Source organism: Pelophylax lessonae, assembly GCF_965119305.1.
Source record: "Pelophylax lessonae genome assembly, chromosome: 10".
NCBI lineage: Eukaryota > Metazoa > Chordata > Amphibia > Anura > Ranidae > Pelophylax > Pelophylax lessonae.
Window position 1 is genome coordinate 234,131,043 of NC_138777.1, and position 72,089 is coordinate 234,203,131.

The following is a 72,089-nucleotide window of genomic DNA, read 5'->3' on the forward strand; positions in this document are numbered from 1 at the left end:
GATGATGGTTGGCCTCCTCGTAGAATAGTTTGGTGATGAGATGATTGGAGTATACAGATCACAGGCTCCTCGTAGAATAGTTTGGCGATGAGATGATGGAAGAATACAGAGCACAGTCTCCTCGTAGAACAGTTTGGTGATGAGATGATGGTTGGTCTCCTCGTAGAATAGTTTGGTGATGAGATGATGGTTGGAGTATACAGATCACAGGCTCCTCGTAGAATAGTTTGGTGATGAGATGATGGGAGTATACAGATCACAGGCTCCTCGTAGAATAGTTTGTTGATGAGATGATGGGAGTATAGAGATCACAGTCTCCTCGTAGAATAGATTGTTGATGAGATGATGGGAGTATACAGATCACAGGCTCCTCGTAGAATAGTTTGGTGATGAGATGATGGGAGTATACAGATCACAGGCTCCTCGTAGAATAGTTTGGTGATGAGATAGTGGGAGTATACAGATCACAGGCTCCTCGTAGAATAGTTTGGTGATGAGATGATGGGAGTATACAGATCACAGGCTCCTCATAGAATAGTTTGGTGATCAGATGATGGTTGGAGTATACAGATCTCAGGCTCCTCGTAGAATAGTTTGGTGATCAGATGATGGTTGGAGTATACAGATCACAGGCTCCTCCTAGAATAGTTTGGTGAACGGGGATTTTGTACAAATGAAGAGAAGAGAATTCTTAGTTGATATCTTTGGGTTTGTTCCCGTCTGACTCCAGATATCACTCAGAGGTTATGATTGGTCCTCGGTGGTCACCTTGTCTGGGACTGGCAGGAAGAATTTGGATATTTTCGCAGAGTGCTGGTGGCCGGCTATCATTGTGTTCTGCCGTGTCGCTGCATATGTTCATGCCATAAAAACAAACGATAATGGAGTTCGTCTTCCAGCACGCGCCGTATTGTTACAACCTAAACATTATTTCCGGAGGTATTAAACCGCGGCATAAAAACTCTCCATTACTCTCATCATTTGTATTATTTTTTAACGCCAGATCACAAAGAACAGAAGTTTTGAAAATAAAAACGCAAAAAAGCTAATTTAGCCGTTTACTCGGCACGTGTCGAAGTTTACGGCTTCCAAAGCATAATGGCGTTCGTTCATAAACAGATCTGAGCTCGCCTCCATCGCCGCGTTACGTTGTGAATGTTTTTATACCAGGTATAATTCCGCTATTACACGTGCAATCTAATCTCAATGTGCGGCCGTAAAAAATTTGTAGGCAAAATGCGTAAACAACATCATTTTTTTACAACTTCTGTGTGCGTCCCTTAAATTCTATTTATCTGCGCCATTTAATTTTATGTCCGCCCGTTCCGTCAGTTTAAGGCGGTGGTAAAACCTGTATATAATACCGACTGACATATATCCAGATATGTCAGAGAATCTGCCAAACTTTTACCAGGCAAGCCGAGAAAAAATCATCGCTGACATTTAGAATTTCTTCATTGCCGCCATGTTTAAAGGGGAACGCCGGCCGGGTACAACATCATTAATAAAAGTTTCCAAAATCAACGTATGTTTAGTCTGAAAATTAAAGTGCATGTACAGCAAAAACAAAAGCTTTTTTAAGCTTTGGATATAGAAGATTGGTATTAGAACCTCTGCCAAGTTTTTATTGCTGTCTGTGTCCCCGTAGATTCATCCTCTCTATTTATAATGGTGGCGGAGACGGAAAATGCTGCAGGAATCTAAAGTTTTACAGGTGTGACCAGAATACCATGTGAGAGTAAATCTTCCAGTGGGGACACCAGTTCTGGTGACAACTGTCTAATTTTCTTCATTTTGTAGCGATTTCTCTTCGTTTCCTGTTTTATTTATGTCATTTTTATTTAGTCTTTTTTACTTTCTGCTATAAAATATTCCTAATAAAAAAAAAAATTAAAAATCAAATTTCTCTATTGTCCATTGACAGACGCAGCTCCATTTGATCACCTGTGCGATTTTTATTTTTTGCGCTATAAACAAAAAAAGAGCAACAATTCTGAAAAAAAAAAAAAAACAATATTTTTCACCTTTTGCTATATAACATTCTCCCCCCCCCCCCCCCCAAAAAAAAGAGGAAAAATCAGATTTTTTCATCTTTTTAGGCCAATTTGTATTCTGCTAAATGTGCTAAATGTTTTTGGTAAACAAAAAATAAAAATCGCAATAAGCGTATTTTGATTGGTTTGTGCAGAAGTTATCGCGTCTACAAACTAGGTGAAAGATTTATGTCGTTTTTATGTATTTCATTATTTTTACTAGTAATGGCGGCGATCTGCTATTTTTAGCGGTACTGCGACATTGCGGCGGACAGATTGGACCCCTGACTGACATTTTTGACTCCTTTGGGGGTACCAGTGACATTACTACAGTAATCAGTGCTAAAAATATGCACTGTTACTGTACTAATGACACTGGCAGGGAAGGGGTTAACCTAGGCGTGATCAAAGAGTTAAGTGTGAGCCTAGGGGTGTTTTCTAACTGTATGGGGGCGTGGCTTGTGAAATGACCATAGAGACATGTGTTCCTATATAGAAGGATCACAGGTGCTCTGTGATCATTCCAGAGAGAAGAACGTTTGGCTGTGTTCACAACATCCGACCGTCCTTCTCTCTCAGCGGGGAGCGATCGCGGGTGTCAGGCGGCAATCTGTGCCACCGGTCCGGTGGATCAGCATCCCCGCTGCCTAGTGGGGGCGCACGCATGCCGCCAGCGGCGCGCACTTTACCCCCCAGGAGCGCTCCCACAAACTGCCGCACAGGTAGGGCTGTTCGCGCAGCCGAGCCAGCCTGCTGCAGTATATATGTATACTGTATATGCCGCGGGCGATCGGCAAGTGGTTAAATTAAACTCTCCTATTGATTACTTAACTTATTGATTCTTTTTCCTTCCTTTTTTTTTTTTTTTTACTGATTGTATATTTGAGTTATTTTGGATAATACAGTTCATCCGGAAAGTACTCACAACGCTTCACTTTTTCCACATTTAGTTATGTTACAGCCTTATTCCAAAATGGATTAAATTCATAATTTTCCTCAGAATTCTACAAACAATCCCCCATAATGACAACGGGAAAGACGTTTGTTTGAAATCTTTGCAAATCAAACAGGAAAAAAATCCTATGTATATAAATATTCACACCCTTATACTCAAAATTGAGCTCAGGTGCATCCTATTTCCACTGATCATCCTTGAGATGTTTCTACAGATTGATTGGAGTCCACCTGTGGTAAATTCAGTTGATTGGACATGATTGGGAAAGGCACACGCCTGTCTATTTAAGGTCCCACAGGTAACAGTGCATGTCAGAGCACAAACCCAGCCATAAAGTCCAAGGAATTGTCTGTAGACCTTGGAGACAGGATTGTATGGAGGCACAGATCTGGGGGAAGGGTACAGAAACATTTCTGCAGCATTGAAGGTCCCAATGAGCACAGTGGCCTCCATCATCCGCAGATGGAATAATTTTGGAACCACCAGAACTCTTCTTAAAACGGGCCGTCCGGCCAAACTGAGCGATCGGGGGAGGAGGGCCTTAGCCAGGGAGGTGACCAAGAACCCGATGGTCACTATGACAGAGCTCCAGCGTTTCTCTGTGGAGAGAGGTAGAACCTTCCAGAAGAACAACCATCTCTGCAGCACTCCACCAATCAGGCCTGTATGGGAGTGGCCAGATGGAAGCCACTCCTCAGTAAAAGGCACATGACAGCCCGCCTGGAGTTTGCCAAAAGGCACCTGAAGGACTCTCAGACCACGAGAAACAAAATTCTCTGCTCAGATGGAACAAAGATTGAACTCTTTGGCCTAAATGGCGAGTGTCATGTCTGGAGGAAACCAGGCACTGCTCATCACCTGGCCAATACCATCCCTACTGTGAAGCATGGTGGTGGCAGTATTATGCTTTGGAGATGTTTTTTCAGCAGCAAGAACTGGGAGACTAGTCAGGATGGAGGGAAAGATGAATGCAGCAATGTACAGAGACATCCTCGATGAAAACCTTCTCCAGAGCGCTCTGGACCTCAGACTGGGGTGAAGGTTCATCTTTCAACAGGACAACGACCCTAAGCACACAGCCAAGATAACAAAGGAGTGGCTATGGGACAACTCTGTGAATGTCCTTGAGTGGCCTAGCCAGAGTCCAGACTTGAACCCGATTGAACATCTCTGGAGAGATCTGAAAATGGCTGTGCACCGACCCTCCCCCATCCAACCTGATGGAGCTTGAGAGGTCCTGCAAAGAAGAATGGGAGAAACTGCCCAAAAATAGGTGTGCCAAGCTTGTAGCATCATACCCAAAAATACTGGAGGCTGTAATTGATGCCAAAGGGGCTTCACCAAAGTATTGAGCAAAGGGTGTGAATACTTATGTACATGGGATTTTTTTATTGTTAATAAATTTACAAAGATTTCAAAGAAACTTCTTTCACGTTGTCATTATGGGGGATTGTTTGTAGAATTTTGAGGAAAAGATAGAATTTTATCATTTTTGCAATGAGGCTTTAATTTAACAAAATATCACATGCCCAAAAAATATTTATGAAATGAAAAAATAAAAAGTGAAAAAAAAAAAAGTAAATAAAATAAATAAAAAAATCAATAAAAAATAAAATGTTTTAATTAAATACATTTAATTAAAAAATTAAATTAAAAGCACCCCCGTATGCCAACTGTTTATATACCAAAAAGAGTGTTGTCACAGAAAAGTCAAAGTCTTATTTCTTCCCTTCAAAGGAAAATCAAATGAAAAGCGGATGACCTTGAGTTTGTTTGTTTTTTATATATCTGATTTAGTTGTTATAATTCATTGTACACATCATGTTTACTTGTTTATCAAATGCTAAAAAGGCCAAAAATCAACTATTTTCATTCAGCTGCAGCCTTGCTGAGTTTTTATACCCCGCTGACCCAGTTTTAACATGTTTTCACATAGAACAACAAAAAATAAATAAATAAATAAAAATAAAATCAAATGACATCCATTTATATGAACGCGAACCTCACATCAGAAGTATATTTATTTTGTTAGTTCTGTACCTGCTAAGTAATGTGTATGTTCTGCTTCAAATGCAGCTTTTGTATTGACATACCTCCTTAGACCAACCCTGTCCAGACAATATGGTCACCTGCTGACTCAGCATCATCCACAGACAGCTTAACTCTTCAATAGGACACAGAAGCTGAATCCAACACAAGAGGCGTAACTAGAACCTTCAGGGCCCCGGTGCAAGAAACCATGACGGGCCCCCCCCCCCCCGGACCCATGGCTGGGCCCTTCCCTTCAAGCCTGGGGCCCTTCCCACTGTTTCTGGGGCCCTTTACTCTGATTGCGGGGTCCTTTATTACTGTCCTGCAGCGGGACCCTTTCACAAGTTCTGCAGTGGGCTCCCTTCCTGCCATCTTGGGGCCCCCCTCACGGTGGGGGAATGCCAGGACCCGGTTGCAAGTGTGACCTTTGCAATTCTGGAAGTTCACCCACTTTTATTTTTTGGTATTTTAATTGTATTATTTTTTATCATTTTATTTTATTTTTTTACAATGTGACTGACTATGACTCTGTCCATTCAGAAAAGGAACTAGCTGGTAAATTACATATTTACCAACCCCTTCCTGGTTCTCTATTGTGACACTTCCCCTGCAGCAGCCGGCAGGGGAGGGGTGGGAGCACAGTGGGGGAGGGGGGCAGCACAGTGGGGTGGGGAGGGGGGACCAGGGAAGCACACAGGGCCCCAGAGGCAGCAGAACACAGGTGAACTGGATAGGAGGAGTGGCGGGGGCAGCATACAGAGGAACCGATCTCCTCCATTTTCCTCCTGCAGCTACAGGAGGAAAAAGTAGGACAGTGATTTCTCTACATGCTGCCCCCCCCCCCTCCTATCCAGGTGTACAGGGGAGCCACACAGGCCCCCCTGGAGCATGGGGCACAGTTGCAATTGCAACCCCTGTAGTTATGCCCCTGTCCAACCCGATTTTACTTCATACAATTGCAATCAAGAGAATGTTTTCCAGTCTTTTGAAGTGTAAGAAGACATTGACTTTCCCATGTCCAGTCTCTGTGAATAGCTAACACTCACTGCGAGAACGTGGAAGAAGTGGGGAGGGTCTAGCTAGGACTGAGCTAACTAGCACTAAACAGGAGGGCAAGACAAAGGAAGATACCAAAAATCACACTAGTAAACATTATAGTGGCCCAAAACCGCCACTAGATGTCAGCATATTACAAAATAATAACAGGCAGTTGGCCATCCTCTCTGGGGCACGATTGAATGTTGGGTTGTCGATTCATCCTCACTTTGCTGACACATTTTACTGACACTCGACTTCCTCTGGTGCTCTTGCCGGGTCTCACTGGACTTTGGATCCCCCTGTTGGATGCTCCCACATACCGCAAATTTGCACCCGTGTTTCGTTTCTGACGTCTGGGATGTGGTTGAGCATGCCTGCATGTTAGCAAGCCTTTCGCACAGGTTATAAATACCTCACAGGGCATCACCGATCACGGTATAGAGCCTATGACGTAGGCTCTTTACCATGTGATCAGCTGTGTCCAATCACAGCCGACCACAGTGTAAACAGCAAATGCCAGTTATCAGCATTCCTCAGCAGGGACATCTGCACTGACAATAGGGGCACTGATCATCAGTGTCCTGATGATCAATGCAGCCCCAACAGTGCCCATCAGTGCTGCCACTCAGTGCCCACCAGTGTTGTCTGTCAGTGCCCATCCGTGCTAACTATCAGTGCCGTCTATCAGCACCACCTATCAGTGCTGTATATTAGTGCCCATCACTGCCGCCTATCAGTCCCCATCAGTGCTGTATATTAGTACCTCTTCATCAGTGCCACCTCATCAGTGCAGCCTCATAAGTGCCCATTAGTGCAATCTCATCATTGCCCATCAGTGCAGCCTATCAGTGCCTATCAGTGCTGCATTATAGTGCCACCTCATCAGTGCAGCCTCATCAGTGCCCACCAGTGCAGCCTTATCAGTGCCCATCAGTGCAGCCTATCAGTGCCAATCAGTGTTGAATTATAGTGCAGCCTTATCAGTTCAGTACCCATCAGTGCAACCTCATCAGTGCCAATATATGCAACCTCATCAGTTCCCATTAGTGCAGCCTATCAGTGCCCATCAGTGCGGCATTATAGTGCAGCCTCAGTGTCCATCAGTGCAACCTCATCAGTGCCCATCAGTGCAGCCTATCAGTGCCCATCAGTGCTGCATATTAGTTCCTCTTCATCAGTGCAGCCTCATCAGTGCCCATCAGTGCAACATCATCTTTGCCCATCAGTGCAACCTATCGGTGCCCATCAGTGCTGCAATATCGTGCCACCTCATCAGTGGCCATCAGTGCAACCTCATCAGTGGCCATCAGTGCAGCCTATCACTGCCCATCAGTGCTGCATTATAGTAAAGCCTCAGCAGTGCCCATCAGTGCAACCTCATCAGTGCCCATCAGTGCCACCTCATCAGTGCCCGTCAGTGCAGCCTATCAGTGCCCATCAGTGCTGCATTATAGTGAAGCCTCAGCAGTGCCCATCTGTGCAGTCTATCAGTGCCCCTCAGTGCTGCATTATTATAGTGCAGCCTCAATAGTGCCCATCAGAGCAGCACCCAGCACACACTGAGCCCTTTCCATGGAATACACAGACACGCTCCTCCCCAGTCACCTGGCACACACTGAGCCCTTTTTGTGGGATACACAGACCCGATCCTCTCCGGTCACCCGGCACACACTGAGCCCTTTCCATGGAATACACAGACACTCTCCTCCCCAGTCACCTGGCACCCACTAAGCCCTTTTTGTGGGATACACAGACCCGATCCTCTCCGGTCACCCGGCACGCACTTAGGTTCTTTCCATGGAATACACAGACCCGCTGCTCCCTGGTCCCTTGGCACACACTGAGCCCTTTCCATGGAATACACAGACCCCCTCCTCCCCGGTCCCTTGGCACACACTGAGCCCTTTCCATGGAATACACAGACCCGCTCCTCCCTGGTCACCCGGCACACACTGAGCCCTTTCCATGGAATACACAGACCCGCTCCTCCCCGTATACCCGGCACACACTGAGCCCTTTCCATGGAATACACAGACCCGCTCCTCCCCGTATACCCGGCACACACTGAGCCCTTTCCATGGAATACACAGACCCGCTCCTCCCCGGTCCCTTGGCACACACTGAGCCCTTTCCATGGAATACACAGACCCCCTCCTCCCCGGTCCCTTGGCACACACTGAGCCCTTTCCATGGAATACACAGACCCGCTCCTCCCTGGTCACCCGGCACACACTGAGCCCTTTCCATGGAATACACAGACCCGCTCCTCCCCGTATACCCGGCACACACTGAGCCCTTTCCATGGAATACACAGACCCGCTCCTCCCCGTATACCCGGCACACACTGAGCCCTTTCCATGGAATACACAGACCCGCTCCTCCCCGTATACCCGGCACACACTGAGCCCTTTCCATGGAATACACAGACCCGCTCCTCCCCGGTCCCTTGGCACACACTGAGCCCTTTCCATGGAATACACAGACCCCCTCCTCCCTGGTCCCTTGGCACACACTGAGCCCTTTCCATGGAATACACAGACCCGCTTCTCCCCGGTCCCCTGGCACACACTGAGCCCTTTCCATGGAATACACAGACCCGCTCCTCCCTGGTCACCCGGCAAACACTTAGCCCTTTCCATGGAATACACAGACCCCCTCCTCCCCGGTCCCTTGGCACACACTGAGCCCTTTCCATGGAATACACAGACCCTCTCCTCCCCGTATACCTGGCACACACTGAGCCCTTTCCATGGAATACACAGACCCGCTCCTCCCTGTATACCCGGCGCACACTGAGCCCTTTCCATGGAATACACAGACCCGCTCCTCCCCGTATACCAGGCGCACACTGAGCCCTTTCCATTGAATACACAGACCCGGTCACCTGGTACACACGGAGCCCTTTCCAGGGAATACACAGACCCGCTCCTCCCCAGTCACCCGGCACACACTGTGCCCCTTCCATAGGATACACAGACCCGCTCCTCCCCGGTCACCCGACACACACTGAGCTCTTTCCATGGAATACACAGACCCGCTCTTCCCTGTTCCCCAGGCATACACTGAGCCCTTTCCATGGAATACACAGACCCGCTCCTCCCCAGTCACCCGGCACACACTGTGCCCTTTCCATGGAATACACAGACCCGCTTCTCCCAGGTCACCCGGCACACACTGAGCCCATTCCATGGGATACACAGACCCGCTCCTCCCCAGTCACCCGGCACATACTGAGCTTTTTCCATGGGATACACAGACCCGCTCCTCCCCAGTCACCTGGCACATACTGAGTTTTTTCCATGGGATACACAGACCCGCTCCTCCCCGGTCACCCGGTACACAATGTGCCCTTTCCATGGAATACACAGACCCTCTCCTCCCTGTTCCCCCGGCACACACTGAGCCCTTTCCATGGAATACACAGACCCGCTCCTCCCTGTTCCCCCGGCATACACTGAGCTCTTTCCATGGGATACACAGACTCTAGGGAAGGAGGACCCCGGTGGAGGCAGCGACAGTTAATTGTCTCATCTTTTCCCAGAGAAATGAAAACCGTGTAATATTGATGCATAAATCATCCTCTGACAGCTTTATTAATGATCCCGGGAAATATCATCACTCGCTCAGGAGGGGAAGTCCTGGTTGGCGGTGTCACCAGTGAGAAGCAGAGGTGCCGCCACCAATGGCGCCCGCCTTCAGAATACCAATGTACCTTTAAATGAGGCCTTGGCTCTCCAATTATGGAAGAACACTAATGGGATGCATGTGTCAACGGCTGGAGTGGGAGGTGATGTCCGGGATTAGAAATGGCATCCATCATCAGACAAGGTTAATGGATTAATAATCTGCTGCCGATATATGCTAATGACTCTGAATCTAATTAGCCGCAAAAACACCGTGCCCTCCTCGGATTGCTGGGGCCGTAGTTCTGCCGCCCGGTATCATTCATCTCAATGGACAGCAGGAAGAACGGACGTAGGGTCCATTAACAGGGAAGGCACGTTGGCGGGAGACTCACGCGGGAGGCCTCTGAACCACCGGCACCTCTTATAGGGCAGAAATTCAGCATTTTTCAAGTGTGTGACTAGAGATGATTAAGGAGAACGCAACTTTTGCCAATGTTACCGTCTCAGAGACGGCTGGGACAATTGTATAAATACAGTGCAGGGTTTTTGATGCAAGGAATCTCCATTTTAAAGTAGACCTGGACTTAAAAGTAGGAATAGGCCGGTATGGTTTTTTCAGGGCCGATACCGATATATTTTGGTCACAACGTATCGGTATCGGCCGATATGGGCCTATATTTTGTACATTTAAAGTTTTGAAAAATAAAGACAATTTTTGACACAAACTGGTACTGAACATGTTAATTTTTGTTTAATGCTTAATGGCTGGCTTGCTGGCACCCTGTGGTGGGTGGCTGGCTGGCACCCTGTGGTGGGTGGCTGGCTGGCACTCTGTGGTGGGTGGCTGGCACCCTGTGGTTGGTGGCTGGCTGGCACCCTGTGGTGGGTGGCTGGCACCCTGTGGTGGGTGGCTGGCTGGCACCCTGTGGTGGGTGGCTGGCTGGGTGGCACCCTGTGGTGGATAGCTGGCTGTCTGGCACATTGTGGTGGGTGGCTGGCTCTCTGTCACCCTGTGGTGGGTGGCTGGCTGTCTGGCACCCTGTGGTGGGTGGCTGGCTGGCACCCTGTGGTGGGTGGCTGGCTGGCACCCTGTGGTGGGTGGCTGTCTGGCACCCTGTGGTGGGGGGTGGCTGGCACAGGGGCTGTGGGTGTCTGGCTGGTACAGTGCCTGTGGCTGGCTGGTACAATACAGTGCCTGTGGGTGGCTGGTACAGGACCTGTGGGTGGCTGGTACAGGGCCTGTGGGTGGCTGGCTGGTACAGGGCCTGTGGGTGGCTGGCTGGTACAGAGCCTGTGGGTGGCTGGCTGGCTCCCTGGTACAGTGCCTGTGGCTGTCTGGCTGGTACAGGGCCTGTGGATATGGGTGGCTGGCTGGCACCGTGCTGCTGTGGGTGGGTGTATGGCTGTGATACACTCACGCGAGACTAGTCCTGACTCCAGACGAGGCTGTCCAAGGTGAGGGAGGCGGCCTAAGAAGGCAGAATGACGTCACAAAATATCGGTAATATCGGCCAGTTCCGGGGCCAATTCCGATATATTGGGGAAAGTGCATATCGGCTTTGGTCTATCCCTACTTAAAAGGGTCAATTTATAAAAAAAATTCCTGAATAACCCCCGTAATGTGTCTAATATGTTAATTTCCTATAGTTGTCACCTCCATCTAGTGGCCATAATGCACTGTTTCCCTGATTTGAAACCCTGCACGGTATTTATGCAACTGGTATAGTTGTTATCTCCATCTAGTGCCCATAATGCTGTATTTCCCTGAAATACCTCAACTAGAGAAATAACTCATGATGGCCACTAGGTGGAGCTAATGACCATAGGAAATAAACCTATTAGACCCATTGCAAGGAATTATTCATGATGGCTACGGGGAATTACTTTTTATAAAGTGACCCCAGATCAGATCTGCTTTAAAGTAGACCTGAACCTAAAGAGGTCAATTTATAAAAAAAAATCCCCCACTGCCATCATAAATAGGCCCGGTAATGTGTCTAAAAGGTTTATTTCCTATGGTAATCAGCTCCATCTAGTGGCTATAACACGTTATTTTCCAGAATTGAAACCCTGCCCTTTATTTATGCAATTGGTATAGTTGTCAGCTCCATCTAGTGGTCATAATGTGGTGTTTCCCTGAAATACCTCAATTAGAGAAATACCTCATGATGGCCTATTAGACACATTACAGGGATTATTCATGACGGTTACAGGGATTATTTTTTTTTTTTTATAAAGTAACCTCTTTAAGTTTAGATCTGCTTTAATTAAAAAAAAAAAAAAAAATTCCCTGTAGCTGTCATAAATAACCCTCGTAATGTGTCTAATAAGCTTATTTCCTATGGTCATCAGCTCCATCTAGTGGCTATAATATGGTATTTCCCTGAAATACCTCAATTAGAGAAATACTGCATGATGGCCACTAGATGGAGCTGATGACCATAGAAAATAAACCTATAAGACACATTATGGGATATATACATGATGGCTACAGGGAATTTTTTTTTTTTTTATATGGTGACCAGTTTAACCGGTTGCCGACCGCCGCAAGTACATATACTGTGGCGGTCAGCCCCGGCCAGGTAAAGTGATGTATGGGATACGTCACTAGCCTGTCACTGGCTTGTGAGCCAATAGCGGGCGAGCACGCGCCCGCGGAGGCGCGCGCCCGCCCGCCCCGGCTCGTTCCCTAAGAAGTCAGTGCGTGTGACCGGCAGACCCAAAGTCCGCCGGTCCCTCGCGATCGTGCGCCGTGAAGGGAGAAAGGCAGGCGGCTAATGTAAACAAAGCCGCCTGTCATTCTCCCCTGTGTAAAAATGGAGATCAAACGGTTCTACTGTGTAGGACCGTTGATCTCTGTTCTTACACCAGTAGCCATGTCCAATCACAGTTAGAAACACGCCCCTAGGGACACATTTAACCCCTCCTTCCCCAATAAAGTTAACCCCTTCCCTGCCAGTGTCATTTTTACAGTAACAGTGCATATTTATAGCACTGATTACTGTAGTAATATCACTGGTACCCCCAAAAGTGTCAAAAATGTCAGTCAAGGGTCCGATCTGTCCTCCGCAATGTCGCAGTTCCGCAAAAAAAATCGCAGATCGCCGCCATTGCTCGTTAAAAAAAAAACAACAAAAATGACAAAAATCTTTCCCTTTGTTAGTAAACGCAATAACTTTTGCGCAAACCAATCAAAATATGCTTATTGTGATTTTTTTTTACCAAACATATGTAGCAGAAAACAAATTGGCCAAAAATGTTAAAAAATTTTGATTTTTACATTTTGTTTTTGGGGAATTTCATTAAAAAAAAAGTGAAAAATATTGTTATTTTTGCAAAATTTTCGCTCTTTTTTTGTTTATAGCGCATGATCAAAAAATCGCACAGGTGATCAAATACCACCAAAAGAAAGCTCTGTTTCTGGGAAAAAAAGGACATCAAATTCGTTTAGGTACAGCGTCGCACGACCACGCAATTATCCGTTCGCAAAAAACCCCCTGGTCGGAATGGGGGTAAAATCTTCCGGGGCTTAAGTGGTTAAGTTCAGATCTGCTTTAACTAAAAAAAAAAAAAAACCCTGTAACTGTCATGAATAACCCCCTAATGTGTCTAATAAGCTTATTTCCTATGGTCACCAGCTCCATCAAGTGGCCATAATACGGTATTTCCCTGAAATACCTCAATTCGATTTGCAAATTTAGATTGTAAGCTTTAACAAGCAGGGCCCTCTAGTTCCTCCTGTATTGAATTGTATTGCAACTGTATTGTCTTCCCTCACATTATAAGCGCTGCGCAAACTGTTGGCGCTATATAAATCCTGTATAATAATAATAATAATAATAATTACAGGGGTTATTTATGACAGCTATGGGTGTTTTTTTTTTTTAATTAAAGCAGATCTGAACTTAACGAGGTCACTTTAAAAAAAAAAAAAAAATTCCCTGTAGCCATAATGAAGAATCCTTGTCATGCGTCTATTCGTTTTATTTCCTATGGTCGTCAGCTCCATCTAGTGGCCATAATACGGTATTTCCTGAAATACCTCAATTAGAGAAATACTTCATGATGGGCACTAGATGGAGCTGACGACCATAGGAAATAAACCTAATAGACACATTACGGGTATTATTCATTATGGCCACAGGTAGCTGTAATAAATAATCCCCGTAATGTGTCTAATATGCTTACTTCCTCTAGTCATTAGCTCCATCTAGTGACCATAATATGGTATTTTCCCTGAAATACCTCAAATAGAGGGAAAATGTCCATAGGAAATAAACCTATTAGACACATTACGGGATTATAATGGCTACAGGGAATTTTTTTAATACAGATTTTTTTTTTCCTCGAAAATGACTTAGAACCCCCAAATATTATACTGTTTATATATACAATGACCCCCGTCTTTAAGCTGCTATTCTGCAGGACGTTGGTCTCCTTGTTCACCCAGCCCACTGCAGAAGACTGAAGGTGAGGCTGGAGTTCAGCTTTAGAAGCACAACCAGCAGCCTGTACCTTGGGGGAGGGCCGGGAGCACAGGGAGGTGTGGCCTAATAAAAAAATAAAAAAAGGTTTTGTAAAGAAGGTAGAAATTTATTGTCAATCTGTCGGCAGATTTATATTTTACCCGCACAATGAAGATTCAAGAGCAGCACTTCATTTCCCAGCGGTTATCTGTTATCTGCTCACAACACAGATGTAAATAAAACACCTTAAAGATTTCGGCAAAAGGCCGAAAAAAAGAAAAAAAAGAAAAAAAAAAAAAAACAACAAAAAGAAATGTTGGCTTACAGAAGAGGAGAAAGAGGAAAAACACGCACATGAAATATGCGCTAATCTGCTGAAAGGCCGGCGCGTTTTAGTGTTTAATTATGAAAATTTTTCTCCTTTGACAAGTGAAATGAATTTCGGCAGCCATGCATGGGGAGAAAGTTGAAGTGTCTGCAAATTAAATCAAAATCAGAATGAAAAATAGAAGCGTGCCTTTCATTTGCAACGTGAAGAGAGCCATCCGTTACTTCTGACAATCCCGGATATTCCATCAGAGGAGAGATTGCTCAGATCTCTAAATAGAGCTTCCCGGGGACGGGGGTGGGGGGATAACGGAGGACGTGTTGCTGTATTTAAGCAAATGCCCATCCATCTCACGATCGACTATCGCTCTGCTTTTACAGCTGCGGCGTTAAAGTACACCTGTGCTGATGGCAGCATGGAGCTCCCGGCTGCGGAAATGCTAGTTGCTTGGCTGGCACGTCAGTCCTCTTAGGGGTGTACGGAGGAGCGCCTGGTGCAAGCGGTCATCTCACTTGAAGGACTTTTTGGAACAAGGACCAGACCTATTCAGACACCTTTTGTTTACAAATGTTTGTTTTTTAGCAGAGACCCTAGAGAAGTAAATTGCAGTTGTTGCAATTTTTTATGTCACACAGTATTTGCACAGCAATTTTTTAAACACTGAGAGCCCATTCACTCTAGGGCGACTTATGAGGCGACTTGTGTCGCCCCAGGTCGCTTGACATAAGAAAAGCCATGTTAATCAATCAGTGCCGTCTTAATTGGCACTACTGAAGTCGCTCCGACTTCAGAAAAGGGTCCTGTACTACTTTGAGGAGACCTGTGATCCGACTGTCCCATAGACTTCAATGGGAGTCGCCTCCTTATCTTAATTGAAGCGACTTGTGATCCGACTTTCCATAAAAATGGTATTGAACAAGATAAAAAGAGCATTTTTCTTATAATTTTTATTAGAACATTAATACGGGTCTAAAAAGTGTACCTGTGAAGTTTCATCTCTGTAGCATGTCCAGAACCCCCCAAAAATTTGCATTTTTCTTATAATTTTTATTAGAACATTAATATGGCTTCTCTCCACCTGGCTTTTTTTCTTGCAGGCATTTATCAGGCATTTTTTGAGGCAGGCATGACTTTTTTTGGATTTAGTGTCGGGGGGGGGGGTCTAAAAAGTGTACCTGTGAAGTTTCAGCTCTGTAGCATGTCCAGAACCCCCCAAAAATTAGCATTTTTCTTATAATTATTAATACAGCAGTGTGGTGGCTTTTTTACACCTTGCCTTTTTTATTGCAGGCATTTATCGGGCATTTTTGGAGACAGGCATGACTTTTTTTGGATTTAGTGTCTATGGGGTCTAAAAAGTGTACCTGTGAAGTTTCATCTCTGTAGCATGTCCAGAACCCCCAAAAAATTAGCATTTTTCTTATAATTTTTATTAGAAGACAGTCAGGCGTGGTCGCCGTTAAATACCTAACATGGGATTTGAACCTGTGTACTTTGACATTCTATCCTTGTAACCTGCCTCTGAGCCACACTTCAGCTCATATAGATGCAGTCTTGTTAATCTGGTATTCCTTTCAGCACTAGGGGGCTGGACTTCACCTGAGTGTGCTCTTGTCTATCAATGTCCACCTGAAGCTAATTGCTCAATTAAGCAAGCTATAAAACACTGTCTCTCACTGAGAGCATTGTCAGTTCATTGCTGATCCTTCCTTGTTCCTGTGTTGCTGATCTATGTTCCAGACCTTGTTCCTGTGTTCCTGTTTCCCAAGCGTGTGTTCCAGACTGACTCCGGCTTCCATCCTTACCTTGTTGTTCCTGTGATCCTTATCCGGACTCCTGTCTTCCAGTGACTTCTGTTATTCCTGGACTTCCCTTCCCATTGCATTCCTACCGGTCTTGCCTATTGGAGCACCGTCCCTGCCAAGCCCCCGTGCACAGATTCACAGCCCAGGTGGCTTTCTTACCTGGTCACCCTGGACTGTGGATATCTGCAAGGGTGAGCGTGCATCTCTGCGTTACTGACTCCGACAAAGGTAAGCCCCGTGACATAATGAACTGACCATATGGAGTCCGCAGAGATGTGCAAGCAGCTCACCCAGCAGGTGTCCAGCCTGGCCCAGACTGTGGCTGAATTGCAGCAAGAAGTGCTGATACTTAAAGGCACAGTGCGCCCAGCCCTGGAACCTGCACATCCAGAACCCTATGTCCTGTTACCTGACAGATTTGATGGTTCCCGTTCCTCATTTACAACCTTCCGGATGGATTGTGAGCTCCTGCTTGTCCTTAAGCCCAGGACCTATTACAGTGACTTTATCAAGGTTCATTCCGCTATTAATCTGCTTTCCGGAGGGATAAAGACATGGGCATACCAGATGCTGCAGGAGAAAAGTCCTATCTTGGACAATTGGGAGTAATTTATAAATGCCATGGACTCTCAGTGTCTTACCTCCCAGAAAGCTACTTCCAAGCCTGCTCCTGGTTCCCGCAGACCTCGGGTACCTAGAGAAAAAGCAAACCCATACCAATATGACTCTGCCTGGTCACAGTACAAGCCTGCCTGCACCAGCCGGCCTTGTCACCCTGACCCTACTCCAACATGCCTTGATCCTATATATATATATATATATATATATATATATATATATATTGTGTATATATATATATATATACTGTATATATATTTTAGCAGAGACTCTGGAGAATAAAATGGCAATTGTTGCAATATTTTTTTTTGTCACAAGATATTTGTGCAGCAATTTTTTATCCACTTAAGAACCAAGCCTATTTCTGACACATGGTCTGACAATTTTTTAAATTACTTAGAACCCCCAAACATTATATACATATTTTAGCAAAGACTCTGGAGAATAAAATGGCAATCGTTGCAATTTTTTATGTCACACGGTATTTGCGCACCAATTTTTTAACCACTTGAGGACCAGGCCTATTTCTGACACTTGTGGTTTACAAGTTAAAAATCATTATTTTTAGCAAAAAAATTACTCTCAAAACACACACACACGTGTGTGTGTGTGTGTGTGTGTGTATGTATATATATATATATATATATTATTTTAGCAAAGACTCTGGAGAATAAAATGGCAGTCATTGCAATTTTTTATGTCACACAGTATTTGCGCAGCAATATTTTAACCACTTGAGGACCAGGCCTATTTCTGACACTTGTAGTTTACAAGTTAAAAATCAGTATTTTTTAGTATTTCAGTATTACTTAAGTCCCAAAACATTATATATTTTTTATTTTTTTTAGCAGAGACTCTGGAGAATAAAATGGCAATAGTTGCAATTTTTTATGTCACACAGTATTTGCGCAGCAATTTTTTAACCACTTGAGGACCAGGCCTAAGCCCCCGTTCACACTGGGGCGACGCTACTTCGGACCGCGACCTACGAGGTCGCGGTGCGAGCAGCGCGCCGCGACCTCGGAGTGGCCGCCACGGACTTCATAACATTGAAGTCTATGGCGGTCGCCTCCTGGTCGCCCCAAAGAAGCTCCGGACCCTTTTTCTGAGTCGGAGCGACTTGTGTCGCTCCTATCAGAACGGGTCCGCAGCTTCCCTATGGGAGGCGACCTGTGAGGCGACCAGGTCGCCTCACAGGTCGCCCCAGTGTGAACGGGGGCTATTTCTGACACTTGTTGTTGTTTACAAGTTAAAATCAGTATTACAGTACTTAGAACTCCAAAAACATATATAGTGTTTGCGCAGCAATTTTTTAACCACTTAAGGACCAAGTCTATTTCTGACACTTGTTCTGACAATTTTTAAATTACTTAGAACCCCCAGACAGGACCAAGCCTGTTTCTGACACTTTTTGTTTACAAGTTAAAATCTGTATTTTTAGCTAGAAAATTACTTAGAACCCCCAAACATTATATATATATATATATATATATATATATATATATATATATATATATATATATATATGTGGTTAACCACCTACACACTGGGCACATAAACCCCCTTCCTAACCAGACCAATTTTCAGCTTTCAGCGCTCTCACATTTTGAATGACAATTACTCAGTCATGCAACACTGTACCCATATGCAATTTTCTTCCTTTTTTTCACACAAACAGAGCTTTCTTTTGGTGGTATTTAATCACTGCTGGGGTTTTTTATCTTTTGCGCTATAAATTAAAAAAGACCGAAAATTTTGTAAAAATGTTTGTGCATTTTTCTTCGTTTCGGTTTTAATATTTTGCAAATTTAGTAATTTTTCTTCATTCATTTTGGCAAAATTTATATTGCTACATATCTTTGGCAAACATAACCCCAAATAAGTATACATTATTTGGTCTTTGTGAAGGTTATAGAGTCTACAACAGGGATTCTCAAACTACGGCCCTCCAGCTGTTGTGGAACTACACTTCCCATGAGGCATTGTAAAACTCTGACATTCACAGACATGACTAGGCATGATGGGAATTGTAGTTCCTGAACAACTGGAGGGCCATAGTTTGAAGAACCCTGGTCTACAAGTTATGGTGCCAATCATTGAAAATTGATCTCACCTGACGTACTGACGGCCGATCTCATTTCTTGAGACCCTAACAAGTCAGGACAGTACAAATACCCCCCAAATGACCCCTTTTTTGGAAAGTAGACAGTCCAAGGTATTTAGTAAGAGGCATGGTGAGTTTTTTGAAGTTGTAATTTTTTTCCCAAGATTCTTGGCAAAATTATTATTTTTTCTCTTTTTTTCACAAAATTGTCATATTACCAAGTTATTTCTCTCACACAGTATAGGCATACTTGCAACTACTCCCGAAAATACTTTCTGCTACTCCTCCTGAGTATGGCGATACCACATGTGTGGGACTTTTTCATAGCCTGGCCTCATACAGAGGCCCAACATCCGAGTCAAGCGTTCTGGGAGCAAAAATTACACCTATAATTTACAGACAACCGATCACACTTTTGAAGGTCCAGGAGCACCAGGACAATGGAAACACCCACAAAATGACCCCATTTTGGAAAGCAAACACCCCAACACATAATCTAGGAGGCGTCTTTTGAATGTGTCATTTTTTTCCACAAGTTTTTGGAAAATGTGTAAACATCCCATGTGAGCCCCCGTTCACACTGGGGCGACCTGTCAGGCGACCTGGCACCTGACAGGTCGCCGTAGGTCGCCTTCCACAGAGAAGCTGTTGACCCGTTCTAATAGGAGCGACACAAGTCACTCTGACTTAGAAAAAGGGTCCGGAGCTTCTTTGGGGCGACCCGGAGTGACCTGCATAGACTTCAATGTTATGAAGTCTGTGCTGGCCGCTCCGAGGTTGCGGTGCGAGCAGCGCGCTGCGATCTCTGAGGTCGCCCCGGGAAGTAGCGTCGCCCCAGTGTGAACGGGGCCTAAGAGTTAATAGAAGTAGTTAATATTAGGTGTAATATTTCCTAAGGTTTAGGGTCACCTAAAAATCAATCCTGTTTAAAATGCCGATATTCTGCTGTCATTATGCGAGGTGTAATTTATTGTTTGTACATAGAATTATACTTTGTATCATTGGAGAATTGATATGTAACTGGCACTCTCATAGTAGTTTTATGTCTTTAAGATGATGACAGTAAAATAATGGAATTTAAAATGAGATTGATTTTTGTTGGTGACCCCACGCCTTGGGAAATATTACAGCTTTACATCGATCCAATGAGCATAAAGGATCCGCCTAGATATTATTAATGTTTTCATCGCCAGAGGTCATCAATGACCGAGCCAAATTTAACGGCATCAGCATGCGTCTGTTAACCCCTTAACGACGACGTAACGCAAACTTGCGTCCTTCGGCTTCAAGTGGTGGAACCATGCCTGCAGCTAGAGGCATCACCCCGGTACCATTTTTTTTTAGAGCGGACGGTAACAACTGATGCGGCAAATCATCTCTCCCACCGCCCGGCCTGGGTCTCCCGTCCCACCAGGAGACCCGAGCGACCAGCCAGCCCGGCTGGCCAGGGTCACGTACAACCCGATTGGGTCTCCGATTCAGAAACCGAAAGCAATGTCATAACATTACTTCCGGGTATTGGAGCATTAATGGCGCCAGAGTTAAAAAAAAAATAAAAATGACAGTAACGGCCAAACTTGGTGTTATGAATGATTTTAAGTGCAAAGGAGGAGTTTGGGGTCTAATAGACCCCAGAACCCTCCATAAAGAGTACCTGTCACTGCCGATTACTGTCACAAGGGATGATTACATTACTTGTGACAGCAATAAAAAGTGATCAATAAAAAAATTTAAAAAATGTAAAAGGTACAGTGTAAAAAATAATACATAATAATATAATAAACAAAAAAAAAAAATATATATATATATATATTAATAAACAAAATATATATATATATATATATATATATATATAAAATAAACAAAATAAATAAGAAAAAAAATAAAGGTAAAATATTAAAAAAATACTTAAAAATAAATGACAATAAAATAAATAAGAAAAAACAATTTAAGGCGCCCCATCCCTCCGTGCTCATGCGCTGAAGCGAGCGTATACGTAAGTTGGGTCTGCAAAAGTGAGGTATCGCTGCGATCATTAGAGCAAGAGCAATAATTCTAGTACCAGACCTTCTTTGTAACTCTATACAGGTAACCGTTAAAATGTTTTAAAGCGCCGCCTCTGGAGATTTTTAGGTACCGTAGTTTGTCGCCATTCTACGAGTGTGCGCAAATTTAAAGCATGACATGTTAGGTATTATTATTATAATATTGTTAGTGCACCACTCGCGCCACTGGGATTTGTGCTAATTACAGTATTATAGGAGGGTAAGCAGCTAGTTGCAAAAAATACCCCTAGGGGGTAAATGTGAAGAGTAGTGAATATGTAAAACAGCGCTAGACCCTGTACTGGTGGCTCTATGCCCTACTATTAATTTAAAGATATCTGTGCAAAAAGTATTGAACATAAATATAAGGTGCTTGTGATATTGTTACCTAGCAATATGAAGTGCTTACAATGTTGCTGACTTGCAAAGTCAGTTAGTGCTTACCTGGGTATGGTGTAACAAGCGCAAAAATTGCCAATATATAAAGTGCAGTGTGTGCCAATAATTAGCACCAATAATTTACAGTAACGTGGAAGTGGCTGTTTAAATTATGGACCAAACACAAGTGCAAAAATTGGCAACAAGTAAAATGCAATGTAAACCAACAAAAATAAAGTGCTTACATATTATATCACATATGGTATTGACTAATTTTAAATAATAGTCCGTAATAAGTGTGCAATAAATAGTGCACAAATAAATATTTTGCAAACAACGGTGCAGAAAAAACGTGAGTCCTTAGTATAAAGGCTGGTTCAACCGGATCAGGTGATTGTGCATGCACATAAACAGTAGTGGTGTGACCCTCCACTTCACCGCCAACAAGTTGTGGTAAGGTAGCGCACTTACCAGATGGTGTTGATCCTAGCTGCCTAGATGCCAACAAAGGATCAGTTAAGCCTTTTAAGTCTCCTCACAGTGGCAGCTCGAAAATCTGGAGGATGGATGGATGGATGTCCTTGGGTTTCACCTATTTTCACTCGTAGGGAGAAAAATGAAAAGGGCTCCTCATAGTGCCATATGTTTATGACCTGGGCTAACTGTACTGGATGGTGCTCACACGCCATTGCATGAGTGAAGTTAAGGGCAGCAGTGTGGACAGCGCACCAAAACCACTGGAGAAGATAAGGGACCTGTGACATCATTGGACTGCCCAGAAGACCCTTCAAAATAAGTTCTATCCCAAAGCCCAACTTGGGGCTACTCCAAGAGTACCCAAAATAAAAACTTCAGCTTTAGTTGCAATGTTGTTCCCTGCAGTACCTCTTCTCCGCCACTAAATGTCCTCAGGATTCCGGGTTAAATTATACCCAATGCCATTCAAGCCTGAAGACTGAGGACATACTGAGAGTGCAGACATCATGGACCCACCACCAATGCCATTCAAGCCTGATGACTGAGGACATCCTGAGAATGCAGAATTAATGGACAAACCATGGTGCAGAGAATGGTGGTGGTGTAATCATATGAGTGTCACTGAGGACCACTCACCACTGAGTGCAGTTAAGGGCAGCCCATCAAAGCCACTGGAGAAGATAAGGGACCTGTGACATCATTGGACTGGCCAGAAGACTGTTCAAAATAAGTTCTACCCTAAAGCCCAACTTGGGGCTACTCCAACAGTACCCAAAATAAAAATTGTAGCTTTAGTTGCAATTCTTTCCCCTGCAGCACCTCTTCTCCACCACTAGATGATCTCAGGATTTCAGATTAAATGATGCCCAATGCTATCCAAGCCTGAAGAGTGATGACATACTGAGAGTGCAGACATCATGGACCCACCATGATGCAGGGAATGGTGCTGGTATATCATATGAGTGTCACTGAGGACTACTCATCACTAGAGAAGTCCATTACACGACTGGCCATAAAACATTTGGAAAAGATTATAAGGGTAGCCTGAAGCATGGCCTGGGCTAACTCTACTGGGTGGTGCTCACACACCATTACATGAGTGCAGTTAAGGGCAGCAGTGTGGACAGCGCACCAAAGCCACTGGAGAAGATAAGGGACCTGTGACATCACTTAACTGGCCAGAAGACTCTTCAAAATAAGTAGCCCAACTTGGGGCTACTCCAACAGTACCCAAAATAAAAGCTGTAGCTTTTGTTGCAATTCTGTCCCCTGCAGCACCTCTTCTCCACCACTAGATGTTCCTAGGATTCCAGGTTAAATGATGCCCAATGCCATTCAAGCCTGAAGACTGAGGACATACTGAGAGTGAAGACATCATGGACCCACCACCAATGCCATTCAAGCCTGACACCTGAGGACATATTGAGAATGTAGCATTCATGGACCCACCATGATGCAGAGAATGGTGCTGGTGTAATCATATGAGTGTCACTGAGGACCACTCACCACTGGATAAGTGTATTATTCGACAGGCCATAAAAAAATTGGAAAAGATTAGAAGAGGATCCACGGGTCAAGGGTAGCCTGAAGCATGGCCTGGGCTAACTCTACTAGATGGTGCTCACACCCCATTACATGAGTGCAGTTAAGGGCAGCCCATCAAAGCCACTGGAGAAGAAAAAGGACCTGTGACATCATTGGACTGACCAGAAGACCCTTCAGAATAAGTTCTACCCTAAAGTCCAACTTGGGACTACTCCAACAGTACCCAAAATAAAAACTGCAACTTTAGTTGCAATTCTGTCCCCTGCAGCACCTCTTCTCCACCACTAGATGTCCTCTTGATTCCAGATTAAATGATGCCCAATGCCATTGAAGCCTGAAGACTCAGGACATACTGAGAGTGCAGACATCATGGACCCACCACCAATGCCATTCAAGCCTGACGACTGAGGACATCCTGAGAATATGGAATTCATGGACCCACCATGATGCAGGGAATGGTGCTGGTATAATCATATGAGTGTCACTGAGGACCACTCACCACTGGAGAAGTGCATTACATGACTGGCTATAAAACATTTGGAAAAGATTAGAACAGGATCCACAGGTCAAGGTACCCTGAAGCATGGCCTGGGCTGTACTGGATGGTGCTCACACGCCATTACATGAATGACGTTAAGAGCAGCAGTGTGGACAGCGCACCAAAGCCACTGGAGAAGATAAGGGACCTGTGACATCATTGGACTGGCCAGAAGACTGTTCAAAATAAGTTCTACCCTAAAGCCCAACTTGGGGCTACTCCAACAGTACCCAAAATAAAAATTGTAGCTTTAGTTGCAATTCTGTCCCCTGCAGCACCTCTTCTCCACCACTAGATGTTCTCAGGATTACAGATTAAATGATGCCCAATGCTATCCAAGCCTGAAGACTGAGGACATACTGAGATTGCATACATCATGGACCCACCACCGATGCCATTCAAGCCTGAAGACTGAGGACATACTGAGATTGCAGACATCATGGACCCACCACCAATGCCATTCAAGTCTGAAGACTGAGGACATCCTGAGAGTGGAGACATTATGGACCCACCACCAATGCCATTCAAGCCTGAAGACTGAGGACGTACTGAGAGTGGAGACATCATGGACTTACCACCAATGCCATTCAAGCCTGAAGACTGAGGACATACTGAGATTGCAGAATTTATGGACCCACCACCAATGCCATTCAAGCCTGAAGACTGAGGACATACTGAGAGTGGAGACATCATGGACCCACCACCAATGCCATTCAAGCCTGAAGACTGAGGACATACTGAGAGTGGAGACATCATGGACCCACCACCAATGCCATTTAAGTCTGAAGACTGAGGACATACTGAGCGTGGAGACATTATGGACCCACCATGATGCAGGGAATGATGCTGGCGTAATCATATGAGCACCCACCCACCACTGGAGAAGTGCATTATATGACTGGCCATAAAACACCTGGAAATAATTAGTATATAAAAAAAAAGAACAAAAGGGAAGGGGGTGTAGGGATGTCCTGGGTGAGGGTAGCCTGAAGCCTAAAGTTGGGCTTTAAGCTGCTTTCAATCATAATTAAAAGGACTAAAAGGCAGCTTTTAGCAAATCCCATTAGTCACCACAGCAGGCAAGGATTAGATGCTTAGCTGGTGTGGGTTTCAGTCCATCAAGTCAAGTAACTAAGCCATCTTCTCCAGATCTGAGAGGCCGGTCTGATTAAACGACCCTTTTCACTCCAGGAAATAAATAAATCATAGGAAAGCATAACATTCTATTCATTTTATCCTGAAAAAAAAAAAAAAGCTGCAGTACAGAGCCGGCGCCATAATGAGCAGGCGCTGTGCGCGGACCTTGAATTAAGACGCTAGGAGGGTTTCCTATTCCCCGCACTCATCCTTAACTAGAAACTAAAGTTCCTTCAAAAAACAAACTGCATCTGGCCTCCGTCTCTTCGGATATACGTCTTCAGAGTTCGCGGGGCGCCGCCTGTCCGGTCGGCCTCCATTAGTTTTACGGCGTTGACTCTTCGCCATCTGCTTTCCTGATGCGTTCTCTTAAATCACGAGGAAACAAAACGGACTTCAAATCTCCAGCAGATGACTTTGGAAATTAGAGTCTTATAATTAGGAAAGCGTTTGAATGGTTTGCGGTAATCAACACAGCCGGAGAAATTGGACGGAAGGCTGATGGAACCGATGGAGCTTTTACAGCTAAATAGGAAAGATGTGGGGGACCGAGAAACGATTGCAGTGCAATATAATTCCGTATATTATTTCTTTATATATGAGGGGGAGGGAGGATATTTGTTTCCAAAAGCGAGTAGGCCATGGGATGGAAATAAAATATAAGACCAGCCATTTTTTGCTATTCAGCACTTCGCTACTTTGTCAAACATTGCACCCAAACCAAATTTAAATCTTTTTTTTTTTTTTTTACACAAATAGAGCTTTCTTTTGATGGTATTTGATCACCTCTGCATTTTTTTATTTTTAATATATAAATAAAAAAAGACTGAACATTTGGGGAAAAAATAAACAATATTTTTTACTTTCTGCTATAAAACAGATCTAATAAAAAAAATGCTAAAAATATAAAATTTCTTCATCATTTTAGGGCAATATGTATTCTGCTACATATTCTTGGTAAAGAAAATCCCAAAAAGCGTATATTGATTGGTTTGCGCGAAAGTTATCGCATCTACAAACTATAGGATCTTATGGAATTTTTATTTGTTTATTTTTTTTTACTAGTAATGGCAGTGATCAGCGATTTTTAGGGGGATTGTAAAATTGCAGCGGACAAATTAGACACCTAACTGACATTTTTGACACTTTTTTGGGGACCAGTGACATCTAAATTTTGGGTAAAATGTATTCTGCTAAATGTCTTTGGTATAGTATATGAAAGTCATAGAGTCTACAAGCTATGTTATACACGGTTCAAAAAATTTTAAAGGAACACTTTGAAAACATATCAGATCTGAATGGGGAAAAATCTCATGCTGGATATCTATACTGGTATGGACTGGGTAATGTGTTAGGATCCATACTGGTATGGACTGGGTAATGTGTTAGGATCTATACTGATAGGGACTGGGTAATGTGTTAGGATCTATACTGGTATGGACTGGGTAATGTGTTAGGATCTTTACTGGTATGGACTGGGTAATGTGTTAGGATCTATACTGGTATAGACTGAGTAATGTGTTAGGATCTATACTGGTATGGACTGGGTAATGTGTTAGGATCTATACTGGTATGGACTGGGTAATGTGTTAGGCTCTATACTGGTATGGACTGGGTAATGTGTTAGGATCTATACTGGTATGGACTGGATAATGTGCTAGGATCTATACTGGTATGGACTGGGTAATGTGTCAGGATCTATACTGGTATGGATTGGGTAATGTGTTAGGATCTATACTGGTATGGACTGGGTAATGTGTTAGGATCTATACTGGTATGGACTGGGTAATGTGGAAGGATCTATACTGGTATGGACTGGGTAATGTGTTAGGATCTATACTGGTATGGACTGGATAATGTGTTAGGATCTATACTGGTATGGACTGGGTAATATGTTAGGATCTATACTGGTATGGACTGGGTGATATGTTATAATCTATAATGATATGGACTGGGTGATGTGTTAGGTTCACCGCTGGGGACCATGAAGAAGCTTGCAGAACAGTCATGGCTAGACTGGAACAGTCTATAGGTTCATGGCTGGGGACCATAATGTAGCTTGCAGAATAGATATGGTCAAACTGGAACAGTCCTTTAGGTTCACAGCTGGGGACCATGAAGTAGCTTGCAGAACAGATACTGTATAGATAGAATAGAACAGTCTATAGCAGGGGTCTTCAAACTATGGCCCTCCAGTTGTTCAGGAACTACAACTCCCATCATGCCTAGTCATGTCTGTGCATGGCAGAGTTTTACAATGTCTCATGGGATGTGTAGTTCTGCAACAGCTGGAGGGCCGTAGTTTGAAGATCCCTGGTCTATAGTTTCACAGCTGAGGACCATGAAGTAGTTTGCAGAACAGATATGGTTAGACTGGAAAGGCCTATAGGTTCATAACTGGGGACCATGAAGAAGCTAGCTGAACAGATATGGCTAGACTGTAACAGTCTAATGGTTCACAGCTGGGGACCATGAATTAGCTTGCTTACTAGATATAGCTAGACTGGAACAGTATGTGGGCTCATGGCTGGGGACTATGAAGTAGCTTGCAGAACAGATATGAATAGACTAGAACAGTCTATAGGTTCAGGGCTGGGGACCATGAAGTAGGTTGCAGATTAGATATGGGAGGCTCTTCTCACAGAATCCTGGATCAGGATCAGTCCATAGATGCAGCCTCTTATAAGTAGCTCAGCATTCAGTCCCAGGGACGCCAGGGGCAAGTAGTCCCCCTCCTTTCTTCTCACTGACCAATCCCCTCAGGAGGAAATAAAGACAATCTCCTCAGGGCTCCCAACTATTAAAAAGATTAATAAGCCACCTTCTGGGCACACCTCCCCAGGTATTGGCTAGGCCTTGCTTAATATTCAGGCTGGTCATTTGAATTCTCCTTCCTTAAACTCCAGAAACTTTTTTTTAGAGGCAGGGGGAAGCAATCAAACTCCCAGCATGTGCAGCCCTGAGCAGACCAGAACATACAATCACTGCTTCCCTGGTTACAGAAGGAGCCAAAAACAAAATGTACCCAGCAGGTTGACCAGGAGGGCGCTACACTTTAATATTGTACAAAGGACAAGGAAGCGCTACTACCATATCAAGGAAAATTTTAGTAGAGGGTTCTTTATCGAAAACACAATATGAATTAATGATCTAATGAAAGTCCCTTCCCAGTCATAAATTATGGGATGGTGAGAAACAGGTCAAGCATTAAAAATATGGCCACCATCTAGGTTGCCCCAAGCGTACTTGTCGCTATTCATAACAAACCCTAAAAGACGGCAGGTAGCTCAAGGCAGGCAGGAGGGCAGCCATATTGGCAAGCACACCGGATCGGCCAATGAAAGCGCAGGGAGTCGGCGTAGTGCTCTTCCATGGAATGGTGCAGATGGCTGATAATGTGACAGACTCCAGCAGCACTGAACTGTGAACGCGCTGAGACGAACGGAATAAATATTACAGCTGTGTCACGCCACAGTAGACAAATGACGGTGACCCAGTTTACAGAGAGGCACCTGGTGACAAAACAATTCACTGTGCCAAACCCAATCATTTCAACCCCCCCCCCCGTCCGCCGTATCACATCCCCGCTCTCCGCAGCGCCGGGGTGCACACATTGGGGACTAACTCCGCTTACTCTATATGATGAATGTCGTGTTCTATGAGAGATGAAGAAGTCAACCAAAAAGAGAATTAAAGTGGAACTCTGGGCTAAAAATAAAAAACGACAGCCCATCACCAGCCTTAGCTGGTGATCCTGCAAGTAAGTCTTTTATTTTTCTTCATCCTAACCACTTCAATACCAGGCACTTTCACCCTCTTCCTGCCCCCGTACCCCCCCTAATACTGGGAACTTTCACCCCCTTCTTGCCCCCCCGAACCGGGCACTTTCACCCCCTTTCTGCCCCGCCCAATACCGGGGACTTCTACCCCCTTCCAACCCCCCCCTAAACCTGGCACTTTCACCCCCTTCCTGCCCCTCTCCCCCTCAATACCGGGCACTTTCACCCATTTCATGGCATGCACTCAAATTTTAAGTGTAGCACCCTCCTAGGTAGGTGCTAGGTAAAAGCATAGATAGGTCCTGTCTGCTTATTAGGATGATCTGATCTGTTAGTTAGCCTGTCACATGCTTCCAGGTGTGACCTGTTGAGTCTGGGGTGTCTCCCCACTGTATCCAATGAGGGACATTGTTGGACAGTGGAGGAAACCTAGCCAATAGGACACCAGGGTTTATGACTGTTCCAGTGGGTGGGCATTGCTGTAATGCATCTTGGGATTGGGAATAAATCCTGAGGAGGCATGTGACAGGGTGTCTTTTGGCGGGAGCAAAGTCCCAGAAGGAAGTGGACGGCTATCTCTTCTCCTGCTGAAGTGAGGAACGTGGACCAGGCAGTCGGCCTAGGAACCAGGGGTTTAGCTGTGCTGCAGAGGATCCAGTGTGTGCTGACCAAGTGGATCTGCTGGGCAGAATACTTCTGGAAAAACAGTGTCGTGGGTACTCAAGCATCTGCCCAGGGGTCTGCCTAGGAGAGGGGACCACTCCAGAGGGGTCAAGGGGATCAAGGAGCCAGCTAACCCAGAGTGATACAGTAAAGGGGGTGCCAAGTTGTCAAGCTCTGAAGATTAAGGGGGTAAAGGGGGTGCCAGGAAGGGCCCTGAAGTTGTTCAGCAGTACAGTCTACTATAAAGGATAGCTGCCTCAGGAAAGGAATACCTCAGGAAGCTAAAAGGACTCTTTCACAGCCAAGGGCAAAGTGAAGTCGAGGCCTAGCCGTGACTAGTTCAATCAGCGTTAGGCTCCATGTACACGGGATGTTGTAAATGGCCGTTTAGGAGCAGTTGGACGTTTTTTTCAGAAGCCCCTGAACCCACCTGCATGTTATCTTATCTGTCCATGTACACAGGGTCATTTATAGTCATTTGCAGGCAGTTGAGTTCAGGGACGTTTTTTGGAATGCAATTATTTGCGTTCGAACGTGTGTTTCCCGGCGTTTCAAACGCAAAAAACTGGACCGAACGCGACCGAATGTGATGAAGTACGTTCAGCCACGTTATACGTTCTTTTTTTCTTCCATTCAAAATCAATGGTTCCCTATGGGAGCCTATTAATTTGAATGGAAGTCGCACTGCAAGTCGGATCAGGATGATCCGACTTGCGGTGTGACTTGCGCTGTGAGAATCTTGAGGAGGAACTCCACGCCAAAAATGGGAAAACAAACTGCGTGGGGTCCCCCCCAAAATCCATACCAGACCCTTATCCGAGCATGCAGCCCGGTAGGGCAGGAAGGGGGAGGGGACGAGCGAGTGGCCCCACCCCCCCAGACCATACGAGGCCACATGCCCTCAACATGGGGGGGGGGGGGTGTTGGTGCTTTGGGGCAGGGGGAGCTCTGCACCCCATACCTCAAAGCACCTTGCCCCCATGATGATGAGGACAAGGCCCGGTGCTTGGGTGGCCCCCCAGATCCCGGACCCCCTCCCTATGTGAATGGGTATGGGGTACACTGTACCCCTACCCATTCACCCCATAAAAGGCAGTGTATGTAAATAACGACAGGAGACGTTTTGGAAAGTTTATTAAAAATCTTCATCCGGACTTCTCCGCTCTGGTCTTCTCCCTCTCTTCTTGTCTTCTGCTCTTTTGCTGTCTGCTCTTCTGCTGTCCAATCTTCTGCTCTTTTGCCCTTGGTTCTTCTTCTTCCTCCGGTCCTCCTCAGATGATGTCTCTGGTGATTATGTCTGTCTCCAGTGTCTGCAGCTTGTTATATAGTCATTGTGGACATGGCCGCCCGATGACGTCATCAGGAGACCCCGCCCCCTGATGTCACAGATGACGTCATCAGCACTTTTCTAGATCGTCCTTGCCTATTGTGCATAGTTCAGTTCAGTTGGAGTGTCCCACTCATCCCTTCTCCTATCCCAGTTCCAAATAAAACATAAAAACCAAAGAAACTGGACTGGAGGTAAAAACACTTGGAAACAAGTCAGAATGTTCTACTGTTGCTAATGGTAATCCAGGGGAACCCGTCACCAGCAGCTCCCTTGGGAGTAGTGCTACATAAGGTTTGACACGTTGGGTATCTATTTACTCGGTACAATCACATCTTTTAGATTTTACCAAAAATTGGTAATTTATTGCGTTTGTGTGCCCTACAATTAATTTTAATTTATTTTTTACTGAAATTTTGTGTTTCCTAGACCTTTGTGGTAATATCGTGTGACATAAAAAATTGGAACTACTAAGGTGTCTGCTTTCAGAAAATATATAATCAAAATGATTTTTTATCCGCTTGCTGACAGCCCCCTACAGGCAAAACGACGTAGGGCTACGTCGCTCGCCCACGAGCCTCTAGGGGGCAAGCGCGCGCCGCCGGAGGCACGCTCCCGCCCCCGCTCGTTCCCTGCCTTCCCCGCGCGAGTGACCGGCAGCTCCGATGTCCGCTGGTCACTCGCGATCTCCCGCTGGAGAGGGAGAAAGGCAGGTGGCTGATGTAAACAAAGCCGCCTGTCATTCTCCCTGGTGTAACAGCAGAGGTCATACGATCCTGCTATATAGGATTGTATGTCTCTGTGGTTACATCACAAGCCACGCCCCCCCACAGTTAGAATCACTCCCCTAGGGATACATTTAACCCACTGATCACCAATAAAGTTAACCCCTTCCCTGCCAGTGTCATTTTTACAGTAACAGTGCATATTTATAGCACTGATTACTGTAGTAATGTCACTGGTACCCCCAAAAGTGTCAAAAATGTCAGTCAGGGATCTGATCTATCCGCCGCAATGTCGCAGTCCCGCTAAAAATAAAATGGCAGATCGCCGCCATTACTAGTAAAAAAAAAAAACAATAAAAATGACATAAATCTTTCCCGTAGTTAGTAGACGCAATAACTTTTGTGCAAACCAATCAAAATACGCTTATTGCGATTTTTTTTACCAAACATATGTAGCAGAAAACAATTTGGCCTAAAATGTTAAAAAAAATTGATTTTTAAATTTTTTTAGGGGAATTTCATATAAAAAAAATGTGAAAAATATTGTTATTTTTTCAAAATTGTCGCTCTTTTTTTGTTTATAGTGCAAAAAATAAAAATCGCACAGGTGATCAAATGCCACCAAAAGAAAGCTCTGTTTCTGGGAAAAAAAGGACGTCAATTTCATTTGGGTACAGCGTCGCACGACCGCGTAATTGTCCGGTAAAGTCACGCAGTGCCGAATCACAAAATAGGCTCTGGTCTTTGAGCAGCAAAATCCTCCAGGGCCGAAAGTGGTTAATGTATTTTTTACTGAAATTTTGTGGTAATATCGTGTGACATAAAAAATGTAAACTACTAAGGTGACTGCTTTCAGAAAATATATAATCAAAATGATTTTTAAAGCAAAAAAAAAAGCACAAACATCTCTGGCAGCAAAAGGTTTAATCAGTAGAGGAAAACCCAATAGGGGCCCAGTTTGTTCCCCACTCTTGGCTGGAATTAGCCCCTCAGCACCAACATTGACTGTCTAACGCCCCAACATTTGGTACAATCCCAGCCGCAGTATTCCGGTAATATTCCCGACAGCAGAGAAGACGTTACATGAAAACTGAGCAGTTTTTGTTGTGTAGTCAGAAGCCGGTTCATCCGAGTTCTCACCATTCAATCAATTTGAAGAGAATTACAGGGAATAAGTACACGGTGTTTACAGAAAAACACGCGGGCCTCGGAAACGCGAGAAGCTTCAAGCTAAAACTTTGGCCAACTTTCTTTCTGATCCTCCAGATTACGGGAAGAAATTGTCTTGGGCTGATTCTCCAATCGGTTTCTAATATCTGAGCGCTGAGAAGAGACGGGGAGCGGTATCACGGCGGGGAGAGAAAACTAATAACTCTACAATTTTTCAGAACAATGTAATAAACCCCCGAGCTTCTTCTCCGCTCACAACCAATGGTCACACTTTTGACTTATGAAGATAAAAAAAATCCACCAGATCTGACTCTACCATCCGTTGCATCCATGATGTCAGTGCCACTGTAACTGGGGATTTATTAGGGGTAAATAAAGGGGATCATCGATACAATGTAAAACAAAACCAATAAAAATTCCCAACTCAACTGCAACCAGCCTGCAACCATCCGAATTATCCAGTCTAACAGTATGCAATAAATACAGGGGTTTAGTTTGCACACATTTGCAAATACAGTATCTCACAAAAGTAAGTACACCCCTGTATATATTTTATTACATTTTTTCATATGACAACACTGAAGAAATGACACTTTGCTACAATGTAAAGTAGTGAGTGTACAGCTTGTATAACTGCCGGTTCACACTACCGCGACTTGTCGCCTGACAAGTCGTGCTCCATTCTGTGCTATGGGAACCGTTCTAATAGGAGCGACTTGCATTGACTTCCATTATGTGAAGTCCGTGCAAGTCGTGCCGAAGTCGCGGTGCACGGCGACTTCACTAGTCGCCCCCCGAAGTCGTGTCGCCATAGTGTCAACCAACTCTAACAGTGTAAATTTGCTGTCCCATGAAAATAACTCAACACACAGCCATTAATGTCTAAACCGCTGGCAGCAAAAGTGAGTACACCCCCAAGTGAAAATGTCCAAATTGCGCCCAAAGTGTCAATATTTTGTGTGGCCACCATTATTTTCCAGCACTGCCTTAACCCTCTTGCGCATGGAGGTCACCAGAGCTTCACAGGTTGTCACTGGAGTCCTCTTCCACTCCTCCATGATGACATCACAGAGCTGGTGGATGTTAGAGACCTTGCGCTCCTCCACCTTCTGTTTGAGGATGCCCCACAGATGCTCAATAGGGTTTAGGTAATCAAATACCACTAAAAGAAAGCTCTATTTGTGGGGAAAAAAAAGGACATCAATTTTATTTGGGTACAGCGTCACACGACTGCACAATTGTCTTTTTTTGTTTATTTAGCAAAAAATTAAAACCCCAGTGATGATCAAATATCACAAAAAAAAAAAACACTATTTGTCTAAATAAAAATGATAAAACTGTCATTTGGGTACAGTGTAGCATGACTGCAGAATTGTCATTCAAAGCGTGAAAGCGATGAAAGCTAAAAATTGGCTTGGGCAGGAAGGGGGTGAAAGGGCCCGGCAGGCAAGTGGTTAAACATAAGTACTGTCCCTTTTGCTGATTTTTTTATTATTTTTTTTTAAATCGACTTAAGTTTTGGTTAATGACTAATAGTGGCCACTCCTGAAAAATAATGTAGCTCCCATTGGAGATCTCAGAATTCCTTTGAATTAAACAGAATGATTTGAACTCCATTGTCCCGGCTCCATGAGATGAATATTCAGCAGCTCTCTGTGTTGGTGCCAACAATGCCTTCCCGCTGATTGTTCTCCTGTGTTTGTCTTCTCGGCTTCTTCGCTGCTCTTTCCCCTCTCTATACTGAACATCTGCATTTCAATGATCTTGGCGAGTCCGATGACAAATGGCCCTCTCCTTCCTTCATCAAACACATTCTTCTTCCAGCTGATCGGACGGCCTCTCTTAAGAAATGGGCGCATTGGATCATAATAGCGGGCGTGCCACCCGTGTGCAGAGGAGGCGTGGTCTTTCCATTTAATCAGGAGTTGTCAAAGTGCTCATCCAGTTTAGTGGCCATCAGTATTCTTAAAGCTGAACTAAAACTTTAAATAATACATTTCCTCAATAGCCACAAAGGACATAATTCCACTTTGTGTGCAAGAAATGCGTATGCAAACCCAGGGTTTAACTTGTAAAAAAGGCAGTGACATCATCACTGTGCGTGCATAGGCGGTGCAAAGAGCAGAGCTGTGGAATGGGCACAGCAGGCCCCACCCATAACAGGCTCCCTGCAGAAAACTACAGGAGGGGCGGAGACAAGACCAGTCCCCCTGCACAAGGAGTGAGAGCAGAGCTGTGGGAGGGGCCCACCAAGCACCACCCACCACAGGCTGCCTGCAGAAAACTACAGAAGGGGGCGGAGACAAGACCAGTCTCCCTGCACAAGGAGTGAGAGCAGAGCTGTGGGAGGGGCCCACCAAGCACCACCCACCACAGGCTGCCTGCAGAAAACTACAGAAGGGGGCGGAGACAAGACCAGTCTCCCTGCACAAGGAGTGAGAGCAGAGCTGTGGGAGGGGCCCACCAAGCACCACCCACCACAGGTTGCCTGCAGAAAACTACAGGAGGGGGCGGAGACAAGACCAGTCCCCCTGCAAAAGGAGAGAGAGCAGCAGTGAGCGGTCATTATTACAGGAAGTCTCACACTGGATTCCTGCACAGAATTGGAAGAAATACACAAAGCTCACCGAGATTTAAGAAGAAGTCACATGATAAATGGATTTAGACATACTACAGGAGGGGGCGGAGACAAGACCAGTCACCCAGCACAAGGAAAGAAAGCAGAGTTGTGGGAGGGGTCCAACTGGCTCCACCCACTACAGAAAAACATAGGCGGGAGAGGAGACCAGACCAGTCACCCTGCACAAGGAGAGAGCAAAGCTGTGGGAGGGGCCCAGCAGGCTTTACGAGCTACAGAAAACTATAGATTAGACCATTTAATTGAAAGGGGTCGCCCCGCAACTCTTGGTGCACTGGTCCAAATCATTTGGTGGAGGGGGGATTATGGTGTGGGGTTGTTTTTCAGGGGTTGGGCTTGGCCCCTTAGTTCCAGTGAATGGAACTCTTAAGGCGTCAGCATACCAAGACATTTTGGACAATTTCTTGCTCCCAGCTTTGTGGGAGGAGTTTGGGGATGGCCCCTTCCTGTTCCAACATGACTGCACACCAGTGCACAAAGCAAGGTCCATAAAGACATGGATGAGCGAGTTTGGGGTGGAGGAACTTGACTGGCCTGCACGGAGTCCTGACCTCAACCCGATCCTTTCGGATTAATTAGAGCGCAGACTGCGGGCCAGGCTTTCTCTTTCATATCAGTGCCTGACCTCACAAATGGGCTTCTGGAAGAATGGTCAACCAATCCCATAGACACTCCTAAACCTTGTGGACGGTCTTCCCAGAAGAGTTGAAGCTGTTATAGCTGCAAAGGGTGGGCCAACTGAATATTGAACCCTATGGACTAAGACTGGGATGTCATTAAAGTTTATGTGTGTGTAAAGGCAGGCGTCCCAATACTTTTGGTAATATAGTGTATATATATATATATATATATATATATATATATATAAATGGGAAAGTGTAAAAAAAAAAAATATTAAGATAAATCACAATAAAAATATTTTTAAAGCACCCCCATCCCTCCGAGTTCGCACACAGAAGCGAGCGCATACGCAAGTCACGCCCACATATGTAAACAGTGTTTGCACCACACATGTGAGGTATCGCTGCGATCGTTAGAGTGAGAGCAATAATTCTAGTGCTAGACCTCCTCTGTAACTCTAAACTGTTAACCTGTAAAAACTTTTAAAACATCGCATATGGAGATTTTTAGTATTGTATCGTAGTTTGTCGCCGTTCCACATGCACAATTTTAAAGTGCGACATGCTTGATATCTATTAATTTTTGCATAAAATTATCTTTTATATTTTCCCAATAAATTGGGATATATATTGTGTTCTTTGCATTAAAATTAATTAAAGGGTATTTTTTCCCAAAAAATTGTGTTTGAAAAACCGCTGCGCAAATAATTTTTTGACATATCAAATTGCAACAAACCAGCATTGGTGGTCGGCATTTGTCATTAAACAGACTGACGCAAAGTTGGTCGATCGATTGAACAATGATGAAAAATGAAGGTGTGGAACTCTTTCCAACCTGATAGCGCTGCCATGGTAACCCAAAGTATGGAAGCATACTGGCCTATTCAATAAAACAGGGCAAGTTCTGAGTGTGGTATCCATGGCAACTGATCCGAATTTTGTATTGGTCTGACTTTAACCTTTTCATGACTGGAGGTAATTGAAACCTAGGTGTCCAGGCCAAGTTTCACAGTGGCAGCATGGGTCAGTTAAAGTGGTTGTAAACCTTAGACATGAAATATGAGCAAATATAGTGTGTACTTGCCTCAGTCCAGAGCACTAAGTGTAATTTCTGTCTGCTGTCTCCTTCCTCTGCTATCTGCATGAGTCACTTCTGACCAGTTTTCCTGACACCAAGAGATAAAAGGTGACAGGGGAGGGAGCTCCAGCAAATTGACAGCCTCAGCTCTGCTCCTGTGTGCTGTGTGGAGGGGGGTGGATATATGGAAGGGTTTACACCCACTTTAGGTTGAACTGGATTGACTGGTGTCTTTTTCAGCCTTACCAACTATGTAATTTTAAAATAACTAAATAACTGATTTTGCTACTTAAAGTGGACCTAAACCCTCCTGTCCTTTTCAGCCAAGGTAGCTGCCATCTTAGCCTCTGTTTAATTTGTAGTTACTGCACATGTGATCAGCTATGACACCATTAAGTGATCAGCGATGACACCATCATGTGATCAGCTATGACACCATCATGTGATCAGCTATGACACCAGGCATTAGATGGCTTGTAAGTTCAGACCGCACACTGGCTGTTTAACAGCCATGACAGTTTCTAACTGTCAATGGTTGCTAGGGAAGCAGCAGGGTCTTGCAAGGATAAAAAAATGATAAAAAAGAATTAAAAAAATAGCAAAAATAAAAAACTACTGACACCAGTGGCGTAACTACCAGGGTCACAAAGGTCGCACTTGCGTTTGGGCCCTGGCGCTCCACCACCAGGCTCAGAGGGAAGGGCCTGGCCAGGGGGCTCCTTCATGGTTTCTCGCACCAGGGCCCTGAAGGTTCTAGTTACACCAATGCTTTCTGCAGCCCCCACTGTGCAGGGGAGGACTGGGCCAGGGGGCAGGGGGGCAATTGCCCCCTGGGCCACTCTGAGGTTCCTTAAAAAGGCTGCATCGCCTCTGCCACAGACATGCCTAAAGTTTTCCTGGAGAAGAGAAGTAAAAAGTCCCCGCTGCTGACCTACTGAGTGCGGGTTGAAGACAAGGACAGAGCGCAGGCCTCCCTCCCCAGCATGGATGGTGTAAACTGCGTCTGAGCAGAGGCCGGTTCCATGCCCCACTGGAGACTCTCCCCTAGCCAGCCCCAACCAAGCTGTCCCAGCTCCCCCCAACCGGCCCTTTTCTGGCCAGGTTGGGAACCCAAAATCAGCCGGTGAGTAGAGAGTACCTTGACCGGGTCTTCAGCTTGGAATGGGGGTCAGGAGGAGGATGGGAAGAGGGAGAGGGGAAGTGGGGCCAAGTCGCTGCACCATGGGCCTCTGGTTTGTACTTGCCCCCTGGGCCGAAAGTTACCAGTCTGCCCCTGCCACTGTGATTCCATGAGTGCCGTCTGAGGCAGCCACCTAATTGGCCTCATGTTCTCATGGCGGCCCTGCATTTCAGCTTTATCAATCAGAGCTCTTTCTAAATTAGGTGATCGGCACTAGCCATAACTATCCCATGCTGGTGGAAAGAGCAAGCCACAACAGCAAATGTTGCATTCTCCTTGACTCCTACCTACCACCCACAGCATCCCAATGCTATGAGGAAGGCGTAAAGCCGAAACGCGTCAGCATTTGTCATGTTGTCACCGCTATCCATGTTGGAATAAAGTATTTTACTTGGAAGAAGACTTTTCGTGTGCCGGCTTTATTCACATAACACAGCAACCCAACGTCTTTCATATATGGTGGACCACCTGATGCCCCTTCTGCAGTTTGAGAGTCGCTGCTGTAACACAAACTTTCAATGAGCTCATTTTTGAAGTATTTCATGGCGACTGCCTGTAGCAGCACAAGCTCTAAGCAGGGAAAGGACACAACGTTCCTTCGTACGCTGACTGGGTTAATTCCTGCAATTGCCTGGAAATCTGAAAAATTACTATTTTGCTAAGTTTGTATAAAATGAATATCCTCCAGTGTCGTGTCAAATGGCGCGCTCAGCCGTGCATGATAAAGGACATTAGTAAATTACGTCTGATAACAGCAAGCACATTTCTTATTGCAAATTGGCCTAGTTTGGCTATAAAAACCCTGAATTTCATACTTCAAAAAAAAAGTCCTCCTCTGTGTCCAGGCTATAGTGCATTTTCAGTGAGTAGACGATTTTCCGTCATTATAGTAAAGGTTACCGTAAAGTATTTCTCTTTATGTGACTTTTACATTTAATTTAGCTGCTGTGCCAGTCTTTTTAGGATTAGGGTTTCTATTTGTAAAGGGTGTACCAAATCCATGAACATCCACTGACATTTCAAATATTTATAACCCCAGGACTGTTTTGTAGTCAAATGTTAAACCGGTAGAATGGACATGATTATATGGTTGGTAGTAGAGCAGCAAACGTCTAGACATACTGCTGGCAAATCCTCTGAATTTGCAATGGTCAGGTGACCAATGGAAATGCTATTTTGGCCTACAGGCAAGCCCGGACTGGCCATAGGGCACACCAGGCAAATGCCTGGTGGGTCGGGTCACCAGGCTGTATGTCCTAACAAGAGCTGGCTAATTCAGGGGTCCCTAATCCCCGGGCCACAAACCGGTACCAGTTCATGGCCTGTTGACGACCAGGCCAAACAGCAAGTGGTAGGCGGCGACCACAGTCCAGTAAGGCCTAACACAGACCGCGGTAGCTGCTCACCTCCCACCAGGGGCGTAACTACAGGGGTTGCAATTGCAACCGGGCCCTATGCTCCAGGGGGCCTGTGTGGCTTCCCTGTATACCTGAATAGGAGGGATGGCGAGGGGGCAGCATGTAGAGAAATCACTGTCCTCCTTTTTCCTCCTCTAGCTGCAGGAGTAAAATGGAGGAGATTTGTTCCTCTGTTTGGTGCCCCCACCACTCCTCCTATCCAGTTCACTTGTGTTCTGCTGTCTCCGGGCCCTTGTGTGCTCCCCTGGTCCCCCCACTGTGCTGCCCCCCTCCCCACTGTGCTCCCTTCCCTCTCCTGCCAGCTGCTGCAGGGGATGTATCACAATAGAGAACCAGGAAGGGGTCAGTAAATATGTAATTTACCAGCTCCTTCCTTTTCTGAATAGACAGAGTCATAGTCAGTGACATTGTAAAAATATTAAATAAAATGATAAAAAATAATTCAATTAAAATACCAAAAATTAAAAACTACAGACACCAGTGGGTGAACTTCCAGGATCGCAAAGGTCACACATGCAACCGGGCCCTGGCATTCCACCACCGTGGAAGGGGGCCCACTGCAGAACTTGTGAAAGGGTCCACTGCGGGACCGTAATAAAGGGCCCCGCAATGAGAGTAAAGGACCCCAGGATCAGTGGGAAGAGCCCCAGGCTTGAAGAGAATGGCCCCGGTATACATGCATGTGGTTTGGGTGCAGCAGAAATCATTCACCCAGTCAGGGGCAACAGGAGACTTCTATTGAAGTAATGCAGAATGGGGAAGGCTGCCCAGCCCGGTACACACAACTGTTTACAGTAACATGAAGAAAGCGGGTTTTAGCCGGACTGACCATGTCTTTTAAGAGGACAGAATGGGGCCTGGTGGTCTCTTACCCAAGCGGGGAGATGTCCAGAGAAGTTGCGAGCCCTCGGCTTTCCCTCCTCATCAGGAACCTTTCACTGCCGCTAGTACTGTTCCTAACAGACTGGGTTCCCTACATTACCCACTTGCATAAGCATGCCAAGTCTGGGAGCCAGGGCCTTAAAGCTTAGTGCCACGCAAAAGAGGAAACTCTGCTTGTTCGCAGCCCCGCCACTGCCACATTTGCCACTTTTTTTGGGGGGGGGGGGAGCATGCCTGGTTTTGACAGGTACCTGCTCTCACTCCTGGGTATCCCACTCCTGGGTTAGATTGCCACAGCAATCTCCTTGTATGTCCAGCTCCTCCTCCTTTCCCCCGCTGCCTTCTGGAACACAACCAGGACCATTCAGAAAGTGCAGCACGACTCGCGCATGCGCAGTACTGTACAAAACCGGCTGTAAGGCCTAAGGGCTTCACTGCCTGTTTCCCTTAGTGAAGATGTTGTTACCTGCACCTGAAGCCAATTGAAAAATGGGAACATTCACCCTCTTACTCCATAGGAGATTAGGGATGAGTAAAGAGGGATTTCAATAGTGTCTGGCATAGAAAGACATTACAACTCACAGAAAAATTAGTTTTTATTTATTAGTATCAAAAATATAAAAAGTACAACAAATAACTATAATATGGAGTACATCATATCATATAGTGTGTCTCACAGAAACAGTTTAACATCAGATGTGGGTCAATCTGAGGCTGGATCTACGCGTTTCGCCCAAGGAAGAGGGCTTCTTCAGGATCCCATAACAGATATAATAGACACCACTCGGAGCAGAAAATACAATCAGATGAATTTCAATATCCATTGGTAAAAATATATTTGAGTAACATCATATGAATAAAAATTGAAAAATTGGCTCAGGTGCTCACGTCACGGATTCCTTGACAGGTAGGTGTCCTAATACATAGTGCATATTTTTAGCACTGATTACTGTAGTAATGTCACTGGTCCCCCCAAAAGTGTCAAAAATGTCAGTTACGGGTCCGATCTGCCTGCCGCAATGTCGCAGTCCCGCAAAAAAATCACAGATCGCCGCCATTAGTAAAAAATAAATAAATAAAAATAAATAAATAATAAAAATAAATAAATACATACATAAATAAAAATTACAAAAATCTTTCCCCTAGCGTGTAAATGCGATAACCTTTGCGCAAACCAATCAATATACGCTTATTGGGATTTATTTTTTTACTAAAAATGTGTAGCAGAATACAAATTGGTCTAAAATGATGAAAAAATTTAGATTTTAATTTTTTTATCTTGGGAATGTTATATAACAGAAAGTAAAATATATTGTTCTTTTCATTTCAAAATTGTCGCACTTTTTTGTTTATAGCGCAAAAAATAAAAATCGCAGAGGTGATCAAATACCACCAAAAGAAATCTCTATTTGTGGGGGAAAAAATGGACATCAATTTTATTTGGATACAGCGTCGCACGACTGCGCAATTGTCCGTTAAAGTAACGCAGTGCCGAATCGCAAAAAATGGCCTGGTCATTAAGGGGGCAAAACCCTCCGGTCCAGAAGTGGTTAAAGGAATTTTTAATTTTTATTGCTGCACTTTAAGCATAATTAAAATCACTGCTCCTGAAAAAAACTATCTTTTCTTATTTTTTATTTTGTTATTTATTGATACATGTCCCCCAGGGCAATACCCGGACCCCCATACTTCAAAATGGGCACTTTTAATTTTTCCTGTTCAGGTCCCATAGACTTCAATGGGGTTCTCTGTTTGGGTTAGAACTTTTCCCCTGTTCGGGAGTTCTGCTGCGAACCAAAAAGTTGAGTGTCCAGCCCATCCCTACTGTCCATTTGAAATACAGATGGAGACAACTGAGTACTGTCTGTGATACAATCTTTCAGGACAAGCTTTCGGGGTTCTCAAGGTATTGCTTGGACCTTGATGAAGGGGACATACCCCAAAAGCTTTTCCTGAAAAATTGTATGTTAGTGCAAACAGTGTCGGGACAAGGTCATCTAGAGCCCAGGGCAAAAAACAAAACTCTTCCTTCTTAACACAAATCTTCTACCCCTCAAATTCCCCCCCTGAGCACAAATCCTCTCCCTCCACCACTCCAAATCCCCCATTCTAGCACAAATCCCCCCCCAATCCCCCATCCTAGCACAAATCCCCCACCCCCCACATTCCCCTTCTAGCACAAATGCTCCCCCCCCCCCCCCAATCATCTCTGCTAGCACAAATCTCCCTCTCCTAGCAAAAATCCCTCCTAGCAAAAATCCCTCCCATCATATTACTTTTTCTAGCAAATACCCTCCAAATCCACCACCCTAGCCCAAATTGCCCCCCCCTCCCGGCCCTGCACCCCCCCCCCCCCCGCAAAGTTCCCCTTCTAGCACAAATGCCACCCAATCATTCCTACTAGCACAAATCCCCCTTCCCCCACCATATTACCTTTTCTAGCAAATACCCTCCAAATCCCCCACCCTAACACATATCCCTCTTGCCCCCGCAACCCCCCCCCCCCCCCCCCGCAAAGTTCCCCTTCCTTCAAGCACAAATGCCACCCAATCATTGCCACAAGCACAAATCCCCCTCCCTCCACCATATTGCTTTTTCTAGCAAATACCCTCCAAATCCCCCACCCCAGCAAAAATCCCCCCCGCAAAGTTCCCCTTCTAGCACAAATGCCACCCAATCATTTCTACTAGCACAAATCCCTCTTCCCCCACCATATTACCTTTCCTAGCAAATACCCTCCAAAACCCCCACCCCAGCACAAATTCCCCCCCGCAACCCCCCCGCAAAGTTCCCCTTCTAGCACAAATGCCACCCAATCATTGCCACTAGCACAAATCCCCCTCCCTCCACTATATTACTTTTTCTAGCAAATACCCTCCAGATCCCCCACCCCAGCACAAACCCCCCCGCAACCCCCCTGCAAAGTTCCCCCTCTAGCACAAATGCCACCCAATCATTCCTACTTTGCACAAATCCCCCTCCCCCCACCATATTACCTTTTCTAACACAAACCCCCCAAATCCCCCACCCTAGCACAAATCCCCCCTGCCCCCACAACCCCCCCACAAAGTTCCCCCTCTAGCACAAATGCCACCCAATCATTCCTACTTGCACAAATCCCCCCTTCCCCCCACCATATTACCTTTTCTAGCACAAACCCCCCATAGTGCCCAGGGCAGCCATCCATCCTGCCCACCCCTTGTCCCGGCCCTGAGCGCAAACTATCACGGACAATACTCAATTGTCTCTGTCGCAAGTGCACTAATACGGCTACAATCGCCTCAAATACAGATGGAAAAGGCTGCCCTCTAGTGGCTATCTTTCTACCAGGCAGCACAGTCCGCTTCAACAACTGCTGAGAGAGGATCAATTACAGAGAAAGAAGCAAAGCACTGCATAATTCAAGAAGTAAACAGTAATATAGAGCTACACCGAAAGAACAAAGGACTAGCTGTGCAGGATGAAAAAAAAAAAAAAAAAATTATTTTTTTTTATGGCTATGGAGCAGCCATTAAATCAGCTCATTCACATTTCATAAAAAAAATAAAATCCATAAAGGAATAGTTTATGAAATGTATTCTTGAATTCAGAACTGCAGCCAAAAGTAAAAAAAAAAAATGTTTCTTGGCTTCAGTCACCTCGTTTTATGTAACAGCAGGCTCCCTGTATAATAAGATATTATCTGCTTCCATTAAGATGTATTTATACATCATAATAGACAATAAAAGCTGCCCCGATCTTTGTCTTCTGAGCTCACAATCTATTTGTAGGGAGATAATAATGCACTTTGTTGATAGAGCTTTAGTGGTGTGTTGATGGACGGGTGGACTTATAACAGAGGTGCGCAGTGAAAGAGCCGAGTCAATAAGAACATTTTGCACGCCTCCGTGTGCAGAGAATATTCTCGGCTCATTCTTTTATTCCATTATAGTGGGGAGATGAGGGGTGAGCAGGGAGAAGAGGGGTGGGCAGGGAGAAGAGGGGTGAGCAGGGAGAAGAGGGGTGAGCAGGGAGAAGAGGGGTGGACAGGGAGAAGAGGGGTGAGCAGGGAGAAGAGGGGTGGGCAGGGAGAAGAGGGGTGAGCAGGGAGAAGAGGGGTGAGCAGGGAGAAGAGGGGTGGACAGGGAGAAGAGGGGTGAGCAGGGAGAAGAGGGGTGGGCAGGGAGAAGAGGGGTGAGCAGGGAGAAGAGGGGTGAGCAGGGAGAAGAAGGGTGAGCAGGGAGAAGAGGGGTGGGCAGGGAGAAGAGGGGTGAGCAGGGAGAAGAGGGGTGGGCAGGGAGAAGAGGGGTGAGCAGGGAGAAGAGGGGTGAGCAGGGAGAAGAGGGGTGGACAGGGAGAAGAGGGGTGGGCAGGGAGAAGAGGGGTGGGCAGGGAGAAGAGGGGTGAGCAGGGAGAAGAGGGGTGAGCAGGGAGAAGAGGGGTGAGCTTGCTTTAAACATCTATGTAATGTTTGCTACTTACACTATGTTACCAAAAGTATTGGGACACCTCCTTTACACGCACATTAAATTTAATGGTATCCCAGTCTTAGTCCGTAGGGTTCAATATTGAGTTGGCCCACTCTTTGCAGCTATAACAGCTTCAACTCTTCTGGGAAGGCTGCCCACGAGGTTTAGGAGTGTGTCTATAGGAATGTGTGCCCATTCTTCCAGAAGACCATTTGTGAAGTTCATCCAAAAGGTGTTCTATCGGGTGCAAACCAGTCAAGTTCCTCCACCCCAAACCATGACTTTATGGACCTTGCTTTGTGCACTGGTGCGCAGTCATGTCAAACTGACTGTCTATAGGAATGTTTGACCATTCTTCCAGTCACCGCTCTAATTCATTCCTGAGGTGTTCTATCGGGTTGAGGTCAGGGCTTTGTGCAGGACAGTCAAGTTCCTCCTCCCCAAGCTAACTCATCCATGTCTTTATGAACCTTGCTTTGTGCACTGGTGCGCAGTCATGTTGGAACAGGAAGGGGCCATCCCCAAACTCTTCCCACAAAGTTGGGAGCATGAAATTGTCCCAAAGCCCTGCCTTCACACGCACATGAACTTTAACCACTTTACGTCTGCTCGCGGTAATACTACTGCGGCAGAGTGGTTCGTTATCGTCTGACGACGTAGTACTACGTCGTCAGACACTCCCCCTTCTGGGCGGCGCTTGCGCGCCGCTGGAGGCTCGCTCCCGCTGTTTTCATTCACAGCGGGAGTCGGGCCAGGGGAGGAGCAGCGGCGATCGCCACTGCTCTTACCCGATCGTCGGGGATCGAGTCTGGAGATCCGCCCGCTGTGTGTAAACACAGCGGGCGGATCTCCATAGTGACAGGGAGTGACAGATCGGACTGTTCAGCATAGCTGGACATCCGATCTGTCCCTGACTCACTCAGTCACCTCCCCCCACACACGTCAGTAAGCACCAGGCATACATTAACCCCTCCCTCTCCAATAACATTAACCCCTTCCCTGCCAGTGTCATTTTTACAGTAACAGTGCATATATATAGCACTGATTACTGCAGTAATGTCACTGGTACCCCCAAAAGTGTCAAAAATGTCAGTCAAGGGTCCGATCTGTCCGCCGCAATGTCGCAGTCCCGCATAAAAAATCGCAGATCGCTGCCATTACGCGTTAAAAAAAAAACACCAAAAATGACAGAAATCTTTCCCTTTGTTAGTAAACGCAATAACTTTTGCGCAAACCAATCAAAATACGCTTATTGCGATTTTTTTTACCAAACATATGTAGCATAAAACAAATTGGCCAAAATTTTTTTAAAAAATTGGTTTTTACATCTTTTTTGGGGGGAATTTCATATAAAAAAAATGTTAAAAATATTGTTATTTTTTCAAAATAAACGCTCTTTTTTTGTTTATAGCGCAAAAAGTAAAAATCGCACAGGTGATCAAATACCACCAAAAGAAAGCTCTGTTTGTGGGAAAAAAAGGACGTAAATTTCGTTTGGGTACAGCGTCGCACGACAGCGCAATTGTCAGTTGAAGTCGCACAGCGCCGAATCGCAAAAAGTGGCCTGGACGGAAGACAGCAAAATCCTCCGGTGGTAAAGTGGTTAATGGCATCCCAGTCTTAGTCTGTAGGGTTCAATATTGAGTTGGCCCACCCTTTACAGCTATAACAGCTTCAACTCTTCTGGGAAGACTGTTCACAAGGTTGAGGAGTGTCTGTAGGAATGTGTGCCCATTCTTCCAGAAGCACATTTGTGAGGTTCATCCCAAAGGTGTTCTATCGGGTGCAGGCCAGTCAAGTTCCTCTACCCCAAACTCGCTCATCCTTGACTTTATGGACCTTGCTTTGTGCACTGGTGCGCAGTCACGTTGGAACAGGAAGGGGCCATCCCCAAACTGTTCCCACAAAGTTGGGAGCATGAAATTGTCCAAAAGGCCTGCCTTCACACGCACATGAACTTTAATGGCATCCCAGTCTTAGTCTGTAGGGTTCAATATTGAGTTGGCCCACCCTTTGCAGCTATAACACCTTTCTTTGTGCACTGGCCCAAATCATTTGGTGGAGGGGGGATTATGGTGTGGGGTTGTTTTTCAGGGGTTGGGATTGGCCCCCTAGTTCCAGTGAAGGGAACTCTTAAGGCGTCAGCATACCAAGACATTTTGGACAATTTTAATGCTCCCAACATTGTGGGAACAGTTTGGGGACGGTCCCTTCCTGTTCAGACATGACTGTGCATAAAGCAAGGTCCATAAAGACAGGGATGAGTGAGTTTGGGGTGGAGTAACTGGACTGCACAAAGTCCTGACCTCAACCCGATAGAACAGTGATGGCGAACCTTGGCACCCCAGATGTTTTGGAACTACATTTCCCATGATGCTCAACTACACTGCAGAGTGCATGAGCATCATGGGAAATGTAGTTCCAAAACATCTGGGGTGCCAAGGTTCCCCATCACTGCGATAGAACATCTCTGGAATGAATTAGAGCGGAGACTGTGAGCCAGGCCTTTAGAGAAGGATTTGGAGAAGATCTGTAAAGAAGAGTGGACCAAAATCCCTCCTGAGATGTGTGCAAACCTGGACACCAACTACAAGAAACGTCTGACCTCTGTGCTCACCAACAAGGGTTTCTCCACCAACTATTAAGTCATGTTTTACTTGGGGATTTTCCATCTGAAATGCAACTCAATTTACACCCTGTGTATTATGTAGTCATGTACCCAGTCATAGTCATAGAGTACAGGGTTCAGAGGTTTGCTATGCACAGAGGACACTTCTGCCCCCACATCCATAGCTCACCTCTGCACCGTTCTCTCACAGATTATCTCTGCAGCCACCTCTTAGCCCTTCCCCCACAACAGCTAAACTCTCCATCTCCCCACTGCCCTCACCGGTGTACAAACAGACCCCCCCCCCCCCCCCCCATCTGCTCACCTCCCAGTCTCAGCCCTCCACACAGCCAATTTTTGGCTCTGCCTCTCCTCCACTGAACAGCAGCCGGAGCGCCAGTGAGATCGCCCAGCAGGGGGCGTCTGCATCTCAGCCACCAGGCTGTTTCTAAGCCAGCATGGGATGTCCCGTCTACATTAATCCCGCCCTGAATACGGGGACAAAACCGGGGACAGACTTGGACCGGGGACAGTCTCCTCAATCCGGGGACTGTCCCTGGAAACTGGGGACGTCTGGTCACCCTATTGTAGGAACTGTTTTTAAAGTGGAACGGAACTGAATCTAAGAACCACAAACTAAAATACACTATTTAATAATTTTTTAATGTTCAAAGCAATCTCCCCCATCCATCCATGTCGCCATGCTTTATTTTGTTAAAAAAAAAAATCACTTTTAAACACCCCTCCCCCCCCCCTAGAATTTCTGGCTGTTGCCATCTTGAGTAAGGGCAGATGGTTCATGTAGCATTTACTTCCTGGAATCCATCTGCCCTTAGCTCAGGCACGCAGGCAGGAGGGTGTGCTTAGCTGAGAAAGCCCCGCCTCCCATGGAAACTCCTGGGATGTATGACATAATGTGCCTAGGCCAGAAACTAGGAAGCAATTTAGGAAATGTTAAAAAGTTTAAAACAAGTGAATGTAATCTACTTTCCTATCTATTTATTAATGCTAGCAGCATAAGGATTAGAAATTGTCAATGTTGATTGAGAGAGTTTAGTTCCGCTTTAATCTCTGCCAGCTGCAATGTCACTGATGTCGCGTATGTTGTCTGAATTCTGGGCCGTCTGTACAGGAATGTTTGGTTCACTCTTTGTTTTATTGATCTGCAGCAGGAGATGTTCCCCGTCTTTGGCAGAGGGCTCTTAATGGTTTGTCACATTTATCATCATCTCCAGATGTTCAATGGCTTTCCTGACTCTCTGTTATGGAGCCGAGTTGCTCCCTTTTCCGAGACATAATTGTCATTATTTCATTCTGTTTGAGGTTGCTTGTACAGTAGTGTCTTTTATGGGATCTATAGACATGACACGCCAGTTGTTTGATTTGGATGTTTTTTGGCTCCTGTATCCTATGTTGTGAAAAAGGGGACATCAGATCAGAAATAAGAGCTTGCTGAATAACCCATGCCAAAAACAGTTGCATAAAATGAAAGCCTACGTTTAACTTTAAAAAAAAAAAAAACAGCACAAGGGACGATACTTATTGGCAGGACCCGGGTCTGTACCTGTGACCTCTGCTGTGTCTGGTGGTGTCTCTTCTTTCTGAGCAACCTGGGACGCTGGGCAGCTCCCTGGACAATTATTTGAATGATCTTGCCTAGAACCTTGTTTCTCTTGAACCTTAAACTCTCTGCCCCTCCCATGAACTTCCTTTTTTTGGCCATGCCTTTGCACTTGCTGTTTGTCAAATTATTGTGCTCTCTTGAGCCAATATCTCACTCTTGTCACTTCTGCAGCTGTCCATATCTTTGCTACCACTCATTACTGTCTTTGGCTTGTTCCTCGACTATGCTTCTGCTGATCCCAACCTGCAACCACATGTTACCGACCTTTGGCTTTTTTACTGATTATGCTTCTGCTGATCCCAACCTGCAACCACGTGTTACCGACCTTTGGCTTTTTTACTGACTATGCTTCTGCTGATCCCAACCCGCAACCACGTGTTACCGACCTTTGGCTTGTTCCTCGACTATGCTTCTGCTGATCCCAACCTGCAACCACGTGTTACCGACCTTTGGCTTGTTCCTTGACTATGCTTCTGCTGATCCCAACCTGCAACCACATGTTACCGACCTTTGGCTTTTTTACTGATTATGCTTCTGCTGATCCCAACCTGCAACCACGTGTTACCGACCTTTGGCTTTTTTACTGACTATGCTTCTGCTGATCCCAACCCGCAACCACGTGTTACCGACCTTTGGCTTGTTCCTCGACTATGCTTCTGCTGATCCCAACCTGCAACCACGTGTTACCGACCTTTGGCTTTTTTACTGACTATGCTTCTGCTGATCCCAACCTGCAACCACGTGTTACCGACCTTTGGCTTTTTTACTGACTATGCTTCTGCTGATCCCAACCTGCAACCATGTGTTACCGACCTTTGGCTTGTTCCTTGACTATGCTTCTGCTGATCCCAACCTGCAACCACATGTTACCGACCTTTGGCTTTTTTACTGACTATGCTTCTGCTCATCCCAACCTGCAACCACGTGTTACCGACCTTTGGCTTTTTTACTGACTATGCTTCTGCTGATCCCAACCTGCAACCACGTGTTACCGACCTTTGGCTTTTTGACTGACTATGCTTCTGCTGATCCCAACCTGCAACCACGTGTTACCGACCTTTGGCTTTTTGACTGACTATGCTTCTGCTGATCCCAACCTGCAACCACGTGTTACCGACCTTTGGCTTTTTTAGTGACCATGCTTCTGCTGATCCCAACCTGCAACCACATGTTACCGACCTTTGGCTTTTATACTGACTATGCTTCTGCTTGATCCCTACTGGCTATATCTGCTACTGGACCCTGGCTTGCTCAGGTCCTGTTGATGCGATCATGAGGACCATGAGCTGGTACTAACACACAGCAAAACCCATTCTCACCATCAGGTGCTCTGGTGAACACCAGTTAGTGCTTAGACCCCACACCTCTGGTGAGCCCACATCATCCACCAGGGTGACCTACTGCTGCACTTGTCCTGCTGGTCATTGGAAGCCTCTCTCCTGCTTTAGATACTGGTCTCTGAGCCTGACCCTTGACTGTGACACTTACATTCAGGGTCGGGAGAAGAGGGCTGGGCAGGAGGGGAAGCTGCCCTGGATGCAATGGTTTATTGCAGGGATGAGGGCGCTCTGACCCTAACCCTAAAGGAAGGAGGGGGGAGCAGTTTGGCAACTTTGCCCTGGGCGCTGGATGACCTTGTCCCGGCACTGCTTACATTTATTGGGAACTGTCCCATGTGCTGGTGTCAGTTGTCCAAGTTGAAGTCTTCCATCTTCTGCCCCCCCCCCCCCCCACATTTATTGAAAATTGTCCCTTGTGCTGGTGTCAGCTGTCCAAGTTGAAGTCTTCCATCTTCTGCCCCCCACATTTATTGAGAACTGTCCCTTGTGCTGTTGTCAGCTGTCCAAGTTGCAGTCTTCTACCTTCTGCCCCCCTCCCACCCCACATTTATTGAGAACTGCCCCTTGTGCTGGTGTCAGCTGTCCAAGCTGAAGTCTTCCATCTTCTGCCCCACCCCCCCCCCACACACACATTTATTGAGTACTGACCCTTGTGCTGGTGTCAGCTGTCCAAGTTGAAGTCCTCCATCTTCTGCCCCCCCCCCCCGCATATATTGAGAACTGTCACTTGTGCTGGTGTCAGCTGTCCAAGTTGAAGTCTCCCATCTTCTGCCCCCCCCCCCCACATTTATTGAGAACCGACCCTTGTGCTGGTGTCAGCTGTCCAAGTTGAAGTCCTCCATATTCTGACCCCCCCCCCCCCACACACACACACACACACAACCATGTTGATAATCTTCCAATGTTGTGGGTGTTCATACTGCAGCTGGTATTGTCATTCATCAAAAATGCCGACTATGCCTATGTTTTTTGGCACCTCCTCAATTCATAAAAGCTGCACTATAGCTTCCATCAATGAAAAGTGCTCTATGAATGGAGAAGGGTTAGATGGATAAAAGAGTCACCTCCTCGATTTATATATGGTGGCTGTAGTATGGCTTTTATGAATATGGGATTTTATGAAAGTGCAAGCATAGTTCGCCTTCCCAATGAGTGACCCTCACAAGACCAAAAGACTACCACTACAAGGGTGTGGGGGGACAGCCGACTCCAGCACAAGGGACAATTCTCATTTAACGTAAGGACCATCCCTGGTGCTGATTTGCTTTAAGCCTAAAGCCATGTGTTCTCCATTGACAACCAGCATGCAAAGACTTTTAGACGATTGCACACGTTCCAACTTTGTAGCAAAGAGAACTTTTTCTCTTTTAATATGAATTTGTTCCTGTGAACAGAGCCAGCTCCATAATGACATGGCTTGATGGGTTTTGTGTGGAGGAACTCGAGTGCACAAAATCCTGAGCTCAACATTATTGGAACACTTTTGGGATTAATTGGAAGTCCGATCGTGAGCCAGATCTTCTGATTCAACTTCAGTACCTGACCTCACAAATACTCCTTTGGATGAATAGGCACAATTTCCCACAGATTCCAGTTTTACAACTTTCTTTTGCTGCTGATTTAAATTTGCTGAGCTGTCATCTTTGCACCATTGGGTAGTGATGGACGGAAAGTTTATGATGTTCTTCAAGTCCTCCCTTGATGGTTCTCTGTTTATATTTTTAATAAATGTTCCCACAGGGCACCTCTGATGTCATAGTAGATGAGAAATAAAGATGCCAATGTGCATAGAGATGAACAGATGTCTACAGACAACTACTGATGGCTTTTAAGGTCAGTGGAGGAGTGGAGCCATGAGGCAGAGGCGCCGCGTAACTAGAACCTTCATGGCCCTGGTGCAAGAAACCATGAAGGGCACCACAGACCCCTGGCCGGAACCCTTCCCTTCAAGCCTGGGGCTCTTCCCACTGATTCTGGGGACCTTTACTCTCATTGCGGGGCCCTTTATTACGGTCCTGCAGCGGGACCCTTTCACAAGTTCTGCAGTGGGCCCCCTTCCTGCCATCTTGGGGCCTCCCCACGGTGGTGGAATTCCAGTTCCCGGTTGCAAGTGTGACCTTTGCGATCCTGGAAATTCCCCCACTGGTGTCAGTAGTTTTTATTTTTTGGAATTTTAATTGTATTATTTTTTATCATTTTATTTTATTTTTTTACAATGTGACTGACTATGACTCTGTCCATTCAGAAAAGGAAGGAGCTGGTAAATTACATATTTACCGACCCCTTCCTGGTTCTCTATTGTGACACATCCCCTGCAGCAACTGGCAGGAGAGGGAAGGAAGCACAGTTGGGGGGAAGCAGCACAGTAAGGGGGGTGGGGCAGGGGAGCACACAGGGGCCCAGAGACAGCAGAACACAAGTGAACTGGATAGGAGGAGTGGCGGGGGCAGCATACAGAGGAACCAATCTCTTCCATTATACTCCTGCAGCTACAGGAGGAAAAAGGAGGACAGTGATTGCTCTACATGCTGCCCCCACCGCCCCTCCTATCCAAGTGCACAGGGGAGCCGCACAGGGCCCCTGGAGTATGGGGCCCAGTTGCAATTGCAACCCCTGCAACCCCTGTAGTTACGCCCCTGCCATGAGGATCTTGAAACTCCATGCCCTTGTAAGAGCATCCTTACAAAGGTACGCAGGCAACCGCTGATAGTTATCAAAGTCAGCACAGAAGTTCAGACACGATGACCCAACAATCCTAATCTCCCTTGACTATTCTTATAGGTCATTGTTAATGGTACCCTTAACTCATACATCATCAAATATGGCAGGTTTACTTGTATCTCTTTTGCAATTTACAGTGTGACTTCGATCTAACTTTATACTCTCTGGATCAAAGTCACAACAAAAGTTGCATCAAAGTAGTGCAGGTACCTTTTCAAAGTCATTGACTTTTAAAGTAGCATAGATGGGAACGGGTGCCATTGTAATCAATGAGCTGTGATTTGTCATGTGACTTTGTGTGTCCAGCTTCCTTCTCCTATTGTAGTCAGTGGCGGCTGGTGCTCAAAAGTTTTTGGGGGGCGCAAACAGAAAAATCTAATAAGCATTGCTTTGCGGCCAAAAACGCTGTAAAAAATTGCGTGACTTTGAGGTCACAAAAGTGTGAAAGGGGCCTTCAGTAATCAAGGTATAGTGTGCCCCCTTCAATGCAGAGTGACCACAGCGTGCCCCCTTTCAATGCAGAGATGCCCAGCATGCCCCCCTTTCAATGCACAGTGACCAGCGTTCCCCCTTTCAATGCACAGTGACCAGCGTTCCCCCTTTCAATGCACAGTGACCAGCGTGCCACCATTTCAATGCACAGTGACCAGCGTGCCCCCCTTTCAATGCACAGTGACCAGCATTCCCCCTTTCAATGCACAGTGACCAGCGTTCCCCCTTTCAATGCACAGTGACCAGCATTCCCCCTTTCAATGCACAGTGACCAGCGTGCCCCCTTTCAATGCACAGTGACCAGCGTGCCCCCTTTCAATGCACAGTGACCAGCGTTCCCCCTTTCAATGCACAGTGACCAGCGTGACCCCCTTTCAATGCACAGTGACCAGCGTGCCCCCTTTCAATGCACAGTGACCAGCGTGCCCCCTTCAATGCAGAGTGACCACAGCGTGCCCCCTTTTAATGCAGAGATGCCAGCGTGCCCCTCTTTCAATGCACAGTGACCAGTGTGCCCCCCTTTCAATGCACAGTGACCAGCGTTCCCCCTTTCAATGCACAGTGACCAGCATTCCACCCTTTCAATGCACAGTGACCAGCATTCCACCCTTTCAATGCACAGTGACCAGCGTGCCCCCCTTTCAATGCACAGTGACCAGCGTTCCCCCTTTCAATGCACAGTGACCAGCATTCCACCCTTTCAATGCACAGTGACCAGCGTGCCCCCCTTTCAATGCACAGTGACCAGCGTGCCCCCTTTCAATGCACAGTGACCAGCGTGCCACCCTTTCAATGCACAGTGACCAGCATGCCCCCCTTTCAATGAACAGTGACCAGTGTTCCCCCTTTCAATGCACAGTGACCAGTGTGCCACCCTTTCAATGCACAGAGACCAGCGTGCCCCCTTTCAATGCACAGTGACCAGCGTGCCACCCTTTCAATGCAGAGATGCCAGCGTGCCACCCTTTCAATGCACAGTGACCAGCGTGCCCCCCTTTCAATGCACAGAGACCAGTGTTTCAGTTCCCAGTGGAGAGGACATTTCTCCTGAACCCAGGTAAGGGGTTATTTATGCAGATGGTAAAGAGTCAACAATCTCAGCAGCTGAGAGATAGTCCATATGGAATACACACAATTGCAGCAAGCACTTATGCCACTGTGCCTTGACTCTCTGGGAGCGTCACACAATACACCCTGCACGCATTACAGCCGGACCCTGGGGAAAGGATGGAGTGCGTGTCTCCCGCGGGCGCCGGATATTGGCACACCGTCCCTAAGATAGGCTCAGGCTGTGCGCTGACCGTGTCTTGCAAAGGATGCCCAACCCCCCCCCCCCCCAAACACTTACCTGTAGCGGCGGCTTCATTCCGGTCCCCGCATCTCCTCGAGTCCTGTCTTCCCGCCTCCTTGGCCAATGGCATGAGGTTTGCCTTTCGGCCAATCAGGGAGCAGGCCCCGCCCACATTAATGATTGCAGGGGAGAATTTAAGGTATTAGGCTGTACTTCTGCTTTAACAGCTCCCCGAAAACCAACGTACCTGTCCCTGTAACTCTCCCTGTTCCTGTCCCTGTACCTATACCTGTACCTGTTCCTGTCCCTGTCCCTGTACCTCTCCCTGTACCTGTTCCTGTCCCTGTCCCTGTACCTGTACCTGTACCTGTTCCTGTCCCTGTACCTGTACCTCTCCCTGTACCTGTTCCTGTCCCTGTACCTCTCCCTGTCCCTGTCCGTGTACCTGTACCTTCTCATGTACCTCTCCCTGTACCTGTTCCTGTCCCTGTCCGGGTACCTGTCCCTGTCCCTATACCTGTACCTGTCCGTGTCCATGTACCTGTACCTCTCCCTGTACCTTTTCCTGTACCTGTACCTCTCCCTGTACCTGTTCCTGTCTGTGTACCTGTACCTGTTCCTGTCCCTGTACTTTCACCTGTACCTGTTCCTTTCCCTGTACCTGTCCCTGTTCCTGTCCCTGTACCTCTCCCTGTACCTGTACCTGTTCCTGTCCCTGTCTGTGTACCTGTCCCTTTCCCTGTTCCTGTCCCTGTACCTGTACCTGTTCCTGTCCCTGTACCTGTACCTTCACCTGTACCTCTCCCTGTACCTGTCCCTGTACATCGGCTCAGAGAAGTGGTTGTAGCGGGATGATCGGCAGCTGCAGGCATCATCCCGGTACCGTTCTTTAGATCCAGCGGTTGGCTTTCAGGAGATAACAGCCGATGCGGCTCAGAAGCTGCTCAGCCGTTATCCCAGCGAGTGGGAGGGGATGTCTCCCCTCTTCCGCCGCTGTGCCCGGGTCTCCTGTCCCACCGGGAGACCTGAATAACCAGCCAGCACTTCCGCCAGCTGGTCAGAGTCCTGAACAAAGCCGGACTCGCCTTTGATCGGGTCTCCGATGAAGTATTCCGGAAGTGACGTCACTTCCAGTTTACTTGGTTGCCAATTGTGCTGATTTTAAAAAAATGGCAGTATTCAAAAATGCGGATTTTGGCGTTTTAAATACTTTTAAGGGCAAAGGAGGGATTTGGGGGATTTGGGATTTTAGATCCCCGATCCCTCCATAAAGAGTACCTGTCACTGCCTATTACTGTCACATGGGATGTTTACATTGCTTGTGACAGCAATAAAAGTGATCAGATTTTTTTTTTAACTGCTTCCCAACCGCCTGACGCCTATTTACTGCAGCAGTGCGGCCCTCCTGCGCAAACCGACGTACACCTACGTCAGGGACACGCCTGCAGCTAGGGGGTGTGCTCCCGCCTCCACTCGGCAGTGGGGACTCCGATGCACGGGGCAGGCGGCTCCAATTGCTGCCTGACACCCGCGATCGCTCCCCGCTGAGAGAGAAGGACGGTCAGCTGTTGTAAACCCATCTGACCGTTCTTTCTGGAATGATCACAGAGCTCCTGTGATCCTTCTATATAGGAACACAGGTCTCTATGATCATTTCACAAGCCACGCCCCCCCATAGTTAGAATTACTCTCCTAGGCTCACATTTAACCCCTTGATCACCCCTGGTGTTAACCCCTTCCCTGCCAGTGTCATTATTAGAGTAACAGTGCATATTTTAGCACTGATTACTGTAGTAATGTCACTGGTCCCCCCCCCCCCAAAAGTGTAAAAAATGTCAGTTAGGGGTCCGATTTGTCCGCCGCAATGTCGCAGTCCCGCTAAAAATCGCAAATCACCGCCATTACTAGTAGGAAAAAAAAAACAATAAAAATGACATAAATCTTTCCCGTAGTTAGTAGTTGCAATAACAAATTGGCCTAAAATGTTAAAAAATTTTGATTTTTTTGATTTTTTTTGAGAATGTTATATAGCAGAAATTGAAAAATATTGTTTTTTTTTTTTTTTTTCAGAATTGTCGCTCTTTTTTTTTGTTTATAGCGCAAAAAATAAAAACCGGACAGGTGATCAAATACCACCAAAAGAAAGCTCTATTTGTGGGAAAAAAAAGGAGATCAATTTTATTTGGGTACAGCGTCGCACAACCGCGCAATTGTCAGTTAAAGTAACGCAGTGCTGAATCGCAAAATATGGCCTGGTCATTAAGGGGGGAAATCTTCTGGTCCAGAAGTGGTTAAAGAACAGTGAAAAAAAAGGAAATAAATAGGAAAAAAAAGTTTTATTTTTTTTTAAAGCACCCCTGTCCCCATAGGGACGGCGCTTAGAGGAGGGTAGGGGGTGGAATCAAGAGACGGCACTCAGAGGAGGGTAGGGGTGGAATCAAGGGATGGCGCTCAGAGGAGGGTAGGGGGTGGAATCAAGGGATGGCGCTCAGAGGAGGGTAGGGGTGGAATCAAGGGATGGCGCTCAGAGGGGGGTAGGGGGTGGAATCAAGGGACAGCACTCAGAGGAGGGTAGGGAGTGGAATCAAGAGACGGCACTCAGAGGAGGGTAGGGGTGGAATCAAGAGACGGCACTCAGAGGAGGGTAGGGGTGGAATCAAGGGATGGCGCTCAGAGGAGGGTAGGGGGGTGGAATCAAGGGATGGTGTTCAGAGGAGGGTAGGGGTGGAATCAAGGGATGGCACTCAGAGGAGGGTAGGGGGGCAGAGACAAGGGGGGGGGGGGCTCACAAAGGGAGAGTTTCTGCACCTATTATCTGGGAAAAAAAGCCATATATATATACTGTATATATATATATATATAAAATGTTTGGGGGTTCTATGTAATTTTCTAGCAAAAAATACTGATTTTAACTTGTAAACAACAAATCAGAAATAGACCCGGTCCTTAAAGCGGTAGTATACTCCACTTTTTACCTTTTACCTACAGGTAAGTCTACAATGCGGCCTATAATAAGGCTTACCTGTAGGTAAAATTAATATCTACTAAACCAGCACGGTTTAGGAGATATTCACCCTGCATACAGCCTCTGACACCAGCGGCACATGTGCTTTGAAGGTCCGGCGTATCTTGCCAGACCTTCACAGCTCTTTGCCGGAAAGTGAACTCCCGTGCGCTTTCAAGGGAGTGACGTCATTGCGGCTCCGGCCACTCACAGCGCCGGAGCCGCCGAACCCAGAAGAGACACAGAGGGAACATGTCAGCTTCCTCAGCAATGTGTGGGGGCTTTGTTCTAAGGTAAGTATTTCATAATGTGCTAGTATGCAATGCATACTAGCACATTATGCCATTGACCTGCAGGTTATTTTTTTTTTTTTACACAGGGGATACAACCGCTTTAAGTGGTTAATAGGACAAGCATCTCCCGATGGCACAAAAGGCAGACAGCTAAGTGCATTAACGTGCAAAATACTGCCCGTTAACACGCGTGTGATAACACAACAATGCAAAGAAAAGGCATTCGAAAAAAAAAAATATTTCAATGACAAAACATAAAGCTGGATCATTGCACAGGATGTTCTCTATTTTTTTAAATGTATTATTATTTTTCACATAACGCATAGAGATGAGGGAACATATAATAATAATAATAGCACAGAGATACATAGTTTTCTTTTTTTTTTTTTTTTTTTTTTTTCATTTCAATCCTTTGAAGTCTCCATAAAAATCTATACATAATAAGAACACATTCCATTTTATTGTCCTTCTGCTTTGCTTTTTCTTCACCTTTCATAGCAACCAATTCTCACACTTCCATTCTGTACAATGTCCTCAATAACAGAATGTTTCTTATATTACTGATAGTGCTCATTTACAAACCTCTACTGAGGGGATTTCTTCTTCCTTGAAAAGAAAAGTGTGGGAATTGGAAAAAAAAAATGATTTCTACTCACCTAGGTGCATGCAGCATCCCGAGATCCATCTGTCCTCCAACGCCTCTAAGATCGAGAATTGAACGATCGAACACCAGTGATCGCTCAGCTCTCGGTCCTCAGCCTGCAGAGAGCTGGTGAACAGGCCCGGACTGGCCATAGGGCAGACCGGGCATTGTCCTGGTGGGCCGCGGCGCTGCTCTCACTCAGGCTGCTCATCACAGACACAGAGACAGTAGAAGAAGTTCCCTCACTGCGGCCGCCGGCCGGTGTACTTGCCAGGCCAGCTTCACCAGTGGTGAATGTCAGTCTGTTCTACCCCGCCAGTGCTCCCTGGTGTTAGTGAATTCCCGTGAGACATCTGCCACAAGGAAATCGCACATACAGTAGAATGATAGCCAGGTGCGCAGTACCTGTTGGTGCCAGGCAGCCTATTTAAGGATTCTGCAGCCTGTGCTCTGGTACTGACTGGTCTTTCAGCTGTTTTGCTGTGTCCTGCTACTACTACTACCCTGTTTCCCCGAAAATAAGACAGTGTCTTATATTCATTTTTGCTCCCAAAAATGCGCTAGGTCTTATTTTCAGGGGATGTCTTATTTTTCCATGAAGAATACGGTACACATTTATTGTTGAACAAAAAAAAGGAAATGTATTACCTGTACATGGTACGGTAGTAGTTGTCATCACAAACCAGCAAATTACCTCCTCCTGTGTCATTTTGATTCCCCCCCCCTTCTGATCCTCCTGTGTCCTTTTGATTCCCCCCCCCCCCCCTTCTGATTCTCCTGTGTCATTTTGATTGCCCCCTCTGAGCCTCCTGTGTCATTGTAAGTGATCCCACTGCCCCCACCCCTGTGCCAGTGGACAACTTCACCAGACACCCCCCCCACCCCTTTATCAGACATTTCCCCCCTACCTCAGTCACCCCTGCGTGTCCCCACAATGTGCCCAACTCCTGCCCTGCGCGACTCACTGTCTAATTGTGAGTCAGCCAGACTCCGTCATGGCTCTCTGATTAAAAGAGACCTCGCACTCCCTGTCTGCTCCTGCTGCACTGCGGCCAACAGTGAGCTGCGTGGCGGCGCCCTCCGCTACGGTCCAGAGTTACGGTAGCTCCCGGGGGCCTTATTATCGGGGAGACCCTATGTCCGGGGGGAGGCCTTATTATCGGGGAGGTCTTATTTTCGGGGGGATGCCTTATATTTCAGCGAGAGGCAAAACTGTAAGTAGGTCTTATTTTCGGGGGATGTCTTACTTTCGGGGAAACAGGGTAGGTGTGTTCCTTTATTGCTGACCTGACCTTGGATCCTGCTTCTGCCTTGTAACCAGTTCCTGACCCCGGTTCTGTTCCAGAACACATGCCTGCCCTATGTTTCTATACCAGTGCTGGGATCAGGCCATCCAGCACCCAAGGCAAAGATGCCAAACTGTGCTGCTGATAGCGGTATTCTAATAGAACTTCGGCCCTGCTCTGTACCTCGTTGCCCACCTGTTGTTGACCTTGGCTATACCTGTGACCATACCTTCCCAACTTTTTTAGATGGGAACGAGGGACACCTATTAGCAAAAGGTATGTAGGCATATGACACACCCCCTGCTATGTCCTCTTAAAGGAGAATTACACAAAAAAAACTCAAAACATCCAGAAACTGTTGCTCATTTGGAGTGCCCTTTTAACTTCGGCTGGATCTCTGTGTACCGTTACTGTTCCTAACCTGAAATTCTGCCAGCCTGCCCGAGACCGGATCTCCTGCTGCAAGATCTCCTATTATCACCTGACTGCACTAGTGTTCCTCCTGTCCCCATTTCCCTCTGTTCCATCTTAGGCTGGGTTCACACTTACACATGCTGTCCTTTACTCTTGCTTCAGTGCCTCTAGGAAGGGGTTTCTTTGTGTGTTGTGGGAGATCCTTCCAGCACCCAAGCCCCAGGCCCGAGATCAACCCCCTCAGACTAGGGGGTACCCTCAGGGGCCACTGACAGCCTCTTCCGCACTCCATCTCCATCTTCCACCTAACTGCTCTTGCTGGCAGGACTCAGGAGTATTTAAGAGGTGCCCATCCCCTGCCAGCATATTTGGCCGGGGATTGGCTGGGGCTCTCATCAACTCCAAGCAGCCTTCCTAACCTCCCACCCATTTTTTTGGAAGCTTCTTCAAGGTTCCAGCAAGTAGGGGGAGGTACAAGAGGTGCTAATTGCTGAGTCATCCAGCCTCATTGAGTCCCGCCTCAACCCTGACCCAGGGTTCAACCCAGCCTGGCTCTCAGCCATGCCAAATTTACCTACACTACAGCTTACAACTATGTACACTAGCACACTAAGCTAAAGGGTGCTACAAGTGGATGAATCTAGGTGGATCCTGGAACATCAGAGCCAGAATCAGCCTTTATCCTGCTGTCGGCTAAAAACGGGTCAAAGGAGTGCAGAACAAAATGCACTCCTGTGACCCACAAGTAGTACCGAAAGAGCACATACATAGCTCCTCTCTAAGCTATACAAGTAAACATCATATAACTTAATTTCATACAATGACCAAACCCTTCATCCACGGGTCTATCAACTATTTTGGTGGTCTGGATATATTAAGGATTGTATACATACTTTTTTTAGCTTCTGAAACAGAATGGAAAGAATTAGAACAGAGCATTCAGCCCCATGCACGCTGAGCATTTAGCCCAGGTGCATAAGGCTCCGGCATTTAGGTGCCGGGGGCGGGTAGAGGTGCTGACAGATTCTGCCCCTAGACGTTGCACCTAGTGTTACTTACAATTAGGTCAGTATAAGCCCACAGAGGAAAGCAAGGAGTCTATGTTCAGGCCATTCATCTCTGAGCTCATACTGCCCCAAACATAACTACTGCTAGTTCCACCATCCAGCCCAGTCCAGCCTCTGTCAGGGCATTATCTGCAGCTGAGGCTTATGAAGACCTGGCATTCCTGCCAGTATCTTACATGGTCACACAAATGCACGCTGATGCACATGGACGGGCACTGGCGCACGGCCGCGCATGTGCCCGGACTGGCACTAAATGGCCTTTATAGGGGAGCCAGTTCCTCGCTGTAATTGCTGATTGATCTTTGGCTCTCTAGTGCATTTTTTCTTGTGTTACCTTGCATCTGTGGATACCTGTTACTGACTCGGCTTGCCCCTGGACCTGTCTTCTGCCAGCCTCCTGATCTGACCTTGGCTTGTTAAACAGACTGTCTTATCCTGCTCTCCTGTGTATGACCCTGGCTATCCTCCTGACTACACTTGCTCTTGTCTACAACCGCTACCTGACCTTGGCTTTGAATGGATTTCGCTACTGACTCCTGCTCTACCTGAGTCCTACTACTTCCCAGCGGGGTCCCCTGTCTGCAGACACTATCCTAGTGTCGTGTCTGAGTACCTGGATATCTCGTCTGACAATGCTCCAGTCAGAACATCTCTGCAAGCAATTCCAACAGGTAACCCATGCTTCTTTCAGCCTGACTCCTTCTGTTCCACCTTCAGGGGAGTCTGGAGCTTAGCCGCAAGGGAAGCCCTCTCACCATTAGCCTCCATCACCTGGTATATGATAGCCTCCCATAGGCTCTTACTGTTGTTTTGAGGCTTCTTTTTTATCCTGTGCAAACTTCCTTTCCTTCACTGATGCACCTTACCCCTACTAGTGTAGAGGGTGCAGTGTTGTGATTTGTGGTCACATGCTGCGCTCTATGTATACTACATTTCACATACCCAACCGATCTGAACAACCTACACCCTATTTCCTTGCTCCCCTTTTCATCCAAACTCCTCGAACGTCTAGTCTACAACCACCTGCGACCACCTTGCCAAGAATAACCTCCTTGATCCCCTTAAGTCTGGATTTCAGCCTCAACACTCCACTGAAACTGCTCTCCTAAAACTGACAAACGATCTACTAACGGCCAAAACCAATGGACACTATATTGTACTCCTACTTCTGGACCTTTCTGCTGCCTTTGATATGGTTGACCATCCCCTCAAAAAACTCCATGCCTTTGGTCTCTGTGCCTGTACTCGTCAATGTTTCTCTTCCTACTTATCCAACCGCACCTTTAGCGTTATGTACAATTCTACTTCCTCCTCTCCTCTTCCCTTCTCTGTTGGGGTCCCCCAAGGCTCTGTTCTTGGGCCCCTCCTATTTTCAATCTACACATCCTCTCTGGGTCAGTTGATAGCCTCCCACGGCTTCCAATACCATCTCTACTCTGACGACCCAAATCTATTTATCCGCCCCTCTAACGAGCAGGGCCCTCTAGTTCCTCCCGTTTTGAATTGTATTGTAACTGTATTGTCTTCCCTCACATTGTAAAGCGCTGCGCAAACTGTTGGCGCTATATAAATCCTGTATAATAATAATAAATACAGCAGAATGTGTCTGCATGAAGATGTGTTGTCCACCTCAGGGGCGAGCAGGAAAGGGTGGCCAAAGTCCAGAGGCGTAACTAGAACCTTCAGGGCCCTGATGCAAGAAACCATGAAGGGCCCCCCAGACCCCTGGCCGGGGCCCTTACCTTCAAGCCCAGGGCTCTTCCCACTAATCCTGGGGCTCTTTACACTGGTTGCATGGCCTTTTATTACGGTCCCGCAGCAGGATTCTTTCACATGTTCTGCAGTGGGCCCCCTTTCTGCAATCTTGGGGCCTCCCCACAGTGGTGCAATGCCAGGGTCCGGTCGCAAGTGTGACCTTTGCGATCCTGGAAGTTCACCCACTGGTTTGCTACCGGGCCCCCTGGAGCATGGGGCCAGGTAGCGATTGCAACCCCTGCATCCCCTGTAGTTACGCCCCTGCCAAAGTCACATACACAAGGTGGGCATGGAGAACGAATGTAACCAGGGAGACTGAGAACAGCAGAAAAAAAGCTTACACTTCAGAGATTGGAACAAAGGAAAAGAGGGACAGAAGGTACAATCTACTTATATTTAAACATATTGGCGTTATTTTATTTTATTTAAAAAATGTGAATTTAGTGTCATTTTGAGGCAAGTCAGAAGATCTTAAATTAAAGTCACTTTGCCTAAATTCACATAAAACATGTTATGAATGGCATGTTTCGGAATGTGGTCCCCCATTTTAAAAATGTTAATTCAATCATTCTGTTTGTTCAGTGAATTGGCTACGGATGGTTTCTTCAAAGTAGCATGTCACATTCCATCCTCCACTTCCATGATTATTTTGCATATAATATGTTCTCAGATTAATGTTCCTTTGCGTAATTATGTATGTCAATAAATGTATGTAATGTATTCAGTCTTTTATCAGTAATGAATATTAAATCTTTTTTCAATGAGAACATCTGAAAAGCTTCTAGAGAAACCAAATCAGAGAGGTTTTCTTCTAGATTACCCTTTTGCCCGTTTTTCTAGGTTTTTAAAGTAAGTTGAGCCCTTTATTTTTCCCAGTTTTGATCCCCTTGGCACCCTTCTACTCTTACTGTGGTACTCTTTATTCCAGGGCTTAGCCACTTCAATATTGTGTACTTCTCCAGACAGTTTTCCATCATTTATGGGGCACAGTTGATTGTTGAGTGGTCAGTTGCTGATTTATTTCCAATGAGGACATCTCAGAGGCTTCTAGAAAAAAACATATCAGAGGGGGTTTCTTTTAGATTACTTTATTACCAATGTTTTTCTATGTGCTCAAAGTAAGTTGAGCCCCTTCTTTCTGGATCTCCCAGTTTTGATCCCCTTGAAACCCTTTTACGTTGACTGTGGTGCTCTCCTTTTCAGGGTTTAGCTACCCTGAAAAGGAGAGTTTTCTTCTAGATTACTTTATTACCAATGTTTTTCTAGTAAGTTGAGCCCCTTCTTTCTGGATCTTCCAGTTTTGATCCCCTTGGAACCCTTTTACGCTGACCGTGGTGCTCTCCTTTCCAGGGTTTAGCTTACTTCAATATTGTGCATTTTTCCAGCCAGACAGTTGGCCATTATCTATGGGGCACAGTTTATGTTAAGTGGTCAGTTGCTGCTGATTTGTTTTCTAATGAGGACATCTGAGAGGCTTCTAGAGAAACCAAACCAGAGGGGTTTTCTTCTAGATTACTTTACCAATGTTTTTCTAGTAAGTTGAGCCCCTTCTTTCTGGATCTTCCAGTTTTGATCCCCTTGGAACCCTTTTACGCTGACCGTGGTGCTCTCCTTTCCAGGGTTTAGCTACTTTAATATTGTAAACTTTTCCAGCCACAGAGTCGGCCATTATCTATGGGGCACAGCCGCACAGTTGAATGTTGAGTGGGCAGTTGCTGATTTGTTTTCTAATGAGGACATCTGAGAGGCTTCTGGAGAAACCAAATCAGAGGGATTTTCTTCTAGATTACTTTATTACCAATGTTTTTCTATGTGCTCAATGTAAGTTGAGCCCCTTCTTTCTGGATCTTCCAGTTTTGATCCCCTTGAAATCCTTTTACGTTGCTGGTGGTGCTCTCCTTTCCAGGGTTTAGCTACTTCAATATTGTGCACTTCTCCAGCCAGATAGCCGGCCATTATCTATGGGGCACAGTTGAATGTTGAGTGGTCAGTTGCTGATTATATTTCTAATGAGGACATCTGAGAGGCTTCTAGAGAAACCAAACCAGAGGGGTTTTCTTCTAGATTCCTTTATTGCCCTTGTTTTCTACGTGCTCAAAGTTAAGCCCCTTTATTCTGGATCTCCCAGATTTGATCCCCTTAGCAACCTTCTACTCTTACTGTGGTACTCTCCATTCCAGAATTTAGCTACCTTAATACTGTGCACTCCTCCAGCCAGACAGTCAGCCATCATCTGTGGGGCACAGTTGAATGTTGCGTGGTCCATTGTTGATTTATAATCTGACCAATTTTACTGGCACTTGACTTCCTCTGGTGTTCTCACCGGGCCTCAGTGGACCTTGGATCCCCCTTTTGGATTCTTCCACATACCACATTCTCCTCTATTGTAAAAAAAAATGCACCCATGATTCATTTATGACCTCTGGGACTTAATTGAGCATGCCTGCACTTTAGCGAGTCTTGGCATAGGTCCTGTTTTGTCAAGCTGGCTTTTTAAGGTCAACAAATGATGCAGAATTTTTTTTTTTCCCTTTGAAGAAGTTACAAGTCATGCGAGAGGCGGGGCCACGTGACGTCATCGCGTACATCTCCTACCTGGAAGTAGGCCGTTTTATACATGTGTTGATGCCAATGGTTCTTCTTAAGGGGGCAATAAGAATTTTTCAAGCTTGCTTTTTAAGGTCAACAAATAATGCAGAATTTTTTTTTTCCCTTTGAAGAAGTCACAAGTCATGTGAGAGGCGGGCCACGTGACATCATCGCGTACACGTCGTACCTGGAAGTAAGCCGTTTTATACATGTGTTGATGCCAATGGTTCTTCTTAAGGGGGCAATAAGAATTTGTCAAGCTTGGTTTTTAAGGTCAACAAATAATGCAGAATTTTTTTTTGCCTTTGAAGAAGTCACAAGTCATGCGAGAGGCGGGGCCACGTGACATCATTGTGAAAAAGTCGTACATGGAAGTAAGCCGTTTTATACATGTGTTGATGCCAATGGTTCTTCCTAAGGGGGCAATAAGAATTTTTCAAGCTTGCTTTTTAAGGTCAACAAATAATGCAGAATTTTTTTTTTTCCCTTTGAAGAAGTCACAAGTCATGCGAGAGGCGGGGCCACGTGACATCATCGCGTACACGTCGTACTTGGAAGTAAGCCGTTTTATACATGTGTTGATGCCAATGGATCTTCTTAAGGGGGCAATAAGAATTTGTCAAGCTTGGTTTTTAAGGTCAACAAATAATGCAGAATTTTTTTTGCCTTTGAAGAAGTCACAAGTCATGCGAGAGGCGGGGCCACGTGACATCATCGCGTACACATCGTACCTGGAAGTAAGGCGTTTTATACATGTGTTGATGCCAATGGTTCTTCTTAAGGGAGCAATAAGAATTTGTCAAGCTTGGTTTTTAAGGTCAACGAATAATGCAGAATTTTTTTTTGCCTTTGAAGAAGTCACAAGTCATGCGAGAGGCGGGGCCATGTGACGTCATCGCGTACACCTCGTACCTGGAAGTAAGCCATTTTATACATGCCAATGGTTCTTCTTAAGGAGGCAATACTTGTGCATTAAAGGAACAATTACTCTTTTGTGAGTGTTTTTTAATATTTTAATAAAAGGGTATTGTTTTTTGGAACATACTGCACTATGAGACTTGTTTTATTTCTTTGTGGAACTTTTTCTGAGGGACACGCATGACAGTGATTTAGGGACAACATACATTGATTTCAACACATAAATTGGTAGCACAGAGGATCATTTTGCTTTGTTTTTTACTAAACACTCCTAATCCTTTACGACCAAAGAAGCTTCCATCATAGCCTCTGTTTGATCTGCAGTTACCATGTGATCAGTTATGACACCAATCATTTGATGGCTTGACAGTTCTGTTAAAAGCAGAAGAAACTGTTGATAGTTATTATTTATGACATGCCTTGAATGTAACGGTTTTGGTAAACCTTTAAATTCATGGGTTTAGTTTCACACATTGTTCAGAATACATCAAAACCATAGCAGACAGAATCTGGAGCAGCTGAGCATGACAACCAATCAGCTTCTATATTCAGGTTGTTCAGTAAAAATGGTTGTAAACCTCAACCATGAAATATAAACAAAGCAAATTATTCTATAGTGTGTGCTTGTCTCAACCCAGAGTGTCATTTTTGCCTGCTGCCTCCTTCCTCTGCAATCAGCCTGAGTCACTTCTGATAGGTTTTCCTGACACCAAGAGGTAAAAAGATGACGGGAGGGGAGGGGGGAGCTCAAGCACGCAGCCTGTGATTGACAGCCTCAGCTCTGTTACTGTGAGAAGGAGGGTGTGTGTCAGGTCTGCAACCCTGTTGGAGGCAGGGGTGCACCGCAAGGTAGTGAACCCAGTAGCTAACTGCTGCGGATGGACAGAAATGTGAGCCCAAGATTCCCCAGGGCGCGGAGTCTAAGACCCAGCAGGTGTTCACCAGAGCCTCTAGTGGTGAGGATGGACTTGGCTTCAGCTGGGCCCAGGTCGCGGCCCCTGAGGTCCCCCGGGTCACGCTCCATAGGGAGAGAGAGAGGAAGCAGCCACTCAGGACACAAGGGATAGTGATGGGTAAGCCAAGGTCGGGACAACAGGCGGACGAGGGTAACCAAGGGACAGGTCAAAGATCAGGGTCACAGGCAAACAGGAGTGGTCAGAGGCGAGCCAAAGGCTGTACACAGAAAGGTAGATTAAGCACACGGCAGGCAGGAACACAAACTAACAAACACTGTTGAACAGCAAAGCAGACCTGCATTGCGCTGGTTAATATAGACTTCCTGGAATGGCCTGGGGTAGAGCCAAACAGGGAGGAGAGATGATAAAAAGCAGCCAGAAGGAAAGTCTGGCCTCTTATGCAGACATGAAGGAGAAGGTAAGCTGCCAGACACTATTGCATGTCCATGACAGTGTGTCCTTTCCCTCCAATCAGCTCTCACTGAGCTCTGTAACTTCAGCTCTCCCCCCCCTGCTTTCTAGAAGCTCAGACAAGCTGTATACATTCTGCACTTTTAACCAGCAAAAAAACAGCGCTTGCAATAGAACAATATGCATAACAATCATACAGCACAATATCTCATGTGCAAAAATTGGTGTAAAAAATATCATTCAAAAGTGCACAAGTGCTTATAAAACAGTCCATGAATTGTGCAATTCTTTATAAGTGCAGGCAGTGCTAAAAAAAGACTCCATAAAGGTGCAATATACTTGATAAATATGAAAATGTGCTTGGAGTGCCTCAAAAAGTGCCCAGGGTGCTTCAATCCAATCAGCCAGTGCCGGGTGTTTCACTCCCCTATTGTGCCCCCACTCACCGGAAGTGATGGACCCTCATCCCTTGCAACAAAAATATCATTTTTGGTGAGATCCTCCCAATAGGAACACGTCTAAAGGGTTGCAGGCCCAGCAGATTTCCTCATTAGAGCCCTGCAGCTGCCACAGCTGATAGATAATTATGAAACCACTCCCATTAGACCCACTCAGCACAGAGGAACAAACAATGATTTCTTCAGAATAACAAAAGGAAGGAATCTGCAACAAAGTTTGTTATAATCCCTGCAATGTACAGAGATCACCCAGAGGGGAATGTTTTTTTCTTGAAAAAAGTGGAGTTACGCTTTAATTAACCACTTAAGCCCCGGAAGATTTTACCCCCTTCCTGACCAGGGCCTATTTTGCGATTCGGCACTGCGTGACTTTAACGGACAAATTGTGCGGTCGTGCGACGCTGTACCCAAATGAAATTGACGTCCTTTTTTTCCCACAAACAGAGCTTTCTTTTGGTGGTATTTGATCACCTGTGCGATTTTTTGATCATGCGCTATAAACAAAAAAAGAGCGACAATTTTGCAAAAATAACAATATTTTTCACATTTTTTTATATGAAATTCCCCCCCAAAAAATGTAAAAATCAAATTTTTTTAACATTTAAGGCCAATTTTTTTTTACCATATGTTTAGTAAAAAAAATCACAAAGAGCGTATTTTGATCGGTTTGCGCAAAAGTTATTGCGTTTACTAACTAAGGGAAAGATTTTTGTCATTTTTATTGTTTTTTTTTTTAATGAGTAATGGCGGCGATCTGTGATTTTTTTTTGCGGGACTGCGACATTGTGGCGGACAGATCGGACCCTTGACTGACACTTTTGGGGGTACCAGTGACATTATTACAGTAATCAGTGCTATACATATGCACTGTTACTGTAAAAATTACACTGGCAGGGAAGGGGTGGCTGTGTGTGTAACAGCAGAGATCTACGGTCCTACATAGCAGGACAGTATGATCTGTGCTGTTACACAGGGGAGAATGACAGGCGGCTTTGTTTACACTAGCCGCCTGCCTTTCTCCAGGAGTAACCGGCGATCGCGAGTGAGCGGCGGACATCGGGTCCGCCGCTCACACGTGCGGGCGGGGGGGGGGGGGGGGCGTGAGCTTGCTCCCTAGAGCCTCACAGGAAAGCGACGCAGATCTACGCCGCTTTGCCTGTGAGGGGCTGACTGCCGACGTAAATAGTCGTTAGGCAGTCGGCAAGTGGTTAACAGATTACCGCACGCTTTTTTGCAAAACTTACCGACAATTTATTTATTTTATTTTTTTTTTTAGTTACTGCAAAATCGTTATATTTTTTTTAATGAATTGGACTTTATTTACCGCATGCGATAAATTATGCAAATGAGTAACATGATACCATTGCCGCTTGCGGTAAAGCTTAGTGAAGTGACCCCTTTGTTTAGTTTGTAGGTATGGTGGCAACACCTAATTCACACCAGTGAAGTAACCGTTACTGAGAGGCATCTGTCAGGATTGTGCCTTTATTACCATTTACAAGGTCTCCAGCTTCCAGTCTTATTATAAATGGGGCATTCTTTGGGCTTTTATTAAAAACAGAACTCATAAAACGATTGGTCTTTAGAGTTTTTCTGTGCTACATAGTATTTACCTTTACCATGAAATATGTAATTACTCACAGATCCAAGCAGCGGCCAATCCTTGTAGAACAAGGAGTAATATTTCTGTTATTCTATTGTATCTTTTTATTTTATTCTTTTCGAAAAACTGTCAGCTTTTTATCCTTTGTAAATGTGTTTTCTTTTCAAAATCCCCATTCTCTGTAAATTATATATTATATTGTTTAACTTTTACATCCTTTTCCACTGTAACAACTGATTTTTTATTTTTCTGTGTGTTGAGTGGGCATCCAGTGGAGGATATCCTAATAACTTAATATATAATAAAATGTACTGGGTAAAGTGTTAGCCTGCTCAAAAATGATATCCTAGTTACAAGTAGAGACTGGTGGGCTGAGTTTTTCTCATGGTTCTTACATGTCTTGAATACTTCAACAGCAAGATCTACCTGTCAGAATTACCAGAATGTTAGGTTTTCCTGTTCCATAATACATAATAAATTGTTATAAATGCATTTAATATAAAGAACAATTAAAAGTTCAATAAACCATAAAGATTATAAACTATATATAAAAAGGTAAAAAATATATATATACCTTATAAAAATATTTTTATAAAGAGCAATTTATGTATTATATAGATTATAATTAAAGTTAATTATATTTAAGTTCCCGTTCCATAATAAAAAAATTAAACATACATTTAATATAAACAACAATTAAAAGCTCAATAAATCATAAAATATATAAACTATATATAAAATGTTGAAAAAAGATACCTAATAAAAATATTTTCATGTAAAACAATTTACAGTGCCTTGCGAAAGTATTCGGCCCCCTTGAACTTTTCGACCTTTTGCCACATTTCAGGCTTCAAACATAAAGATATAAAACTGTAATTTTTTATGACGAATCAACAACAAGTGGGACACAATCATGAAGTTGAACGAAATTTATTGGATATTTCAAACTTTTTCAACAAATAAAAAACTGAAAAATTGGACGTGCAAAATTATTCAGCCCCTTTACTTTCAGTGCAGCAAACTCTCTCCAGAAGTTCAGCGAGGATCTCTTACAGCCCATTCACACTGCCGCGACAGGATTTTGTGGGGCGACCTGTGAAATCGCGGTACACGCTGTGCACCGCGACCTCGGCGCGATTTGCACGGATTTCATATAATTGAAGTCAATGCAAGTCGCCTCCAGGTCGCCCCAAAGTAGTACAGGACCCTTTTTCTAAGTCGGAGCGACTTGTGTCGCTCCTATTAGAACGGGTCCTGTACTATTCAATGACAAGTCGCGCTAGTGTGAATGGACCCTGAATGATCCAATGTTGACTTAAATGAATAATGATGATAAATAGAATCCACCTGTGTGTAATCAAGTCTCCGTATAAATGCATCTGCACTGTGATAGTCTCAGAGGTCCGTTTAAAGCGCAGAGAGCATCATGAAGAACAAGGAACACACCAGGCAGGTCCGGGATACTGTTGTGGAGAAGTTTAAAGCCGGATTTGGATACAAAAAGATTTCCCAAGCTTTAAACATCCCAAGGAGCACTGTGCAAGTGATAATATTGAAATGGAAG